Source organism: Malania oleifera, chromosome 9 (genome assembly GCF_029873635.1).
Source record: "Malania oleifera isolate guangnan ecotype guangnan chromosome 9, ASM2987363v1, whole genome shotgun sequence".
In the NCBI taxonomy this organism is placed as follows: domain Eukaryota; kingdom Viridiplantae; phylum Streptophyta; class Magnoliopsida; order Santalales; family Ximeniaceae; genus Malania; species Malania oleifera.
This window is the reverse complement of record NC_080425.1, coordinates 16,310,207-16,382,295: the sequence shown is the minus strand read 5'-3', so window position 1 is coordinate 16,382,295 and position 72,089 is coordinate 16,310,207. Positions and strand designations below refer to the sequence as shown.

Here is a 72,089-nt window from a genome sequence, read left to right as displayed (position 1 = left end):
TCTACTACATTTCCCTCAGTCCAAAAATACCAAATACCTTATAAAACTTAAAATAACAAACTTACCCAGATTTTGGGATGGTGCCCAAGTTGGCCTAACCAACAAACCACTCCAGCAAACTTGAAGAGAATCTCCTAGGAGTAGCATGGCGGCTTCCGATCATCAAACCAGTGAAGGACGAAGCCGAAAATCTATAGAGAAGGAGGGGGAGATGAAACCTAGAGAGAGAAAGAGTTTGTATGAAAAATTCTCGCTGAAATCTCGAGGTTGGTGTATTTATAAAATGGGAATTCGATGACGAGACGCGTCACCTCGTCGACAAGTCCATGAAGGGAGTTCGTCGACGAACTCGTAACCCTCGTCGATGAAATTCAAGCTCCGCTAAACCCCTCTCAGTAAATTCTCATCGACGAGACACAAGTCCACGTCAACAAGCCCAAGAAGGCAGCTCGTTGACGAGCACTTTGCGTTCGTCAACGAGACCCTGCTGAATCCCTTTTGAAAAATCCTTTTCTCTCCTTTCTTTTATTTACTTAATTTCTATGGGTCTCTACATTCTCCCCTCCTTATAAAATTTCATCCTCGAAATTTATTATCTGTATTAAACACTATCCTTTGAGGAAAATGGGCTACTTATTTTATTACTTACCCTCACTTGTGGTGAAGGAATACGGTGGTTGCATTTAGGGTTCTGGGAGATTACAAATACCTAAAATAAAATTCTTCCAAAACCAAATACTACCTACTAACCAAAAATTATTACATGTACTGACTAACTTGCACAAAAGAAACTTACCATACTTACCTACACTTTTCCTGATTATTGCTAGTCCTCACTAAATAGGAGCGGGTATTTCTGTTGTATTTCTTCTTCAAGCTCCCATGAAGCTTTTTCCATCGCGTGATTCCTCCACAAGACTTTTATTAATAGAATTCTCTTACTGCGCAATTCATGTTCCTTCCTGTCCTAGATCTGCACTGGTATCTCCTTATAAGCCAGTGAATCCTTGAGCTCTATCTTTGCATAACTAACCACGTGGGAGGGCTCTGGGACGTATTTACTCAACATAGAAACATGAAATACATCATGTATCCTAGATAGAACTGGTGGTAAAGCTAGCTGATAGGCAACTGACCCCACCCTCTCAAGTATCTAGAAAGGGCCAATAAACCTAGGGCTCAACTTACCCTTCCTCCCAAATCTCATAGTACCTTTCAGTGGTGAGTTGGATGAGGCTAAAAAATGTCCAGGAGGTCAGGAGTTTTCTGGGTTTGGCAGGCTATTACCGACGCTTCGTAGATGATTTCTTCAGATTATCGGGTCCACTGACACGACTCACAAGGAAAAATGTGAAGTTTGATTGGACCGATGATTGTGAGTAAAGCTTCCAAGGGTTAAAGCGATGATTGGTCTCAGCACCGGTATTGGCTATTCCATCAGGGGAGGATGTATTTATGATATATAGTGATGCATGTTTAAAGGGACTCAAATGTGTGTTAATGCTGCATGGAAGAGTCATCGCCTACGCATCTAGACGGCTTAAAGAATATGAGAAGAACTACCCAGTGCATGATCTAGAGTTAGCTGCAGTGGTATATGCTTTAAAAATCTGGAGGCATTATCTATATGGTGGGAAATGCGAGATTTTCACTGATCATAAAAGTTTAAAATATTTCTTCACCCAGAAAAATTTGAATATGTGGCAGAGAAGATGGTTGGAACTCATTAAAGACTATGATTGTACTATCAGCTACCATCTAGGGAAAGCAAACGTGGTAGCTGATGCATTGAGCAGGAAAACAGCAGGAGCAATAGTGTCAGCAGTGGAGGTTCAGCGCCCTATTTAAATGAATTTGGAGAGGCTAGGTGTGGAGTTGATAAAGGGTGATCACTAGGCATTTAATGCCAACCTAGTGTTACAACCTACATTGCAAGAATGGATTAAAGTTGCCCAGAGAACTAACCCAGAATTAGAAGAGTTGATAGAGAAAGTAAAGGATGGACAAGGGGAAGAATTTTGTATTTTAGGTGATGGGGCTCTGAGGTTTTGTGCTAGACTGTGTGTTCCTTTGGATGTCGAGATCAGGAGGACGATCTTAGAGGAGGCTCATAGATCACTATATACCGTACATTCAGGTAGTACAAAAATGTACCAGGATCTACGGGAATCCTTCTGGTGGAGCATCATGAAGAGGGACATTGCTGAATTTGTGAAGCAGTGCTTGACGTGCCAGCAGATAAAGGCTGAGCACCAGAGACCCGCGAGACAGTTGTAGCCACTTGACATCCCTGAGTGGAAATGGGATAACGTATCCATGGATTTTGTGACAAGGCTACGACCAGGGCGATAGGGACAAAACGCTATTTGGGTGGTCATAGATCAATTGATGTAGACCGCTTATTTTATCCCTATTAAAGTCAACTATACTATGGACAGGCTAGCAGAGTTAAACATTTAGGAGATAGTTCGCTCCCATGGAGTACCAGTATCCATAGTCTCAGACTGTGATCCCCGATTTACGTCACAATTTTGGAAGAGTTTTCAGGAGACCATGGGGTCACAGTTAGCATTCAGTGCAACTTTTCATCCTCAGACTGATGGATAGATCGAGAGGACTATCTAGATACTTGAGGATATGCTGCGAGCTTGTATGCTGAACTTTGGGGGTAGCTAGACCCAGTGATTGCCGCTGGTGGAGTTTGCATATAATAATAGCTATCAAGCTAGCATTGGTATGACACTATATGAGGTGTTATATGGTGGGAGACCTGTACTAGGATGAAATGGGTGAGGGGGCAAGTTCTGGGACCAAAATTGGTGTAGCAAGCATACGATAAAGTCCGACTAATTAAAGACAAAATTAGTGTAGCTCAGAGTCGGCAGAAAAGCTACGGAAATACTCATCGTTGGGAGTTAGAGTTTGACGTTGGAGATTGGATATTTTTTAAGATAGTTTTACTGAGACGAGTTATGAGATTTGGAAAGAAGGGTAAGCTGAGCCCTAGGTACATTGGCCTATTTGAGATACACTAGAGAGTGGGGTCAGTTTCCTATGGGCTAGCTCTACCACCAGCTCTATCTAGAATACACGACGTATTTCATATTTCCATGTTGAGGAAATACATCCCAGACCCATCCCACATAATCAGTTATGCAAAGATAGAGCTTAGAGATTCACTGACTTATGAGGAAGTGCCAGTGCAGATCTTAGATAGAGAGGAATAGGAATTACGCACCAAGAAAATTCAGTTAGTAAAATTCCTGTGGAGGAATCATGCCATAGAGGAAGCTTCATGGGAGCTTGAAGAGGAAATCAGACAGAAATACCCACACCTATTTAATGGAATACAATAATAGTCAGTATTGTTCAAATAACAACAAAATTATTTTAATTAATAAGGAATGATGAATGTATGGTTGTATTTTCTCATTCCTCTCTCTCTCTCCTGCTCATTTCCTCTCACTTCTCTCTACATTTCTCGCTCCGTATCTTCTCGTTTCGGCGACCCGAAGTCGCCACGTTGATCCTAGGGAGATTCTCTACAAGTATGCTGGAGTAAATTCTTAGTTTGGTCAACTTGGGCACCATCTTAAAATCAGGGTAAGTAGATTATTTGGGTATTTTCTATTTTATTAGGCTTACTTGAGTTGAGATTTTGAGTAATATGGGAATATACTAGAGTTTTGTGAAATAAATGAGGGTATTATATTTTCAGGACTAAGGTGTTTTTGGGTCACTGCAGATAAGGGTTGGGGACCCCAGTGAATATTTCTAGGAGCCGAGGTAAATTATAGTTTAGAAAATTATGAGTATGTAGATTTGGAGAAATATAGTTCATTTATTGGAAATATGTATTATTTCAGGATTTTGGGGGTAGTACGTCAGGAGCATGAGGATAAAGTTGGAGGCGAGCCTCCCATCTAGTTAGGTAAGGGAAATATGCTATGCTAATAAATTTAGAAATATTATCAGTAAATTATAGTATTTGTTTATTAAGGTATAGGATATAAATTATACAGTTTTACAGATTTCAAAACATGAGTTTTATTAATTGTGTGGCCTGAGTTGGTATTTGTTTAGCACATAATTTATAAAATTTTACAGAATATCATGATTTATAGTGTATATACAGACAAATATTTTAAAAATATTTACAAAATGCCATGAATTCCAAAATCATAACACTTGGACATTACAGATTATTCTGTAAGATATTACAGTCAGATACAACAGTTATTTTAGTCAGATATTATAATTATTTTAGTAAGATATTATAGTATGTTCATATCAGATTTACAGTGTTATGGTTATTTTGGGAAACATGATGAAAACAGTAGGATATCTATAGAAATAGTATATACAGTATCAGACCCTGATGAATCAAATTATGTTCAATTACCAGAGCACGGTACCGTAGCTAGTATAGATCAAAGTGCAACCACACATCTTAGATAGTGTGTGGATGGTTTCAGTCAACCGTGCTTGGAGGGATTGCAGACTCCTGAGAAGACCGGGTTGAGGTGGCCGGTTTGATGAGGTAGTTACCAGTTCCAAGCCTAGGGGAGGTTGCAGTTTGGCCGGACTGAGAATTGGTAGAGTACAGTTGACTTACCTGGTAGGCCAGCCAGGATTAAGTTCCACTTACAGGCCGCACAACCCTGTCATGAGGGGTTAAATCATGGCGTATAGTTTTCCAGGTTAAACATCTTAGTTATGTATATGTATGTGATACTAAAAGTATGAAAAGTAGAAAACTCAAATATTACAGTTATACTTTAAACTACGATAGATGTAAGTTATACTGTATATTAATTTACCAGCTTTTACTGTGTCAGATATTGTCAATATAATATTTATGAAACTCAGCTGCCACACACTAGTAATAGCATATTTCCTCTTAATGAGCATTGGCTCATCCCAGTAATTTAACATTTTTCAGGTGATCCAGCTAGGCGATCAGATCAAGCTCGTAGATAGAGAAATCATGTGTACTGCCCTGTTTAAAGGGTAAGTGCATTCAGGGGATTGTATTTTGAGTAAATGGTACTAGGATGATGTGTAAATATGTACGTATGATTTGAAAACACTGAATTCTGGTATTGTAAATATAGGTGTATGACTTTATGTTTTCTGCTGCATAGGTGTGTCATTTTTGTGCAGGGATGCCTCAGTGCCATCTGGGGCCTAAGATGTTATAATAGAGATTATAGGGGTATCAAAGTAATTTATATATATATTTTAAAAATGCTGAAATTTTTGGGTCATTACAGTTATTGTATGCAAACTTTACCATAGGCAAATATTGAATCCAACTACCCCTGAAATCCAGCACACATGCCCTTAGCATATCCTCTAATATTTGAATCGTCCTCTCTGACTGCCCATCCGTCTAAGGATGAAATGTCATACTGAATGATAACTGAGACCCCATAGCTTCCTACAAACTCTTTCAAAACTGTGACGTGAAACGTGGGGCTCAGTCCGATACTATAAACACTCACACACCATGTGATCGTACTATCTCCTGAATATATGTATGTATATATATATATATATATATATATCTGCCAGTCTGTCCATGGAGTAGTTGACTTTGATAGGGATAAAGTGACTGGTCTTTATCAATCGATCTACAACCACCCAAATAGCATTTTGCCCCTACCACACCGATGATAAACCTGTCACGAAGTCCATAGAAATGTGATCCCACTTCCACTCCGGGATTTAAAGTGGCTGCAGCTGGTCCGTCGGCCTCTGGTACTCAGCCTTAACCTACTGGCACGTCAAGCACTGTTGCACAAATTCGACAATCTCTCTCTTCATGCTGCTTCACCAGAAATACTCTCACAGATCCCTGTACATTTTAGTGTTGCCTGGATGAACCGTGTATAAGGATCTATGAGCCTCCTCTAGGATCATTCTTCTGATATCCTTATCTACCGACTGGGTCGATAGTGAGGTGCAATAGGGTACTCCGGGATTCTTTAGTTGATATTCAAGGGGAAATCTTGTCTGCCGATTTAATAGTGCTAGATATGCATGGATTCGATGTAATATTTGGTATGAATTGGCTAGCAACTAATTTTTCTGCATAGAGTGTCATTCACAAGAAGTGATATTCAGATCTCCGGGATGAGTAGAATTTAGGTTCATAGGGTTGCGAGTGCAATCCCCGCCTCAGTTAGTTTCAGCTATTCAGGCTAGAAGACTACTACTAAGTGGTTGTCAGGGGTTGTGGCATTTGTGAAGGAGATGTCAGAGAATGAATTGAAACTTGCTAGCACGCTTGTAGTAAAAGAGTCTACATATGTTTTCAGAGATGAGTTACCAGGCTTGCCACCCGATCGTGAGGTAGATTTCCCTATTGATCTACTTCCAGGTACATCACCGATTTTTAAAGTACCTTATCGGATGGCACCAGCGGAGTTAGCAGAATTGAAGAATCAATTGTAAGATCTGCTTGATAAGGGCTTCATACGACCTAGTGTATCTTCGTGAGGAGCTCTAGTTCTATTTTTGAAGAAGAAAGACAGGTTGATAAGGATGTGTATAGATTATAGAGAGATTAATAAAGTGACGATCAAGAATAAATATCCTCTACCTCATATAGATGACTTGTTTGATCAGCTCCAAGGTACACGGGTGTATTAAAAGATTGACCTCAGATCTGGCTATCATCAAGCGAAAGTGAAAGCAGAAGACAGCCTTCAGGACCAGGTATGGGTATTTCGAGTTTCTTGTTATGTTGTTTGGTTTGACAAATGCTCCTACAATATTTATGGACTTGATGAACAAATTCTTCCACCAATACCTAGATCAGTTTGTTGTTGTTTTTATTAATGATGTATTGGTCTATTCGAGGAGCATGAGACACACTTGAGGCAAGTTCTACAGACGCTTCGGGAAAAGAAGTTGTACGCCAAGTTCAATAAATGTAAATTTTGGCTTGAGAAGGTCGTGTTCTTAGGGCATGATATATTTGGAGATGGTATTTTCGTAGATCCTAGTAAGATCGAGGCGGTAGTGAACTGGGTTAGACCAAGGAACGTTTAGGAGATTAGGAGTTTCTTAGGGCTAGCTAGGTATTACCGTCACTTTGTAGAGGGATTCTCAGTGTTATCAGGGCCTCTGACACACAACTGACTAGGAAGAATGTCAAATTTGAGTGGGACGACAGCTGCGAGCAGAGTTTTCAAGAGTTGAAGCAAAGGCTAGCTACAGCACCGGTGTTGATCATCTTGTCAGAGGGTGAGGGTTATACTATCTACAGTGATGCGTTCTTGAAGGGACTTGGTTATGTATTGATGCAGCATGGCAGGGTGGTGGCATATACTTCCAGGCAGTTGAAAGAATATGAAAAGAACTACCCTACTCATGATCTTGAATTGGCTGTAGTAATACACGCATTGAAGATTTGGAGGCATTACCTATATGGCGAGCGGTGTGAGATCTTTTCCGACCACAAGATTTTGAAGTACCTTTTCACGTAGAAGGAATTGAATATGAGGCAGAGAAGGTGGTTGGAGCTAATTAAATATTTCGATTGTGCCATCAGTTATCACCCAGGGAAAGCAAACGTGGTAGCTGATGCATTGAGTAGGAAATCCTAGGAATCAGCATTGGCGACTATGGAGATCCAATATCCGATCATTATGGATCTGGAGAGACTTGACATCAAATTAGTTGAGAGTGGTTCTCAGGCTCACATTGCCAGTTTAGTAGTGCAACCTATCCTACAGGAAAGAATTAAAGCTGCTCAGAAAGAAGACCTAGAATTAGCAGAGGTGATGGACAGAGTGCAGAGTAGTCAGGGGGAGGAATTCAGTATTGATGATGACGGAGCTTTGCAGTTCCGTTCATATTATGTGTTCTTGCTGATATTGAGATCAGAAAGACTTTTTTAGAGGAGGCTCACAGATCTTTGTATACAGTTCATCCCGGTAGTACGAAGATGTACAGGGATCTGCGAGAGTCGTACTGGTGGAGTGGTATGAAGAGAAAAATTGCCAAGAATGTGGCCTAGTGTTTGACGTGCTAGCAAATAAAAGCTGAGCACTAGAGGCCGGCAGGTCAATTGCAGCCTCTATTTATCCTAGAGTGGAAGTGGGATCATATATCTATGGACTTCGTGTCAGGACTTTCGATGGCATTGCACGACCAGAATGCTGTCTGGGTGATTGTTGTCCGTTTGACTAAGATTGCCCATTTCTTGCCTATCAAGATTAGCTACTCCCTCAACTGATTGGCAAAGATTTACATTCAGGAGATAGTTCATTCTCATGGGGTGCCAGTATCGATTGTGTCAAATCGAGACCTGCGTTTTACGTCACGTTTTGGAAGAGTTTGTAGGAAGCACTAGGATCTTAGTTATCGTTTAGCACCGCATTCCATCTTCAGTCAGATGGGCAGACTGAGAGGACGATACAGATATTAGAGAATATGCTCTGAGCGTGCGTATTGGATTTTGGGGGCAGTTGCACTCAGTTCATGCCGCTGGTGGAATTTGCGTATAATAACAGTTATCAGGCTAGTATTGGCATGGCACCGTTCGAGGCTTTATACGGTAGGAGATGTTGTTCTCCTTTATTTTGGGATGAAGTTGGTGAGCGGCGAGTAGTGGGACCAGAGCTTGTTCAGCAAGCACGTGACAAGGTTCGGCTTATCAAAGACAGAATCAGTGCAGCTTAAAGCCGACAGAAAAGTTACGCAGATAATGGCCGCAGAGAATTAGAGTTTGATGTTGGTAATCATGTATTTCTGAAAGTAGCTCCGTTAAAAGGAGTTATACGATTTGGGAAGAAGGGTAAACTTAGCCCTAGGTTTATCGGTCCATTTGAGATTCTAGATAAAGTAGGGCTGGTTGCCTATAGGCTAGCTTTGCCACCTTTGTTGTCCAGGATCCACGACGTATTCCATGTTTCTATGTTGAGGAAATACGTCCTAGATCCTTCTTATATCATCAGCTATGGTAAATTAGAGCTCAGTGATTCACTGGTATATGAGGAGGTACTAGTACAGATTCTAGATAGAAAAGTACAGGAGTTACGTAACAAAGAGATCCCTCTGGTAAAAGTTTTGTAGAGGAATCATGTGGTAGAAGAGGCTTCTTGGGAGTCTGAGGAGCAGATGAAGCAGAAGTACCCACAACTATTTCAAGAAGCTTAAGTCGTTAGGTAATATTTCTTTTGCAGGTACATGTAATGGTTTAATTAGTGTAGCATTTTAGTTTTGGGAGAATTTTCTTTTGTATATGTAATCTCCCAAGACTCGGAATATAACCACAGTATTCCTCCGCCATAAGTAAGGGTAAGTAATAAAATAAGTAGACCTTTTTTTCTTTTAAGGGATGATGAGTTACGTGAATAGTAAATTTTGAGGACAAAATTTTATAAGGAGGGGAGAATGTAGTGACCCAAAGAAATTATAATATTTAAATAATAAAATAAGGGGGGCAAAAGGGAAAAGGAAAACAGAGCCTCGTCGACAAATTCAGGGGGCTCGTCGACACGAGAGCATGAAGGGCTCGTCGACGAGGGAGCATTTCGTCGACGAAAAAATATCGAGAGCGGTTTTGGATGCCTCTAAATTTCATCGACGAGGAGAGAGCTCGTCGACGAGTTGTCTTCATCACCTCGTCGACGAAGTGACGTGACTTGTCGATGAAGGCCAATGTATAAATAGTGTTAAACGCGATTTTTCAACTTAATTTGGCCGTAGAATCTCTCTCTCTCACTTCCTTCGGTTTCTCCTCCTTCTCTCTAAGTTTCTGGGCCGGATTTATGCCTGTTCAACGATCTGAAGCTAGCACGACGCTCTTGGGAAAGTTCTCTGCAAGTCTACCGGAGCGGATCGTTGGTGGGATGAGTTTGGAATTCATCCCAGATCCAGGGTAAGGCTTTCTACTCAGTATTTGGCTAATTGACAATTGTAGAAAGCGTAGTACGCATAGAAATACTGAATTTAGTTCTAGGGAATGTCATTTTCAGGCTGTTGAACGGGAAACCCTGCGGGTGTTTGACTGTTTATCTTAGGGGCTTTTCAGGAATCAGGTAAAGGAATAAACTAAACTAGTTATTTTATGAAAATGTATGTATGTTATTACAGCATCTGATTTTAGGAAAATAAATATATCTATATATGATTTATATTTGGGAAATACTGTTGAAAATGATGGTATGTTAAATATACGAAAAACCTAGTTCGTGTGGCATGAGTAGAAATTATAAAAAAATACTATTTTCTGGAAATGTGATAAAGATATGGATTTTTATAATGAAAAACCGACGTATAGGCGAAAATTTTTATATGTTTGCCGGCATACAGGCCGTGCTATGGATATGTTTTGCCAGCATACGAGTCGTGCTATATATATGATTTGTCGGCGTACGGGCCGAGCTATGTATATGATTTGCCAGCGTACAGGCTAAGCTATGGATATGTTTTCTGGCGTACAGGACGAGCCATGGATATGTTTGTCGGCGTACGGGCTGAGCTATAGATATGATTTGCCGGCCTATAGGCCGAGCTATGGTAAAATATGAAATACCGGCGTACGGGCCGATGTTTTCATGATATACGTATATATGCAAAATGATATGATTGATTTGATAATTAATGGTATGAAATATCCATATATCACAGTTTCAGTATATGTTATATGTTATCAGAACCTAGTTGGCTTGGTTTACGCTAGTACTTGCACGGTACCGATGCTATGTGTTTATGATTTATTATGATATTTGTGTTAACGCCGATGTACGGAGGGGTGTGAGATTGGATGGTCGATGTGGTTTTAAGAAGTGTGTGAGCGCCCCTGGTGTACGGACTAGGTCTGGCAGACCCATCGAACTTATAAACTGTACTCTTGACTTGGCAGTGGTCTGCCAACCATTGTCAGGTCCCGCCTTCAGGCCACACAACCCAGTCCTGTGGGGGTAATACATGAAAACAGCCAACTAACCTACCAAGATTGTTTTCATATTATGTTATACGAGATGAATTATATTTATGAAAATCATGTATGTTCTGCAATGATTAGAAAATATATGTTTCCCAGATATGATACAGACAGTTATATTGATATGTTTATGTATGATTTTATATAGAACATGGAAATACTCATGTTTCCACACACTAGTGTTAGTTTATTTCCCTTACTGAGAGGTGTCTCACCCCGAATTTCATAAACATTTCAGAAGCCCCTGATAGGAGAGCAGGTAAAGCTCCGCTGATTTAGTATTGTTGATCTGCCCTCCCTGTAGGGTAAGTTTTGGTGGGGAAGATTGAATTTTGTGGGAAATGTCCCTAGGTCTTTCTTTTTGGGATGTATATACTTAAATACAATGGATGTAGTAACTCTGGTATTGTGATGGATGGTTTTGTATTTATGATATTATGATTGTATGTTTCCTACTGCTTAGGCTTCCGTTATGTGTTTCTGTTTTATCCCTGGTACCCATGGGTCCAGGTGGATTATGATTTTCTGAATTTATTATATGGGTTTTATTGTATTATGGAAAAAAAATCCATGGAAATTAAGCAAGTTGTCACAACGTAACCATCACCTCCCAATGGAATAGTCAATACTGGTGCTGTGACAAGCCTTTGTTTCAATTCCTAGAAGCTCTACTCACAACTGTTGTCCCATTCAAAGCTAGCATTCTTTATGGTTAGTCACGTCAAAGGCCCTAACAATGCTGAGAATCTTTTTACCAACCAATGGTAATATCCCACCAGTCCCAAGAAACTAATAATTTCCTGAGTGTTCCTCAGCTTAACCCAACTCAGCACTGCCTCTATCATGCTGGGATCTACTGAAATTCCATCCCCCAATATAACATGGCCCAAAAGTGCAACTTAAGTGCATCTCATGCTCCTCAAAACTCATCAAGTATACCAGCATGTCATCAATGAAAACCACAACGAATTGGTCTAAATACTGGTGATAACCTGACCGGAGGTCGATCTTGGAATAGACCTAGGTCCCCTGGAGTTGATCAAATAAATCATCTATAAGGGATAGAGGATAACTATTCTTAATTATTACTTTGTTTATTTCTTTATAATATATGCATATCCTCACAGTCCCGTCTTCCTTTTTCACAAATAACACTAGAACTCCCCAGGGCAATACACTAGGTTTGAAAAAACCCTTTTATCCAATAGATCTTGCAACTGATCCTTCAACTCTTTCAGCTCATCTGGGGCTATTCTGTATGACACTTTAGATATTGGTGCTGACCCTAGCAGTAAATCCACATCAAATTACATTTCTTGATTTGATGGTACGCCGGGTAATTCCTCTTAAAAACATCCAAAAATTCTCTGACTACCGGAATATCAACTTGTTTCAATTCTTCCTTTGACAACTAGTGAATATACACAACATACCCCTAGCAACCACTTTGCAGCAACCTTTCCACTTGAATAACTAACACCAACTGTGGCGAGGCGCACACACACGTGATCCTACGAATTTGAATTCCTACTCATTCAGGGGTTTGAAGATTACTTCTCTTTAATAACAATCAATGCTGGCAGATTAGCTGCCAGCCAATCCATGCCTAGTATCACATCGAACCCCCATATGTCTAACACCACAAAGTTGGCTAGTGATACTTCCTTCTAAATGCTCACTGAATAATAATGATAATAATAATAAGTACCCTTCTACAACTTATTGCTAGTCCAGTCTGTGTAATTACTAACAACTCAACATCTAACAACCTTGTTTCAATCTTGAATAATTAAATATATATCACAATAATACAAACGAATGGGTAGTACCAGATTCAAATTAAAAACAATAACTTATATGGTAAAATAATAAGAGTACCTGTCACAATGTCTCCGAAAGCCTTAACTCCTTCTGATGTTGATGGGTAAATCCACGCCTACTCAGTATTTCGCTGTTGACCTCCATGGGGTGCCTAGGTATTACCTTGAAGCCGTCTGGAAATGGAAGTTGTATTATACTGTACACAAAAGTTTCGTACTACATGACCCGGTCTACCACATCGGTAGCAGACCTTCTTCCCTACTCGGCATTCTCCCCTATGTCTTCTTCAACATGTTAGGCAAACAGGATAGGTCTGCTCGCCTTAGACCTCACAACTCCTTGTCTCCTGCCTCTAACTACCACTAGGTCCACCTCCCCTCCATGGGCCTGGGCTGGGCCCCATCTGAAACCCAGGAGGCGTAGGCCTTTTCCTCTGATTCAATTTCATAAACTCCTCCACCTGAGCATCCTGGATAGAAGAGGAAATGTATTGCTCATAAAAAATTTCTTTAAAATGATTCCATGTTAGGATTGCCAAAACCAGCTTTTGTTCCTTGAGTAACTTTATTGACATCCACCAACTCTTAGCTTCCTAAGTCATCTTTAAAACAGCATACAAAACCTTCCGTTTGTCTACACAGCGCATGTAACAACCCGAGTAAAATTTTAAATAATTTAAGATTATAAAGAAGATAGAAAGGAAAGGAAGAACAAATTCAAAAAGGTGGCAGCAATTGTTCATCTACGAACGGATTGGTCTCATCAACGAATGTTTTTCTGAGCTCGTTGACGAGGGTATGTGTCTCGTCGATGAGGAAATACCGAGAGGGGTTTTTTTCATGAACTGAAATTCGTTGACGAGTTCACTATTTTGTCATCGAATTTTGTACAGGAGTCGTCGACGAATCGACGTGTCTCGTCGACGAGTCCCTGCGTATAAATAGTGGATTTCTTTCATTTCTGTGGGAATTCTTTGCATGTTTTCTCTCTCTCTCACTAAAATTCAGCACCACCACCTTCTCTCTTCGATTTTGGGCTGGATTTCCACCGGTTCGACAATCAGAGGCCACCACGACACTCCTAGAAGAGTTCTCTACAAATCTGCTGGAGTAGACCGTCGGTGGGACTAGTTAGGAATTCATCTTAGATTTAAGGTAAGACTTTTTACATAAAATTTGGCTTTACCCTAGTTGTAGGAAATATTATATACGAAGCTGAAATTTAGTTCTGGGAGATGTGGTTTTCAGGGCATTGGACGGGGAACCCTGCGGGTGCAGGACTAGTTATTTTATGAAGCTTTTCAGGAATTAGGTAAGGGGAAATATTTTATAATAGCTTTTTAGTAATTATTAAAATGACTAATTTTGGGTAAAAATCCTACATATACAGGTATAATTTTTCTAAACCAAACTGATATTGAAAATACTGTTTTAATTATATAAGTATTAAATTGGGAAAAATTGTGTGGTTGAAACCACTTTGATCATTAAATGATTGTTGAGCTTAGTGGAATGAGGAAATTGTTGAGATTGTGAATGTCATTTGACTGAAATTCTTGTCTGGTTGAATACACTAATGGGATTGCGAACATTGTTTGGTTGAAAATACTGGATGGTTGAGTATACTGTGGTATTTGCGTGTACATGGTTTATTGGTCAGATTTGTAATTGATCTGTGGTGTGGTTCATGTAAATGACGATATAACGTTTGCAGTGGTATGAGGAGGTCATTATATCGTACCTGGTATAACCGTCATATAACGTTGGCAGTGGTATGAGGAGGTCGTTATATGGACGTTTTGTAAAAACCCCAAAAAGGGATATAGAAGATTAGTGGAATGATTTCCAAAAATAATAATAATAATAATTAATTAATTAATCGAATAAAAAAAAGAAAAAAAATTAATTAAAATTTATTTTTATTTTATTAATAAAATATATTATTATTAATATTAATTAAATATATTATCATTATTATTATTATTATATATGTATGTATATTCTGGTAACTTCAGGAGAAGCCCCCCCCCCCCACCTTTTTCTTCTTCTTCTTTTCTTTTCTTTTCTTTTTCCCGCGTGCAGGAACTCTCAGGTACTCTCTCTCTCTTCTCTCATTCTCTCTCCCTCTCTCCTCGATTTCAGGATGAATTTTTGCCCGATCGAAAATCTGAAGATACCACTGGACTCTATTCTCCGCTGCCGTCATTTCTATCGAAGCGGATCGGTGGTAGGAGCGGCGTAGGTGTATTCCCTGGGGTAAGCCATTTTCCCCTTTTTCTTTAATTTCTTAGAAATTATAAGCCTAATTGACGAACGAACACCACCACGAGAATCTAGGGATGATTCTTTACAAGTCTACTGGGACAAAATTCTCATGGGGGTGTCGGGCCAAAACCCCAAATTTGGGGTGCGGGGGTTATTAAGGGGCTTATTTTTAATTAATTAGAATTAATTTAGAAATACTAAAATATTGAGCACCTGAGGCTGAAGTAGGATTTCTGGAATTTAGGATCCGGGTGAGCGCCGCAGGTGTAATTTTGGGACTCACGGGCAAAATTCAAAAAATTAAGTGGGGATGTAAAATAATAGTTTAAATATTAATTCGAGGTATATGGATCCTAGGGAAGGTTAGATGAGTATTATTTTGGAGAAATAGATTAATTAATCTGGGGAAAATGCAAATTGCAGGAGTTGAATTTCGGGCGCCAAGGGCGTAGGATTTGGGATTCTAACGAGACTCTCAGTAAGTCGGGTAAGGGGAATAAATTATAACAGTCTTTTTATGAAAATTATGGGTTGAGAAATATGTGAAAATGACTTATATTATTTTACCTGAAATTTATTATGATATAAATATCAGATGAAATTTGTGTGGCATATGATGTATATTGAGAAATGTTTAAACTGAGTTAGATGATTTACCTTGTGAAATATGTGATACTAAAATGAGTTTTAATATAAGAATTGAAATGTGGGAAAATGATGAAAGTGAAATGTGTAATAAATGTATTCTCTGAGAAAATGAAGAAAGGTGAAATATGGAATGTGTTTTGAGAAATATTGAGTAATTGTGAAATAAGATATGTATATGATAGTATGAGATGAGATAAATTATGAACTGAGAAAATATTATTTAAATGATGAAATGTGTTGAGAATACTGATATTGAAATGTGAATATGTCAAATGAAAATATTGCAATGTTAATTCTGCAATATGAAAATGAGAAATGTGGAAATACGTGAAATATGAATGATAAAATGCCAATACCGCATAATGATTGCGGGTATGTGGTGGTAAACCCTGTTGGATGGTTATTATATTGAGCACGGTACCGTTGCGAGTGGTGTTAGTGCAACCACAAGGACTTTTGGACTGTGTGGCGCGACAGTCGACTGTGCCATTGTGTAAGATTTTTGGGCCCCCTGAGTCCGGATCAGGGTTATAGGCCGGCCAGCCGTACTACAAACGCGATATGTGATATGATATTTGATCTAACCGGGTCGGCCGACCCAGTTAGATCCAGCCTTCGAGCCATACAACCTTGACCATGGAGGGAAGCATGGCGTGTATAGAAAGATCCTCAAGGTGGCCATGAGTTACGTATGCGATGTTGGTATTTGATACCAAGGATACTCATGAGCCGGAAAGTAAAATGGAAACGAAAAGTGAGAATGATAAAATTGGCTACAATGAAAAATGAAGAAAGAATGGAAATTGAGAAATAAAGAATGATAAAATTGAGAAATGGAACCGTGTGAGTTAATAATATAAATAATTAAGGCGAAGTGAAACTCTCCGCCTGAGGGCTTACTGAGTAAGGTGAGTGCCCTGATAGGTATCAGATGTGGCCATACCCGACTGCATAACGTGTTAGGGCAGAGGGAAGCTACCTGTATAGGCGGGTAATCTTCCTTATTCTCAGGAACTTCACGGATAATTATGTGTTGGATATCATTGAATTTGATAAATGGTTTTAAAGCTTATAAAATCTTGTGTTGTATAAGACTGTGTATATCAGTGTATTTTCTCAGATGAAATGGTGATTTGAAAAGTAAAGTGTATTATAATTGTACTCATATGGCCACACACTGTAAATAATTTATTCCTTCTTACTAAGATGTGTCTCACTCAAATTATCTAAATTTTTCAGGGGACAGAGATAGGCCAGGTGGTAGAGCTCCGTGATCATAGGGAGCTGGAACCCTAATATACAGGGTGAGTTTGGACTAGGGAGGTGTAATTCCCTAGGGTTGTATTGTTTTTGGATATGAGATAGTATTGTGTAAATGTGTATATGGATACTCTAGGTATTGTATTCTGACTAATATGTGTATATTTTCTTCCGCTGTTAGGTTGTATAATAAAATAACTTTTTACCTAGTATCCAATGTGGGTCGGGTCGTACGAATGATAGTAGGATTGTTGACGTGGCCGATTTGTGAATGTTATGGATGACGTGTGATTATTTATTATTATTGGAAGAAAAATAATTGTACGAAAATCGGGGCGTCACACGTTTATACTAGGAGGTAAACATTGGCAGTGGTATGAGGAGGTTGTTTACCTATTTATCATGAACGAAGTTGTTAGCTTGGTAACCTATGTGTTTGATTAGTCCTGTGTGGACCAGTCCTATGTGGACATTGATGCTGTGTGATTTGATTAGTCTTGATTAGTCCTATGTGGACTAGTCCTGTGTGGACATTGATGTTGTGTGATTTGATTAGTCCTGTGTGGACCAGTCCTGTGTGGACATTGATGCTGTGTGAATTGATTAATCCTGTGTGGACCAGTCCTTTGTGGACATTGATGCTGTGTGATTTGATCCTGTGTGGATTGATTATGATAGGGGTGCATGCATGAAATTCTGTGAAGCGATTGTGTTGGCTGTGTATGACTATTAACTAATTAAGTATTTTGGGTAAGGAAGATATTTCCACTCGAGAGCTTGTTGAGGAAGGCAAGTACTCTGGTAATTATTTATGGATACTAGAGTAGAGGGAAGCCACTTGTATGGGCAGGTGATCTTCCCCATTCTCGGTGTCTTTACCTGGATATATAACCCGAGGGCTTACTGAGAAAGGTGAGTGCCCTAGCATTAGCACTAGAGCAGAGGGAACCTACTTGTATGGGCAGGTAGATTTCCTTATTCTCGGAAATTAACAATAAAATGTTGATGGTTATGAAATTGTGAATGGATGATAAAGACGTTGATCTTGTGTGATTATAAGCATGTTATCTAGACTTCTTATGGACTGGGTATACACCTGAGATGGATATTTTAAATTGCATTATAAACACTTCAGTCACACACTGTTATAAATTATTTCTTCCTTACTGAGAGGTGTCTCACCCCGTCATGTGCTAAATCTTTTCAAGTTACCCAAGTGATCGAGCTTAGATAGCTCCAGGGCGGGGTAGTTTTGTGAGTTAAATATAGTAGATCGGATATGTATTTAGTTTATGTTTAATATGTATTAATTCTGGATTTATATAATGAAGGATTAGGTTGTAATTATTATGGATCAATGCATGTAAATATAGCTCCCTAGTATTTTCTATTGAAGATATTTATTATTTCCGCTGTGTGAATGGCATTAGAGACGTGTGTCGGTCTCGTAACGCACCGGGCCCCGTGAGGCGGGTTTGGGGCATTACAGTGAAGACTTGCCAAAATACCCTCCATCTCTTGGATCCATTCCTTCACAACAATTGCATCGACTCTTCTAGTAAAAGTCGGGGGATTCATATGGGTGAGTTGCTCGATAGAGCAGCCCAATTCAACTGGTGGCTAATTCTGTCCCTTAAAATTCTTTACATTATCTGTCATGACCTGCTGACCTGCACTATGCAACATTTGTTTAGAGTAATTGCCACCTATGCTGAAAGCCCCCACGTTGCGACTACCTCCAGCATTCATGTTGCTGCTACCAGGATCCATTCTGAAAAGGAAATAAGCATAGTCTAAGGATCCTATCTGCATAACATGACTAACATATTTATCTAATCAAAATCTCATGCTATGAATTAATATATCATCCTTATTCTCGATTTAAGATCCAGTCCAGTAATTAAGAAACACAACCCAACAATAGTTTACTATGATTTTCCTGAAATTGTCACCCCAGGAAAGACACAGAAACCACCACTGAAATCCTGCTTCCCAATCATAGAACAAAACCCTAAATACTATTCTTCATTCCCCAATAGTAACTCTCTGAATTCCTGATTTATTCCTATACTCTAGTATTGTTTTCCACTACACTCCAGAGTCTACAGAAGTTAGCAACCTAGGCTTTGATACCAAACTGCAACGACCTGCCTATTTTTTTCATATATAAAACACTTATAATAATTCTAATAACCTACTAAAACTGAACTAATCATGTTTAACTCGGACTCGTGGTTACCAAGGATATACCTGTCATACATCTTTGATACCTAAGCAGCGAAAAACATAAAATTACATACATACCATCCAACACCAAACACAATACCATAGTTCTACTGAATCTGTCATATATATATATATACATACATTCACAAAAGGACCAAAAGTATCCTAGGATCTCAATCTAAAAACTCATCTGACCCTAGCTCAACTACTTACCCTATTGACAGGGTAATTCAGCCAACCTCTACTACTACAGAGCTTGATCCACCCTTCTACTTGGATTTCCTGAAATGTTGTAATGCTGGGGTAAGACATCTCTCAGTAAGGGAGATAAACTAATATCAGTGTGTGGCAACATGAGTATTTTCGTATTATACATTTAAATAGTACATAATTTATATCTGGTAAAAACAGTTTGTATCATATATGAATAAAACATGATTTTTCATTCCATAGTTTGACATACTACATTTTTGTACATGAAAATCATCTTACATAACTATACCATACTGAAATATTACCCAAGATAGATAAGTAATTGTTGTCATGTCTTACCCCTCACATGACAGGGTTGTGCGGCCTGTAGGCCGGACCTAACAATGACTGGCCGACCATGCTAAGTCAAACATAAGTGTGTAAGTGCGATGGGCCTATTCCACCTACGCTAGACTACCAGGAGAACTACAACACTCCTATAAAGCCACATCGACTGTCATCTCGCACACTCTATTTAAGATGTGTGGTAGCACTAACATAAATATAATCGTAATCATATAACTGCGGTACCGTGCTTCGTAAAACTAAACTATGCCATCCGGGTTCTGATAACATATAATACATTTCATAATATTAAACATAACTATTTCGTATTTCATAGTAATATTTGACATATTCATATTTTCATAATTCTGACATAACATACATAATCACGACATTTACGTCAGCATAATTCATAACGTAAAAATCACGGCATTTACTTCGGCATAGTTCATAATGTAAAAATCATGATATTTATGCCGGCATAGTTCATAATGTAAAAATCATGGCATTTACATCTAACTTACTGAACATAGTCTTTCTGTACTGTTAACATAATGTTTTAAAACCGTAATTCTTGTACTGGTTTTAGGGTTTTCCTAAAATTGTCATAACATGCTTACTCTGGAAAACATAATAATCTGGTGAATCATAATTTCCATCAAAAATCATACTCATGCCACGCAAATAGGAATAATATTCTAAACATAAAAAATATTATCTGAAATCGTATTTTCTAATAAAATGTATTAAATATGTTTTCCTATTAAACAGTAGTATTTCCCAAATACTGTACTAAACATACATATTATCTAAAGATAATTGTTGTATATTAAATAATAATTCTATGAAAAGCACTAACTTAGTTTATCCCCTTACCTGGCTTACTAGGAAGCCCACAAATTACTCCAAACCGACACTCATGGTGTTCCCAACTCAACACCCTGAAATTTACATTTTCCCCAATAAAACTTCAGTATTATTTCATCTACTACATTTTCCTCAGTCCAGAAATATCAAATACCTTATAAAACTTAAAATAACCAACTTACCTAGATTTTGGGATGGTGCCCAAGTTGGCCTAACCAACAAACCACTCTAGCAGACTTGAAGAGAATCTTCTTAGGAGTAGCGTGGCGGTTTTCGATCGTCAAACCGGCGAAGGACGAAGCCAAAAATCTAGAGGGAAGGAGGGGGAGATGAAACCTAGAGAGAAAAAGAGTTTGCATGAAAAATTCTTGTTGAAATCTCGAGGTTGGTGTATTTATAAAATGCGGATTCATTCGACGAGACACATCACCTCGTCGACGTATCCATGAAGGGAGTTCGTCGACAAACTTGTAACCCTCGTCGATGAAATTCAGGCTCCACTAAACCCCTCTCGGTAAGTTCTCATCGACGAGACATGAGTCCACGTCGACGAGCCTGCTGTACAACCTAATACCTGCCGTTCACCGACCTCATCCCAGTACAGAGGAGACCGACACCTCCTACCCTACAATGCTTCGAACGGTGCCATCCCGATACTAGTCTAGAAGCTATTATTACAGGCAAAATCCACTAGTGGTAGAAACTGAATCCATGTACCACCGAAGTATAACACGTAAGACATTAGCATATCCTCCAAGATCTGTATAATCCTCTATGTCTGTCCATTAGTCTGGGGGTGGAACGCTGTCTTGAAAGTAAGCTTCATCCCTAGTGTTTCCTGTAAGCTATTCTAGAATCGACAAGTGAATCTCGAGTCTCGATCTGAAATAATTGACACCGGTACCCCATGCATTTTGACTATCTCCTACACGTACAAATTTGCTAACCTACTCAAAGAGTAGCTAACCTTCATCGATACAAAGTGGGCATATTTGGTCAATCTGTCCATGATTACCCAGATGGCATTCTGCACATGTAGTGCTGGTGGTAACCCAGTGACAAAGTCCATGGAAATATGCTCCCATTTCCACTCTGAGATACTCAAAGCTGCAACGGCCTTGCCGGCCTCTAAAGTTTAGCCTTTACCTACTGACACATCAGACATTGCTCCATAAAGTGAGCAATCTCCCTTTTTATGCCACTCCACCAGAAGGACTCGCACAAATCCCGATACATCTTAGTACTACTTGGATATACCATATACATGCGCCTCCTCTAGCATCGTCCTCATTATCTCCTCATCGTTTGGAACACACAACATGATCCCAAACCTCAGCACACCTCCCTCGGAGATGTTAAAATCTGCAGCCAACCCTTGTTGCACTTTCTCTACAACCTTAACTAACTCCGCATCATTAGCCTGCACGACCTTAACTCTCTTAAATATTGTCAGGTGGATGACCAAGCTGGAAATGAAAGCCTGATGATTACCATCCATAAACTCCACGCCAAGACTCTCCAAATCCCATATGATCTGATGTTGACCTACCACTACTGATACTGACGCGTGCTCTGACTTCCGACTCAACACATCAGCTACCACATTAGCTTTCCCTGGGTGATAGCTAATCGTGCAATCATAGTCCTTGATCAATTCTAGCCACCTCCTCTGCCTCATGTTCAACTCCTTCTATGTGAAAAAGTATCTGAGGTTCTTGTGGTCTGTGAAGATCTCACACTATTCATCGTACAAGTAGTGTTTCCAGATCTTCAACGCATATACTACTACTGCCAACTCCAGATCGTGCATGGGGTAATTATTCTTATACTCCTTAAGTTGTCGAGAAGCATAAGCAATTATTTTCCCCTGTTGCCTCAGCACACATCCCAAACCCTTCAGGGATGCAGCGCTGTGAATCACAAAACCACTGTCCCCAGATGGGATGGTTAAAATCGGACTAGTGACCATTCGGTGTTTCAATTCCTGGAAACTTTGCTCGCACTCATCAATCCAATCAAATCTCACACCCTTCCTTGTCAACTATGTCAGAGGGTCAGATAACTTAGAGAATCCTTCCACAAACCGCCAGTAATACCCAGCCAGTTCTAGGAAACTTTGAACATCCTGTACACTCTTCGGTTTAACCTAGTCAACCATTGCTTCTATCTTACTAGGATCAACTGAGATACCACCCTTCGACACGACATAACCCAGAAACACGACTTGATTCAGCCAGAACTCGTATTTCTTCAACTTGGCATACAACTTTTTTTCCTGTAGTACCTGAAGTACCAACCTCAGATGCTTTTCGTGCTCTTCCGAACTCTTAGAATGTACCAGAATATTGTCAATGAATACCACTACAAACTGGTCCAAGTATTCATGGAAAACCCTATTCATTAAGTCTATAAATACCACCGGAGCGTAAGTCAACCCGAATGGCATAACCAGAAACTCGTAGTGACCATATCTGGTTCGGAAAGCAGTCTTCGTAACATCCTCAGTCCTAACTTTCACTTGATGATACCCTGACCATAGATCGATCTTTGAAGAGACCTGCATTCTCTACAACTGGTCAAACAGATCATCTATACGAGGCAATGGGTATCGGTTCTTCACTGTTACCTTGTTGATCTCACGGTAATTAATGCACATTCTCATCGACTTGTCCTTCTTCTTCACGAACAATACTGGAGCTCCCCAGGGCAAAACACTAGGTTTGATAAAGCCGTTATCCAGCAGTTCCTACAACTGCTCCTTCAACTCTCTAAGTTTAGTTGGAGCCATCCGGTATGGAGCTTTAGAAATCGGTTTCTTGCATGGTAACAATTCAATAGCGAACTCCACCTCCCGATCAAAAGGTAAACCGGGTAAGTCTTCTGGGAGTACATCCGAAAACTAATTAACCACTCGGATATCTTCAAGCCTCAGATCATCCCGAGGTGGTTCCTTTACACAAGCTAGGTACCCCTGACAATCGTCCAAGAGTAACCTTCTTGCCTGCATCGCCAACAGAATCTATGGCATCGAACGCACACACGATCCTATGAACTCATACTCCGTTTCCCCAGGAGGTCTGAACACCACCACTTTCCTACGACAGTCAATCATAGCAAAACTGAAAGATAACCAATCCATCCCCAATATAACATCAAACTCGTACATGTCGTATACTACTAGATTCACTGTAACGACCTTCAATTTCTTAACATAAAATGTCACATAATAGATCAAATGGTCAACCCGAACCCGTGGGTAGCGGGGACACCTGTCGAACACAGTGGAATTCTACGCAATAGTAAACATAAAATCCAAACATCCATCCATAAAGCATAATACCAGAGCTTTCTATAACATTATAAAACTGTACTTCTATACATCCTCATATACATCAAAATATCTCTAGGGTCGAACACAAAATAACTCTAACCCTATTACAAAATCTTACCCTTCTCACAAGGTAATCTCACTGGCTCAACGGCGGCCTTGACCCGCCGATCTCTCAGGGGCTCCTGAAAAATTAATTAAGTTTGGGGATGAGACACTTCTCAGTAAGGGAAAATAAACTAAATACAGTTATGTGGCAACATGAATATTTAATGCAATTATACGTATACAATACATTTCAGATTTCGTAAACGTTCATCATATCATACTGAATAATCACATGCTTTTATATTTTCTAGTAAGTCATATCTTACATAAAACATCTGTTATACTGGTAATACTGAAAACATATACCCAGGATGAATAACTAGCTGGTGTCATATATTACCCCCCATGATGGGTTGTGCAGCCCGAAGGCGGGACCCGACAATGGCTGGCTGACCACTGTCGAGTCAAATATGCCTGTAAGTACGATGAGCTCGCCACACCCTGGTACGGACTGCCAGGTGGACGTCCACACTCTACTAAAAGCCACATCGACTATCCATCTCCCATCCCCTCGTGGGATGGTTAGCACTAATCTGACGTATATATCTGATCTACAATATAGCTACGGTACCGAGCCCCTGAATTGAACTAAACTAACATCCTGGTTGTGATAACATATAATACATGATCCCTGAACTGAACTAAACTAACATCCTGGTTGTAATAACATATAATACATGATCATATATATAACATCATTACGGTCTCATGCCCAAAATATAGTAATTACGACCTCGTGCCGAAATCATGCTTAAATACGACATCGTGCCGATATCATAAATACGGCCTCGTGCCGATAACATAAATACGGCCTCGTGCCGATAACATAGATACGGCCTCGTGCCGATAATATAGATACATGGCCTCTCGCCAAAATCGTTTCAGGTATATATATATATATATATACTGAAAATAAATCATTTATCATATATTCGTCAAATTCATCATAACATAACTCATCTTTTCATAATACCTGAAATCATGCTTTGTTCGTAAAATCTTTCACATCATAATACATTTCACATAAAATAATATTCATGCCACACATATGCTGTTAAAAGTCATATTTCATATTCTAAACTCGTGATTTTCCGGCATATCATACATACATATATATTTTAATCATCATAGTAGTATTTTCCCAATCGCACCTTTCATTCATAATAAACAATATAGCATATGCTTTTCTGAAAATAAATTTACTCATAATTAATAATAATTTGTATGAAAAATAACTACTTTAGTTTATTCCCTTACCTGACTACTGAGAAATTCGTTAGGACCCAAATCCTACGCCCTTGGCGCCCGAAATTTAACTCTTGCAATTTACATTTTCCCCAGATTAATTAATTTATTTCTCCAAAATAATACTCATTTAGCCTTCCCTAGGCTCCATATATCTCATATTAATATTTAAATTATTATTTAACATCCTCACTTAATTTTCTAAATTTTGCCTACGGGTCCCAAAATTACACCCGCAGCACTCACACGGACCCTAAATTCTAAAAATCCTACTTCAGTCCCGGATGCTTAATATTTTAACATTTCTAAATTAATGCTAATTAATTAAAAATAATCCCCTTAATAATCCCTGTACCCCAAATTTGGGGTTTTGGTCCGACACCCCCACGAGAATTCTGTCCCGCTAGACTTGTAGAGAATCATCCCTAGATTCTCGTGGTGGTGTCCGTTCGTCGATTGAGCTTATATTTTGTAAGAAATTAAAGAAAAATGGAAAAATGGCTTACCTCAGGAAATACGCCTACGCCGCTCCTACCACTGATCCGCTCCGGTAGAAATGACAGCAGCGGCGAATGGAGTCCAGTAGCATCTTCGGATTTTTGATCGGGCGAAAATTCGTCACGAAATCAAGGAGAGAGGGAGAGAGAACGTGAGGGGAGAGAGAGAAAGAGTTCAGAGAGTTGCAGAATAAAGAAAAGAAAATAAGAAGAAGAAGAAAAGTAATAAAAAAAAAAAAACAACCTCCTAAAGCTTCAAGTAAGCTTCAAGAAAGAAATAATAATAATAATAATGAATTAATATTAATAATAATATATTTTATTAATAAAATAAAATTTAATTTTAATTATTTTTTTTCTTTTTTTTTTAATTCGTTTAATTAAGTAATTAATTAATAATAATTTTTTTTTAATTTTAATTTTAGTTTTATTTTTATTTTTTTTGAAATCATTCTGCAAATCTTTTATATCTCTTTTTGGGGTTTTTACATTCATTAGTAGCGACCTTCCCTGAATTACCACTGGCAGTTATCTAACATCTTCCTACAGATCAACACACTCCCAGATGGTGTAGCCACAGACAACCCCTTATTCATCACTTGGGTTTTAGCACCACACAGTTTCACAAAATTTGCAGATATAAAGGAGTGGGTTGCTTCTGAATCAAATAAAACAACAACTTTATTTGAAGGCAATAACATAGTACCTATCACCACGTTACTAGCGTGTTTTGCATCCGCTGGAGTAAGCAAGTACACCCTTGCCTGAGCTGTGTTTCCTTGAGGCACCTAGTTTTGTCCCCGGTTATGACTCGGTGCAGACTTATCAGTCATCTGCATATGATAGTCTCGGGCTTTGTGGCCCGATTTGTAAAGACCCGAAAAATTAAAATGATTAAAATAATTAGAAAAAAATAAATAAATAAAATAGCAGATAAATAAATAAAAGGAATGGCGTGGGAAAAAGAAGGAAAAAATTATAATTAAATTAAATTAAGATAAATTAAATAATTAAATAATTAGTAATTAAATTAAACATTATTACATTGGATTTAAAAAAAACTAAAAACTAAAAACTAATTGAAATATATATATATACACATCTGTAAAGTAAAGAAAGAAGAAAAAAGAAAGAAGAAGAAGAAGAAGAAGTCAGACACCCCCCCCCCTGAATTTTATTTCCTGCGTCCGTCTCCGTCTCTCTCTCTCTCTCTCTCTCTCTCTCAATTTCTCAACAAGTTTGCGGCAGATCGGGAAACGGAAGGTGCTGTTGGATTCCTGGTTTCGCTGTCGACATTTCTATTAGAACAGATTTGTTATGGGAATGGCTTAGGCCCTACTCGTGGGGAAAGGTAACTTTTTTTCATTTTATTAATTTCGCTTTAAATATGCGGTTAAATTGATGATCGGGTACCACCACGTGGTCCTAATCACGGTTGTTGTTATTTTGGTGTAGGTAAACTTTTAATTTGGGTTTTCTAGGCCTTACTCCAAAGCGAGAGTGAAATTTGGGAAATTTGGCTAAGTTTAAGGGGATAATTATTTATTGAGTATTTAAGGGCCTAGGAAGTATTAAATAAATATTTTATTTAGGATTAATTTAATGAAATTAGGATTTTTGATTCAGGGTCCGAGTGAGCGCTGCAGGTATTTTTCGGAGTCCCTGTTGGCATAGTTCAAGAAACCAAGTAAGGATAAAATATATATTAAATCAAAAATTTTATGAATTTAATAGAAAAATAAATTGTGTTATATAAACGTGTATATGTTTCGATAGGGGTAAAATGCCAACTGTTTAAATTATATTTTTTTTCGAGTTTAGGGCTATTTATTAGATATATATATATATATATATATATATATGTGTGTGTGTGTGTGTGTGTGTGTGTGTGTGTGTGTGTGTGTGTGTGTGTGTGTGTGTGTGTGTGAAAATGAACTGATGAAAGTGGAAAAATATTTTCAAAGTATTTATGTAAGAAATGAAAGGTATTTTTAGTATATAAACATTAAATGTTGGTTGGCTTATTTTACAGGCAGTGTATGGATTTTATTGCTAAATTGTATGGCATGAGTAAATAGAATGTTGTGTGGAAATATATGTTAAATGTATGAGATGCAGGTTAAGTAAGTAATGCATTGTGAATAAAACATGACATGGACTATGTTGCTTGTGTGTATTAATGCAACCATGTAAACAACTAAAATATACTGGGTAAACAGCTGAAATATGCTGGGTAAAATAGCTAAAAGTGGCTGGGTAAATGTGTAACAGCTGAAATATGTTGGGTAAAACAGCTGAAAGTGGCTGGGTAAATGTGTAACAATTGAAATATGCAGGGTAAAACAACTGAAAGTGGCTGAGTAAATGTATGACAGTTGAAAAATGCTGGGTAAAACAGCTGAAAGTGGTTGGGTAAATGTATGACAGCTGAAAAATACTGGGTAAAACAACTGAAAGATGCTAGGTATGAAATGAAATGAAATGAAAAGGGAAATGAATGAAATGAAAATGAAATGTGAAATGTGAACAATGTAAAATGGGAAAGAGGCAATGCAATGTTAAGCCATGAATATAAACAAATATGTATGATTGAATAATAATAGAAAGAATGATGTATTATGATATTAGAAGTATGTATGTACGTAGAACATGTTACGATTGGGCGAGGCGTACCTTTCGCCTGAGGGCTTGCTGAGTAAGGCGAGTGCACTAGCAGCTGCAGATGTGGCAGTAGCCGCATAATGTACTAGGGCAGAGGGAACCTACTTGTATGGGCGGGTAGATTTCCCTATCCTTAGGGTCTTTGCCGATAAACTTTTGTATGAACTGTGTGAGTATGAGATTAATTTATCACTTGAGGGCTTACTGAGTAAGATGAGTGCCTTGGTATGCTTTAGCTGCGACCTTTGGTTTGCCTAAATATCAGAGTAGAGGGATGCTACTTGTATGGATGAGTAATCACCCCTATCCTCGGGTAATCTTGTGGGTTAAACATTTGCATGTGTTTGAATAGGCTCAGAGAATGATTTCAAAAATTGTGTTAACGATTTTTAAATGTTAAATAATATGTTATTATATAAACTCATATTGGCCACATACTATTATAATATATTATTTCTTCCCTTACTGAGATGTGTCTCACCCGAATATGAATTTATCTTTTTTTCAGGATTTCCTCGAGATCAAGTTTTGAGAGCTCGAGGTTTTTATAGCATTATTGGGAAATAGAAAAAGAAAATGGTATATTTCTATGTTAATTTTGGGGAATGTAAATATTTATGTTTTATGCCTTTATGTTTTAAGGCTATTGAGTAAGGAATAATTGTGAAAATACTAAATTGTTTTGGGAGTTATGTAAATTTATGGAAATGCAGGTGATAGATGATTTAATATGGATTATAGTTAGAATTAGTAAACTCTGGTGTTATGTTATATGGAAATTATGATTATATTTTCCGCTGCGTATGTTATGGATTATGATTTATCAGGATATGATCAGGTATAATGCACCGGACCCGGGATTAAGGGTTCGGGTCGTTACACGATTTACCACAGTTGTAATAGTTACCCCCAAACAGCTGGCATTCACCATCATGCCATTTATGGCAACTGATACAACGCTCGTGAGATCGGTTCTCTTGTGGACCCCACAGTTCCGTACCTTGACGATTACTCGAATCGTAATTCCTCTTCTTCCACTACCCCTGATGAGAACTAGTCTGTGAACCAGAAGGTACTACCTCTTCTTCTGATCCTTTTCCACCTCATCCTCCCAAAGACCGACCTCAACCACGGTGACTTTATCCACCAGAACTAGAAACTCTTGAATCTACAACATTCCCACCAGCCTACGGATGTCCTTCCTCAGGCCCTTCTCGAACCTTCGAGCCTTTTTGTACTCGTTTGAGATCATACACGGTGCAAAGTGAGACAACTCGATGTATCTAACTGTGTAACTATGCACTGTCAGGGTCCCCTAAGTCAGACTCGAGAATTCGTCTGCCTTTGCGTCACGGATGGAAGCCGAGAAGTATCTCTCGAAAACACCTCCTTAAAACAGCCTTGTGTCATCCCTAATGAATCAATTCTCTAATCCTCAAGAAAACTCACCTCCATCCACTATCTCTTAGCTTCTCCTGCCAGCTAAAACGTAACATAGAGAACTTACTGCTCGTCGGTGCAAAAGATAGAAAAGATATGCAATGCAGAACTTTCAATATCTTTTCTATCTTTTGCACCTAGTTCTCCACTACAATCAGGTCGGATCCTCTAGTAAACGTCGGAGGATGCATGCGGGTGAACTTATCAATGGTGTAACCCGCAGCCGTAGGTGGACGCTCCCGTCCCCTAACACTTCGCCCGATCTCTCATATAATATGCCTGGTCAAGCCCCGAGGCACGGAAGGAGATCCTTTAAAATAGTATAGGAATAGATTAGCATTCCTATATCATAGCACAATTAACACAATCGTTGCAGAACAATCATGTTAACTTCTAGGCTTTCAGGTCCAAGTCTACCCTACTGCACAAACATGAAACCATCAATGGTTTGCCGTGATTTTGCTAAAATCGTCATTCTAGGAAAAACACAGAACACCGTCAATGAATCCCTGTCTAGCTACAAGACAACCCTTGACCTAATCTGCCCATTCCCTACATCTTATACTCTAGTATATTTACAAAATCACACCTAACTAAGTCTACAAGACCTAACAACCCGGTTAGCTCTGATACCAAGCTATCATGCCCCAAACCCGAAAATGGGACACAGGGTGTGATTTGGTAACCTAATCTATCCCTGCATCATACAATCATCTATGATACCATACAATGTAAGGGTCTGACCTCGTAGAGTTCACGTAAACCCTATCCATCATCACATACACGATATATACGCAGAGGAAAAATTCAATCTAATGCATTCATAAAACCATACCAAAGTCTATACAACATCAAGATCTAGTTGCAAAATACAAAAAATAATCCTCGGGTATCCACACAACCCAAAATGACAACCTGGCCATAGTACAGTACTTACACAAGTACTAGATAGCTAATCAACAACCATGCTCCCAAAAAGCTAGGACGCTAGTGTCGACTACTCGAAGGACCTGAAAAATATTTGTATAACAGGGGTGAGACACCTCTCAGTAAGGGAGAAATAGGTTATATCAATGTGTGACACATGAGTGTCATTTCAACAGAAAAACATAAACATTTCACAATTCCAGCGTTTTCACAAAAAAGTTCTAGTATACATCTCACCAAAACACCTCGGTCTAGTGTTGTCACACTCTTTGGCCTAAGCCGGCCGCATGACATGGCGCCCCCGGTAACCTGGCGTAGCCTAAGCCTCACAGTGTTCAACCGGTGCAATTCATGGTACAAACTTATACCCTTTGGTGACCAACCAGAATCATAGGTGGTATTGCACACCATCGGCCTCAAGCTGGATATTTGAGCCTACGGTAGTAAACCGACTCGGCTGCCTACGATATTGTTCTGGCACGCCTCATATCTCAGCCTTCGGTTGTTAACCGGCACGTTTCGATTGTCCTAGGCCTTCGATTTTATCTCGACTCGGCATTTTCACAAAACCTGGAACAATTTAGAACTCATGTTCCTATATCTCATTTCAATTACACACAGCCTACGGTAGTTAACTGACATGCTTTTTCACAAAATACATCATTCATAGCCTATGGTAGTTAATCGACACGCTTTTTCACAAAACACATCATTCAATATATATCAGCTCATTCCACACTTATTTAGGTAACAAACAATCTCATATCAGGTATTCCAAAAATATAATTTTAAATAATCAAAGGTACGATCATCTCTATAGCACAGTTTAACCAACTATACAATTTTCCAACAGCAATGGAGACGATACCCGCAACCTCCAATTTTCCTAAAAACTGTAACCCGAAAATCCCATAATTTCACTCGATAGATTTTCCTAAATAAGTAACCAAAACATTCGTATAATTGTAAAGCATAGGTTTACCGATTCAGATTACAAAAATAACTGATATAAACATAAACCCCTTACCTTTCCCCAAAAACCAACACGAACTAAACAACTCCAAAACAGCGAATCGAGTTCCCAAAAGCTAAGAATTGAAGAATACAACTTCAATATAATCACAACCACTACAGATCTACTGAACCAAAAATGAAATCGAACCCTTACCTCGATTTTGGGAGAAAACCCAAAAATCCTCGAAATGAAATTTTGATCCGCTATAAACGTAGATATTCTTTTCCTGATTCACGTGGTAACGTCAGATCATTAATTCGAGTAATAGACGACCTGAAACCCTAGAGAAAGAGAGAGTGGTTCGAGTTATAGAGAGAGAGAGAGAGAGAGATTTTGAGTTTTCTTAGCAATAAAGCAACAAAATATCCTATTTATAGACCCTTGATTCGGTCCAATTCGTCGATGAGATGATGCCTTTGTCGACGAACCATTTAAGCATTTCATCGATGAACCGTTACCTTCGACAGTGAACCCTATTATGATATTTTACAACTCGCTCGGCATCTTTTCATTGACGAGGCTCTAAATTTCAGCGACGAACAGTATAAGGGCCTTCGTCGACGAGAATAATGGCTTCGTCAATGAAGCCTGCTAATTTTACCTTTTTACCCTTTACTTATTTATTTAATTTGGACTTCTTGGGTCGGGTTCTTACATAAATGATCCAATTTGCCCATGCATTTTTATTAAAAGATTTGTATTTGGATTTCCTATAATTTGTGTTTATGTTGATGATTTGAATTTAGTTGGGACTCCTGAAGAGCTCACTAAGTGTTATGGTGTGATCCCAAGAGGGGGGATGAATTGGGATTTTAAAAATATTTGGCTAATTAAAATTTCACTAATTCACCATACTATATTCCATTTAAAATATAAGCGTGTATGTAAAATAATTAAACAATAAATATAAACATATACGTGTAGAACATATCCCATTTAAATTAAATGTGTGTATGCAAAATAATTATTACAATAAATAAAGAAGCATACTCATGTGCGGAAATTAAAGTACGAAAATTATATGAGAGAGAGAGAGAGAGAGAGAGAGAGAGAGAGAGAGAGAGAAGCATTTTTATGAGGTTCGGCTATACCCGCCTACATCCTCGCCTTGGACAAACCCACCCAAGGATTTCACCATCTGCTCCTTCAAACAAGGCGGAGCTACCTTATACAATCCACTTCTTACCCAGGTGAAACTTCCCTTTACAATTCGCTTCTTTATGGGGCAAAGGTTCCCTTTACATCCGCTACTCCTAGGTGCAGCTGCCTATCGAGGCAATACCCCACATCTGTCCAGGTTCACAACCTGAATCGTAAATACAAATGATATGAAAATAAATTATCATACAATGTTATGCTTCTAAACATAAGCAGAGTTGTACACATTTAAATCTAAAATGCACTCTTAGATGATTTAAAAATGAAGCTCTGTAGGGTATTTAAAAAATTTCTTGCAAAAGTATTTTTCAATAAAAACTAAGAGAGTATGGAAAATGATTTTTTTTCCCAAAATATTTGACCTTTTAAAAATTAATAACAAAAAGGCTTCCAAGCAAAGTATATGAATGAATACATGTTCTAACCTTTCTCAAGGAGCTTTTCAAGTCAATATACATGAGTGAGATATATGCTCAAAACTACCTTATAAAAATTCAAATTACTTTCTCCAAAAGATATTTCAAAATAAAAAGTGGGAGAATAATATTTCTTCAAGATTGACCTAAGTAGGCTTTCAAGCAATACATATATATATATATATATATATATATATATATATATATATATAAGTGTATAAATATATGTTCAAGCTCAAGCCTTTTCTTGTATAAGCAAAAAGAAATTTCTCCAAAAATATTTTTCAAAATAAATGAGTATGGGAGAAATTTTGATCTTTAAAGAACATTTTAAAAAACAAGGCAATCAAGCATAATATATATGAAAGATGATACATGCTTGAGCCTCTTCAAAATAAAACCCCGAAAAAACTTTCCCCAAAAATATTTTCAAGAAGGGAGAAGTTTAAAGCATAAAATAGGGTATAAAGATGTGGAAGAATCAAAATATAATCAAACGTATTAGCAAGGTGATTCTTCAACTCTTTTCAAGTGTATAAGGCTTGTATTTATAGGCAAAAAGGGTTTGTAGCCATTGTATGACCGTTGGGGGAAAGAAATAATATAATATTTTAAAAAGTAGCCGTTTTTCGCTCATTGAGCATTTTGACACGTACAAAACCGTCGACTGTTTTTTCCTGAAAGTCTTCAACATGAAAGGAATTTTCTAATGCGAAGACTTTCCAATATTTTGGCCATAACTTTCTATAAAACTCAAAATTGGATGTTCTTGGTATCAACAGAAAGCTAAGAGAAAATATCACAACTTTCATGTTGAACACTTTTTTAAGATAAGAACGGATTGATCAAGAAAAGTGTTCATCAATGCGACGGAAGAAACATGAAGAGATTTTTTTTTTAAAGAACTTGTTTTGGAAAAATGTTTTCATGAAAAGTTCAGGCCCCTAAGGTCAATCTAAGGTGTTGGTCATTTTGTGAGAGCTTCCATTTTAAACCATATGTAATGCATGCACAATTTAAACCTATTAATATTACAATTGAAAAATAACAAAGTCTTCATGCTCTTCATGCTTTGCTCCTTTGCAATTCCATGGAATACACTAGGGTGTGTTCGTTTGAGTGCTTTTACGGCTTCCGTATGACAATCGTCACTTGTGCTCACAGAGATATGAACCTATACATACATTTGGCACACAGTGAGATACTGTGGTTTGTCATAATCAAAACAGATATTGGACTAAAAAAGTCAACATTCACTAAAACTGTTAATTATTTAATGGCGGAATTTGAGATGAAAGATTTTAGAAAGACAAAATATTATCTTGACCTACAAATTGAACATGCAAATGACGGAATTCTTGTTCATTAATGTAAATATACCGAAAAGGTATTAAGACAATTCTATATGGACAAAGTTTATCCTTTGGAATCTTCAATGATGGTGTGATCACTTAATGTTAAAAATGATCCATTTCGACCTTATGATGAGGGAGAGAAATTACTTGGTCTTGAATTATATTTAAGTGCTATTGGCTTTTTAATGTATCTGATCAATTGTACAAGACTCAACATTGCATTTATTGTAAATCTATTAGTAAGATATAATTCTGCTCCTACTCAGCGACACTAGAATGAATTTAAGCACATTCTATGCCATTTGAGAGGTTCATTTGATTTGAGTCTATTATACTTATTTGATTCCAAATCTTAACTAGTAGGATATGCAAATGCTGGATGTCTATTTGATCCTCACAATGTTAAATCTCAAACTGGATATGCATTTCTTTATGGAAAAACTATTATATTTTAGGAATCAGTAAAACAAACGATTACAGCAATATCCTCTAATCATTCTGAAATACTAGCTATCCATGAAGTTAGTAGAGAATGCATGTGACTCAGATAAATGATTTCTCATATCCAAGAAAATTGTGTTCTTTAATCAATCGAGGATATTCCAATAGTTTTATATGAAGATAACACTGCATGTATAGTTTAACTAAGGGGAAGATACATAAAGGGTAACAAAATAAAATATATCTCTCCAAAATTCTTCCATACACATGAACTCCAGAAGAATGGTGATATAAATATTCAGTAGATTCGATCAAGTGATAATCTAACAGATTTGTTCATCAAATTTTTACCTACTATAACATTAAAGAAATTGGTTCATCTCATAGGAATGAGACATCTTAAAGATTTTAACGGAAGAAGTTAATATATGAGTGACAATTAAGGGGGAGTGTTATGAATGGATGGGGGTGACTGTTATTCATCCATATCTTGTCCACCTTTTCATGTCCCCATGAACCTGTCCTATATGTCTGCACTAATTAATGTCCTTATGAATCTGCCCTATATGTCTACACTGATTATGTCCTCACATGAACCTACCCCATATATTTGCATGAATAAAGTCAGCATTAGTTAGCTTGTGAAGGCTATAAAAGCCTCCTCCCACATGTGGAGTAGGGGGAAAAGAAGAAGAGAGAAATAAAAAAGTGAAAGGAAATTGGAGAGATATTTTTGTTTTTCGTACGAGACCAGTTCCATATTACCTTATAATTCTTCCTCAAAATAGTGAAATTTTGATATCATGTGCTAGTGGGGTATATATATCCGAATTACGAAAAATTTTTGTCTCGTCTTATTTAATTTTTTAATTTATTTTTCTACATTTTTTATAACAAAATCTTAAATTTTTTTTTTTTTTTTTTGTATTTTTTTTCTTGCCTTTGTAGCTCTCTTTATCGTTGTCTGCTGTTCGTTGGTTGCTCTTAAATCTTTCTTTTTTAATTTTCATCCGAAGGCGGGGTTTCTCAACGACGCGGGTGAATCCGTAAACACAGTCCTCTCGCTCGGAGACCTCTGCAACTCTCCGGAGCTGTTCATCCCCGGCGCCATTCTCACCTTCACCCTCCAATTCTCAACCAAAATACCCCATCAAATGCATACCTAGACATCGCTATTCGCAGTCCATCCATGGGATATCCGCTGCCCACCCTTCTCCCAATTCCTTCCTTCTCCTTTCACAGTCTCTCCTTTTCCTACTGCATCTTCCCGAAGCCCTTTTCTGTACTCTCAGCCCCTCGTCTCCCTCGCTCTCCCAGGTCAAGGGCGCCTTCTCTGCGTGCCGTAGCTCAATCCTCTTCCCCCGAATCCACGCCTTCTAATTGCCACATCGTTTCGACCACCTGTACTGTTTCAAATTTTAATTTTTTGAAATTGGTTAATATCGGAGCGATTTGAAATTTATTTTGAGATTTTTTATTTATTTAATTTTCTTTGTCTTCTTGTTCTCGTCGTTGGTTTTGCCAGATTGTTCCGATGGCAGTGTTTTGTTCCGGTTCGGACATGCGAGCGAGGTTTCTGGCTTTGTTAAATCGGAAGAATCAATGCTTGCCTGTGGTGGTTTGGTGAGTAAAGATGCCGGACAAATTGACGCCGAGGAGGTTTTGAATGGAGGTCGTGTAACAGAGATTTTGGTTGAGGAGTTTGAAGGTACGTCGAAAGAGGAGGACAGATCTCGTTTAGAAAGAAAACAGAGAAGTGGGTCAAATCAAGTGAAGGCTAACATTGTCAATGAGATTGCTGAATGCGAGGGAGACAGTGCTGTTTTTGACAGCATAAATAGTGTTGCAAAGGCAGGAAGTGATTTTATATTTGACACCAATCAAATTTCGGTACAAGATTCTCACGAATTAGAAATGCCTGCTGCTGGTGTGCCCGACAATGATTTGCATAGCCGGAGTAATTCTTTGGGCTCTGTTGATGGTCTAGAATCCAGTGTACATTCTGAAATTTTGAGTCAGGATCCTGTGTCTGAGCTTGATAGTGTGTTTAATGTAGATCAAACGGCTGATTCTGGTGTGAAGTCTGCAGGAAATAATAAGAGTGAAATTAATACGCAGACTGTTGCCTTAGGATCGGAAAATTTTGAAGATGAGAGTGAGTATGAATCTACGGCTGCATTAAGGTCTTTGGAGTGTGGCTCCACTATTGAAGCACCCATTAGTCATGCCTTTCATAAATGTGATGATGGGAATATTGAGGTTAAAGATACACATCTATCTGCAACTGCTGAGTATGGCAGTGCACATGGAGATATGAGGAACGTGAATGATAATAACAGCGGTGATGTGATTGAAGTAGAGACGGTAACACTTCCGTTAGACTTGGAACCAATTCTTGACGAAGAAACAAGTAACGACATTGTGGAAGAATGTCTGGGCACAATTGGAATTGAAAGGTCAATAATGGTCTGTGCTCCTTAATTTATTATTATCCTTTTAGATGCTAAGATTTATGCTGTTGTTTTACACTGGTTACTTGTGAAACATTTGGATGCTTCTTTGTGGTGCCTTAGTGCTGCTTTATATTGTTTATGCTTGTATTCATTGTTCATAATGAGCACTATATGGTAATGTCCCTTGTGCGGCCTGCCCGAAATGCTTAGGCTTATGTTTTGTTTTAAGTTATTGGTTCTAAGCTCAAAGCACCTTATATTAGTGTTTCTAAAGTTGCTTTAAACTATTTTCATTTTCTTTGTCAGCATTGTTAATGCTTCTCTACAGAGCCTGCCTCTTCTGTCATGTTTGGTTTGCGGATAGAATGGAATGAAGATTTGAATAGGAAGTATGAAAAAATGAAGTGATAAATTGGATTCCATTACCCTTGATTTCATTCCATTCCTATGTACCAAACACTTAGTTAGTGGCTCTTGCATGTTACTTCATATGTGCCGGCAGTGTTTGTAGTCATTGAGGCTTAAAGACAGTGGTTATGCAGCATTAGAGCATGTACCTGGATTGATTTATATATGGAGAACCTAAAAAACCAACATGTTGATAACTTCATCTTAAAGAAAGGATGTTGATGCAAGGTTTTGAATTTGGATTTTGATTAAAATTTCAAGGCTTCTATAGTATGGAAATTTCAACGTTGATATCAATTTTGACTTCAATTTTAAAAAATAATGGAAATTAGTGGTAAAGAATGGAATCCTTTACAGACGTTGGATTTTTGCAATTGCTTTTAGTTTAAAAAATAAGTTCAAATGCATTGTTGTGATTAGTGCCTTTTGATGGCATCATGGTAATAGATGCACCTTTTTTTGGTTTTTTGTTTTTTTTTGTTTTGTTTTTTGTTTTTGCAAATATAGTTTGTACTCGATGGAACGGATTACAATTTATTTTTTGTTTCACACTGATGTTTTTTGAAAACAGTTTGTTCTTCTAAAGAGAAAATTTGTTGTTGATTTTTTTGTTGGAACTTGGCACTTTTTTGTTCATAATTGTTAGAAGGTAGGTTATCTTGTTGCAGTCGTGCACCTCTGGTGCTAATTTGTTTGATGCTAGGAAGCTGGTGTGCATGGCCTTTAATATTTATGTGCTAATGAATGGTTGTATTTTCCAAAATTTCATTTCTAAGCCATTTTTTACCCTGTAGGCTAATATAATTATTTTGATGCAATAGAGTGGGAGGTTTCATAACTTGAAAACATTGGTAAATAGAACATTTGATGAGTAGCTATGACATTCATTTTTACTAGACATGTTTTTAAACTCGTTTCTCAAAGTTAATGAATACCCTACCTTGTCATACTTATGGAGAAGTCTAAGCCAATTCCTTTTTTTGTGGGTTTAGGGGAGCCATTTGTGTGAATAGTAGGGTATCCTTGCCCCATTCTAAGTTTTGAAACCATTGGAAAATTAAACATTTGATGAGTAGCTATGACATTCATTTTTACTAGACATGTTTTTAAACTCGTTTCTCAAAGTTATTGAATACCCTACTCTGTCATACTTATGGAGAAGTCTAAACCAATTCCCTTTTTTGTGGGTTTAGGGGAGCCATTTGTGTGAATAATATCCTTGGCTTATTCTAAGTTTTCCTTGCTTAGAATAGGGCAAGGCTTGCATTCAAGCAACCCTTTAGGACAATGTGGGAAGCCACCTTGTTTTTTAATGGTATTCTTGGCAATAAGAGCATTGGGAAAACCCTAGCTCTATTTCTCTATGAATAAAGACTAGGGATTTCACTATGAAAAGGAGGGGTTTTCAAGATTATTAGGCTAGAGTGAGAGACCTCAGGGATCCTTGGGGACTCTTGCTTCTTGACCTTGCATTTTGCAAGGTATGGCTTTTTTTCCTCTTCTCTTCTCTCGATTGTCCTCACTTTGTTTTTGTTCTAGTTGTATATTGAATGCAAACAATTGGTGTTGACTAGGCCATGAAGCTTCCATGAATTTTCATCAAAGGTGATAGATCAATTTTATGTCTCAACCATACATATTGCCATTGTCTTGGCCATAGTTACTAGAAAATGCTAACACCCTAGCGAACCATATATTAGTGCAAAAAGCATTCCAGAACGTGGTACATTTTCGCTCTAGAATGCTAATTCTAATGATCCTAACTTTTAATTTTATATTTTTCACCTAACATATTTTTTTTATTAGTCAAAGTGGAGAATTATCACATTATAATTGTATTCTAATTCATTATTTACTATTTCACAAAAGACAATCTCTTCTAGATTTTGAAACACTTCAATTACCCTAAAATATACAAGTGCCATAACATATTTTTCACCAATATATCTATGCTAGTACACTCCTAATTTAAAACCCAATCTGTCCAAAAAAGCCTGAGGATTCCTAGTATTCTCCTTGCCATTTAATGGGTTCATTACTTGGATGGACCCTTCTCATTACTGCTTCCATTGATGTATAGTCTCCACCAGCTGGATTCTTCCTTCCTATCTAGGATTCTGATAGACCGCGCCCTTCCTATTTTGGAGCACTTCTCCTTACCCCTCTCATTTGCTAATAATCTCAAGAAGGATCACAAGTTATGAATATGGGGATGTGCCCTTTTCCCAAACCAGAGTTCTAGTTGTGACATAGCTCGTCTACAATCACTCTTGCTTGGCACAACAGTTGTCGTTTTTCTCACCGCAAACTCGTTGTTATGGAGAAAAAGCTTGCCAATCCAAATCAAAGATCATCCTTTGGCAATAAAAGTTTGACAACAGCCATAACTTACTTTACTAAAAGTTGGACATGATTCTGTCATTTAGTTTAAAATCACTAGCAGTGGTGTGCATATGGGGAAGTGATTTATTCTTGTATTTTTACCTTGTTATCCTTATCTTTTCAATTATTTAGATAAATTTATCAATGTTTGATGTGAAAAAAATCGATGTGGTTTTTCCTTTTCAAAAGCCCTGGAAGTAGGAATACCAATTTCATTTCAATAATAGTATGGATGATCCCACTTTGATGTTAGATTGAATGAGATAATTTTTTTTTTTTTTTTTTATGTTATTTTTAGCTTGATAACTTGATAAAAGTGCCTGTTTCCTCCATTTTGAAGGCAAAAAGAACTGAAGAAGAGGCACAAAGAATTCATAAAGCAGAAGTATCATTTCCCAAATTAGTAGAGTTGGAATTGTCTGAAGATGCTTTGAATGGGTAATTGCACGAGATTCTATTTTCTCTTCTTTCTTATTAAGTATTACAACTTTTGGTGTCTTTAGACATTTGGTGAAAACATCTTTGCACTTTGGGAAATTATCTGGCAGTGAGTTATAACCAGGGTGTCAACTGCTCGTTACGAACATTTTTTTTATTGGTAAAGAGAAATTGTTATTAGCTGGTATCAAGGGGATGACACCCTATGATACAAAAATTCATCCACTCTGTAGAGTGTCACAAACATCAAGAATTATGTTATGATCATCCACAATTTGCCCACTATGCCGGCTGGAAACAACAACAATCCACTGCTCTTTGCAAATCTGAAGTATAGTAACTGAATCTTTGTAGGCTTTCCTTGGTGGTTACAAACACTTGTCAAGAAGCATCTTAATTTAATAATGTTTTAGCATTGGGGGAGTCTCATAATCTGGCTTGATATATATGGATGAGCACCAATTTGACCCAAAACCTTAAAGTTGTTAGGTCTTGGGCGTTGGGCTGAATTATGCTATAAGCACCCTTCCTCCACTCAATTTTTCCAATGTGGAACAAACTCACTAGTGAAATTCTCAACAACCTTCCCCTCACTTGCGAGTTCCCTTTAAACAGAAGTCATTCTTGATCACTTAGTGTCACCCAACAAGTGGAATTCTCAACAACCTTCCCCTCACTTGTGAGTTCCCTTTGAGCAGAAGTCATTCTTGATCACTGAGCGTCACGCAACCAACTAGGAGCCATGACTCAACCTTGGGAAATCTTGAAAACCATGGGAGTACACTCATCTACAAGATTAATATCCATAGGATCAATCCATCCTCTTCCATAGGGTCTACATTTATAGGAACACATGCATGAACATTGAAGCCCAATTTTAGCTGTCAACTTTGATACCACTTGTTAGGACCAAGAGTACGTTAGGAAAAAATAAATATTGAAAGAGAAATGCAAAATTTGAAAGACACGAAATTTACGTGGTTCGGCTTATGGTCTACATCATAGGCTAAGGTGGTATGAGAATTTCACTATTAAGAGAGAGCAAAAAAAAAGCATGAAAAAATATTACACTCAAGAAAGACCCATAAATGCATTCCTTCAAATTAAATCCTCAAATTAGGGGGGCAAATTAACTCTCGCTCAAATCATGAAGGAAAATGATTCTCTTGATTTTAGGAGGAGTTGATTTGAGGGGGTTTATTTGTGGGTTCTTTGGGTATTTCTTGAGTGTGACATTTTTTCATGCTTTTGTATTTGCTCTCTCTCAATAGCTAAATTCTCCCGCCATCATTACGTGTGGATGTAGGCTAAGCTGCCTAGTAAATCTTGTGTCTATTATATTTTGCATTTGTCTTTCATTATTAATTTGTATCTCAATTATCATACTTTAGGCCCTAACAGATCGTCTTTGCAATCGGTCATTTTGGTAGACTTACACCTTACTATAGGCACGAAAAGGGGCCTACGCTCATTTCGGTATCTTTTTCATCTTACTGCTTGTATCCAAACATGGATTGCTGATGATACACAATTTGAGAGTGATTTTGTCTTTGTTTGCTTCACATGTTTCAATTGGAAGTGCTAATTGTTATTTGGTCTTTTAACGTTATTAGTATGTGTTAGAGTTATGTTATTGTGAGTTAGTAAGGATATTATGGTCATTGGAATTGTGCTTGACATGAATTATAATAGAGGGAGAGACCTATCATTGATGTTAGGTCTTCCATTTTACCCAATTATTCAACATGGTATCAGAGCATAATTCTAAGACCTAAACCCTAATTGTTGCAACCACCATCAAAACTGAAGCCTAAAACCCTAATCCGATGCATGTCTACCATCATAAAAGAATTTCCAACAGTATAGCCCTAGATAACAGCCAGCAGCTGCTGGAATTCAGACCATTCACTGGAAATTTCCTGTGCGACACTGCCAGTTCGGGAACACAAAATCTACTATAGATTTTGCAAAAACAGTGCCATAGTCACCCACAGACATTGCTGGTCTGCCCCCCACTGAAATCCCATCTCCAGACAGTGTTTCACGTGCCCTCACATGCTGGTTGATGGATGCCAGGGCTGACCCCACATGCCAGTTTGTGAAACCAATTTCAGACATGTTTTTTTGGCCTGAATTCATCCAGCAGTGATCAAATCCCTCTATAAACATGTTAGTGAAATTTTTCGTGATGTTTTTTATCCAAAGATCTCACCTTTTTTTAATGGCTTATGTGCGGCACTCGGGAAATGGTTGTTTGATGCTTCCCAAAGCTGTTTGTCAATGGTTATTGAGTTTATTGGGCCTGAAACAGTGATATTTGCTGTGTTTTTGATTGTACATTATGTGCTTGTGATTTGCATCGGTTGCCAAAGGTTGCATCAGTTTCTGGCCACCTTTTTTGAAAATTTTTTTTTCGCTCTAGAATGTTCTGATTTCTTCCATAGACCATACTACCAGGCAGTTGGGCATGTTTTTTGCTCAAAGATTCAATCGTTTTGACCATGCACTCGTTGTTATTTGTTAGTTGTTCGGTGTTAGTAAAGGCCATTGGTGAGTCTCTTGGAGCAGTGGCAGTGTCCATAAGCTGTTTTTGTGAGGCTGTGGTAGTGTTATATCAGTTTGTTGGTGACTCATCCATAATAGTTTCGGTGGTTCACCTGGTTCATGGTTGTCTCATTGTATCAATTTTTTAAGGGGGGAGGGGGTGGGGTGTGTGGATGCCTTATGTTGGTTTAGTTGTGACTCATACATCGTGGGTCACCTTGTCTGTGAGTGTTGGGATGGAGTTTGCAAATCCCAAAAATATTGTTTCCTCATTAGTCACTTGTTTGAGTGAACTGCATATTGCGACTATATCAGAAAAGGAGTATTAAAGGGTTCTACTGTATCGATTGTCTCAACAAACATCTTATCATGTTGCATCTTTTGCCTAGAAAGGTAATCCTATAGTCTGTATGTCATCGTGTATCTTTCCCACTAGTCCTTGTATTATCAATTCTGCTGCCACTAACCGCATGACAGATGCAACCAACATCTTTTTTGCCCTTATGTATCCTAAAAATCTACCTTATGGTAGCCTTGTTGATGGGTCCATATTTGCAGTTATGGGGATATGAACAGTAAATCCTACTCTGTCCATCCCTCTATCTTCTGTTTTACAGATTCCTAAATCCCCTTTCAATTTCATGTCTGTTTGTAAGCTTACAAAGTTACTAAATTGTTCTGTAACCTTTTTGATTCTTTGGTTATTCAGGATCTAAAGATGAGGAAGACAATTGGCACATAACGCAAGGCTCATAGCTGTACTACTTTGAGTCACTCTCTCATCCCATTTCTTGCACAGTCGTTCTACACCAATTCAAATCCATAGTCACCTTGGTCATCCGTTTGTTGGACAAGTTGAAACAACTAGTTCCTACATTGAGTTCTATGTCTAATCTTGAGTGCAAGTCTTTTCAATTGGGAAAACATCATCGTGTTCCCTTTGCTTTCCGGGTTGACAAATGGGTGGTTGGTCCTTTCATGCTAGTCTATTCCGATGTTTGGGGTCCTAGTCCGTGTCACGTCGAAGTTGGGGTTTCAATACTTTGTTACATTTGTTGATGACTACTTCAGGATGACTTGGTTGTATTTAATGAAAGATCGTTATGAGTTGTTTAATATCTTTTGTGCCTTCTTTTCTTAAATAAAGATCCCGTTTGACGTGCTAGTCAGGATACTTCGTGGTGATAATGCTAAGGAGTACTTAAGTATCCAATGTACTACCTATATGACTAATTCTAGTATGATCCATTAGTCTTTTTGTGCTCACACTCCACAATGAAATGGAGTTGCAGAGAGGAAAAACAAACATATTCTTGAAGTCATTTGTACCTTACTATATCAAATGAATGTCTCCAAAATTTTTTGGAGTGATGGTGTGCTCACGGCTTGCTCCATCATCAATAAAATGCCATCCTTTGTCCTTGGTGGTAAAATCCCATATTGAGTTTTCTTCCCTAAGGCCTTTTTTCTCATATATTTGGTTGTGTGTCCTTTATCCATTAGTTAACTCCAGGAATGAATAAGTTGGCTCCTCATGCTATCAGATGTATTTTGTTATTCCTATACTCAAAAGGGATATCGATGTTATTGCCCTACTTTACATTGATTCCTTGTATTTGCTGATGTCACCTTTTTTGAGTCTACACCATACTACTCTGATTCCTTGAGTTCTGTTGACCTTAATGAGTTCCTTCCTCTACCTTGCCTTCCAAATCTCGACCTATTATCTATGCCCAATCCTCATACATCTTCATCTAGTTTGAGTCCTTCTTGTCACTTGAATCATCCCAATTTGCAGGTATATACACAACGACTCAAGAGAGGAGAGCCTCCCCTAGCTTCTACTACAGTGCCTCTTGTTCCCTCGTTAGATGTTCTTATTTCCCATAATGTTGATCCTTCTATAGTCGCTTGAAAAGGTAAATAGACTAGTATCCAACATCCAATCTCCAATTTGGTTAGTTATGATTTTTTTTCACCCTCGTATTATTGTTCTGTTAGTACTCTATCTTTTGTTGCTATTCCAAAATCTATTTCTGAAGCCTTGTCCCATTTTGGATGGAGGATTGCAATGGTTGAAGAGGTGCATGTTCTACATGATAATGATACTTGGGATTTGGTGCCTCTTCCTCTTGATAAGTTTGTAGTTGGTTGTTGTTGGATGTGCAACGTGAAAAAGTCAATCCTGATGGTTTTTTGGTTCATTTGAAAGTTGCCTTGTTGCTAAGGGATATACCTTATTGAGATAGTTTTCTTCGGTCGTTAAACTTGCCTCAGTACATTTATTCATCTTCTTAGCCACTATTGCCATTGGCCTCTTCGTCAGTTAGATGTGGAGAATGCTTTCCTACGTGGTGATCTTCAGAAGGAGGTCTATATGGAGCAACCACCTGGGTTTGTTGATCAGGGGGAGTGAGGCTTAGTGTGTCAGTTTATGAAATCATTAGATGAATTAAAACAATCTCTTAGAGCTTAGTTTGGTCGATTTAGTGCTGTAGTATTTGAGTTTGGCCTTTGGCAGTGTGCAATAGATCGCTTTGAATTTTATCATTGTACTTTATGTCTTTATCTGACACAATTTTGCTTATTGTTTATATGGATGACATTGTGATCACTGATGATGATGATTAAGGCATCTAGGACCTAAAGCTTTTTCTAAAGAGTAAATTTTAGACTAAGTACTTGGGATCCTTGAAGTACTTCTTAGGTATAGAAGAATTGAGATCTCATATAGGAACCGTCTTGTCACAAAGGAAGTATGTTCTTGATCTTTTAGATGAGACTGGGTTGTTGGGATCGAAACCTGTTGATACACCCATGAATCCCAATAGTAAGTTAGTGCTAGATATGGGTGATTTGTTGCCTAACTCAGGATGGTACCAGAGACATGTTGGATAGTTGAATTATCTCACGGTCACTTGACTAGATATATCCTTCGCAACAAGTGTCATGAATCAGTTCTTGATTCCCTGGGAACTAATGCAGTAATTTGCATTTTGAGATATCTCAAAGGTGCACCTAAGAGAGGCCTCTTATATTAGGATCAGGGTCACACTCATATTCAGGGATATGCAGATATAGATTGAGCTGGGTAGCATTCCGAACGAAGGTCCACAATTCGGTATTATATCTTTGTTGGTGGTAATTTGGTGTCTTCGAAGTGTAAGTAACAAATTGTGGTGACTAGGACAAGTGTTGAGTTAAGAGTGTATGGCTATGACACACACTACATGTGAACTTGTTTGGTTGAAGAACATGTCGTATGAATTGGGTTTTCCACATTCTCAGCCTATGGAGTTGATGTGTGATAATCGAGCTGCTTTTCAAATTGCTCCAACTTAGTCTTCCATGAGTGGACAGAATATATTGAAGTTGATTGTCACTTTGTTTGGGAGAAACTTGTACAAAAGCTCATTACAACAACTCATGTGAAGTTTGATTTTCAGCTTATTGATTTGTTCACTAGAGCCTTGGGAGGCGTTGTGTTAATAAGCTAGGAGCATATGATATATATGCTCTAGAGTGTCAATGGTTTTTTGGTCATTTAACATTTTTAGTATGCGTCAGAGTTATGTTAGCAAGTATGAGTTTGTAGCAGTATTATGGTCATTGGTATTGTACTTGACATATAGTATAAATAGAGGGAGAGACCTATCATTGATGTTAGGTCTTCCATTTTACCTAATTATTGAACAGGAAGAATGCTCATTTTCAATTTTTTCATGAATATCATTGCCCATTTGCACTTGTGATCCTTTTCTGATTTCTGGATTGCAAAGTTAAAACTTGCTAGACCACTAAACATTTTTTAAGCTTAGCCTGGTAAAATAAGGTTTTAAGTTATACGATCAGATATCGAAATTTCTGATGCTTCTTGTAAGAAGTGTTCATTTTTGTTTGAATAAAAAGTAGATGATGTATACAACAATAACAAAAGCAAGAATGCAAAAAGAAAACGAAAGCATTACCTTTCCTCCATAAGTTTATCTATGGTATTTTAAACAGGGACAAAACCTCTGCAGCAGATCTTTCCCTATCATCAGATTCTGCTTCATTGCCACATCCCTTGAAGGTACCTTTGTTTCTGGATATTACTTTGAGGTATAATTCAATTTTTTCTACTCACATTATTGGTATATTTGACTTCGATTTCAGGCCTTTGTCTTGGAAATAGGTTTTTTTTTCCCCAATAAAAAATCAATTTTGTTTGTATGACTGATACTCATGCTACTATGCTAGTGACTTTGTTGATAAGTCTCTCTTTGTTCAATGCATTAACCCTTGTAGGAATAGACCAAATTTAGTAGAGAGAACAGTAGTATTGATACACATTTCTTGGTTGGTATTCTGGTCACAATTAATAATAACAGGAAAGAGAGCATAGACCTTTCAAGATAAGGAACTAACATCTTGAAAGAGCTGATTGCAATTTCATGCTATTCACAAATAAGTGAATCATCATTTATGACTCTTTAATGCGGGCAACAAGACTAGATCCGTGACCTTTTGGTAACCATGACTCTGATACCATGTTAAATAGCCACTTCACCTAAAAGCTTAAGCTGTTAGGTTGTGGGCCAACAATGTTTGTCAAGCCTTAACAAGTACTAAACCAGATAAATATTGAAATTGAAAAGTATTATTTGGCTATATAAAAAAATATGCACTTTTTTTAGATACTTGTAAAATAAGTAGTGTTTGCTTTCCAGAATTATAATAGGTGCATTAAGCTTTTAAATAAATTGACCTATATTTCATCCTCTTACAAGTTGCCTCATACAAGAGTCAAATAAATAACTTGAAATGATAAGTCATTACAGTTTAGTGAAAATGGAAATGTCTATGTATGAGACACTCTCCATCCTCCAACAAGTGGCATTATGATGCATCGAACAAAATAAATAAAAATGATAAAATACCGGGGTGCAAATAGCAAAGTCTACTTGTGATTACATGCTACATGTTTTTGGTTAGCAGTCTTTTTCCTCAAACTGTTCTTCACTTAATGTGCAGTATCAAATATGCCATAATATTTGATTTGAATTGGTTGCAGTGTCACATCTTCACTGCCATACACAATAAATAACTTATCATGACATGCTCTTCATAAAATTTTACTTCCAAGTAAGTAATTTTGAAAATAATAAATTCCAGGCATTGACTGGTGGAGAGGAGGCATGTTTTGTTGCTTGCCAGAGCTGGTTAGGTGTGGCTGATGGAGTTGGTCAATGGTCCTTAGAAGGTACCTTTAATAGTTTTTGTGCTTTGATGAGAGGATATGAACCTCTATTTTCCCTGTTTCCAATGAGGAACATACGAGCCCCAATTTATTTGATGTTTGTCAGCTCATTAGGTAGCTGTACATGATGAAAATAGATTTTTTCAGCAAGTTCATGAAGAAATCATTGTGGGCTATAATCTGAAGTGGAGCTGTGGCTGTATTTTGTTTGCTTGTTCTTTAAAATGAAGCTGCTGATTACTGTTTTCCCATGTCAGAGTCTGGCATGAAATTAAGCATATGATTTAGTATTTTATCATGTTCAATTACCCTTCCTAACTTGGTCCATGCCATCTTCTCTATTATTGCCTTAAAAAGTGTAGGGAAACCATAGTATCAAAGATCAAACAATTAGCTATTGCCCCTCAGTATGCAGTAGAGCATCACTCTTGCAAACTGAAGTTCCTTTAGAATCAGGTTCCTAATTAATCTTAAGAATACCACAACTGTGCAGTCCGTATGATGCATGGGATGGATACACTTGAAAATGCTATGTTTTTAAATTCAGAAGGCTAGGAAATTTTACCACTTAGAAGTTAGAACCAAAGTTGTTTGCAAATCTATCAACTCTTCGCAGTCTGCAAACACAAATTGTAAAATGGTGATACACATTAGGAGTAAAAATTCTTGCTGAAATTTGTGAATAGTCAGTCCTTGTCTATTTCATGTTATGAATTCATAAACATTTTTGCATTATTATTTTCTTTATGATGACAATATATTTTTGAGTTATCAAATCCTTATTTTAAAGTCATTATATTCCTAGAAATATACATTCTGCAAATGAAACATAACTTTTAACATATAATGCAAAAAAATAAATAAAATAATGAATTCATAACATGGAATAAGTAAGGAGTGAACATTCACAAATTTCACAATAGGAATTTCTATTCCAATCCTATTCCATGTTGCATGGAATAATATAAACATTTGTAGGAGTGAATTTTTTCCTAAATTTTCATATTCCTATACATTTTATATTACATTTCCATCTTATTTATCTTCTATTCCTGGGAATAGACATTCTGCAAGCCAAATGCAACCCAAAACACAATTTGAAGTCCTGTTTTGTTTTGGTTGGTGGTTTCTTCTTCTTCTTTAGACGGTTGGAAGGGTGTTCTTTTTTTTTTCTTGGTGGTAGAATTACTCTCTTGCAGGGTTGTCTTTCTAGTGTTCAAATTATAAGTGATTTCTTATGGTTGGGGTAGGGGGCTTTAGGGGTCATTAGGTAAGTTGGGGAGTGTTGTGTAGGTCTAAATGGGAGGGTGGTTTGGTTCTTGGAAATTTGGTGTCTAAACACAGCTCTCTAGGCTAAATGGATTTGGCAGTTTCTGCTAGAGAATTCATCCTTGTGGCATAAAGTTGTAAAAGTAAGTTTGGATTAGACAAGAATGGGTGTGATATGAATATGGGTTTCAGATGTTCTTCAGAGAGTCCTAGAAAGATATTTCTAAGATTTATCCCCTTCTCATTCCCCATACTAAATTCCTGTTGGGTAGTGCTTGTATATCTGCTTTTGGAAAGATCCTTGGTTGGGGAATGCAATTTTGTCCACCTCTTTTCCTTGTCTCTTAAGCTTGAGCTCAGGGTAGGATGACTCCTTATTTTCTCTTATTGTTGATCCGGGTGGTCATTTACCTTCGCGGGATTTTCACTTTTGAAGGTCATTAAGTGATAGGCAATTGGTAGAGTTGTCTTCTTTGCTAGTCATGTTGAATAACTGTTGGCTTTCTTTGGAGGAGGATTGCTGGTCTTGGTCCTTGGATCCTTCGGGGGTTTATTCTTTCAAATCTTTTTCTGATTTTATGACTAGCTCCAATTCTTCTTTTCCACTCCATAAATCCTTATGGAAGGTCAAAGTCCCCTCTAAAATCAAGGCTTTTATTTAGTTGGTTGAGCTTGATAGAATTAACACCAACAACTTGTTGCAGATCAAAAAACCTTTGAAGGTGCTCTCTCCAGATGTTTGTGTGCTTTTCTTTTACTGTTCAGAATCTGCATTGCACGTTTTATACATTGTGATTATGCTTGGGGGTATGGAATAAGTTATTTGGTTTGTAAGGTGAATGTTGGGTGAGTTTAGAGAGGCTGGAGGACTTTCTTTTTGGAAAGAGTTGGGAAGAATATATTAACATCGAAGGGAAACAAAATACAAGAGTGCCTAAAGGCCTGACCAAACAAACAAAATGGAAGTACAATGCAGACAGCCTTCAAAGCTTTTTAATCTGGGAAGTATAACAGCCTATATCATTTTTTATTATACTGATTTAAGAATTGATATCACAAGTATAATTCTCAAAGATGGCCAGATTCCTTGCTCCACATATATATGATAGACTGTGATAGCTGAAACACGTTTGTTATAATCCATTGTGATAAATGGTGGAGGACTTTTTGGCAGTTCTTTTTGTTGGTTTTGGAAGCAAAACGGGAACTCGGAAATGGCAGCACTCTGTAAATGTTATTTCCTTGCAACAGTTTGGGGGCTGTGGATGGAGTGTAATGCGTGTATTTTTTCAGGGGAAAAGTTGTCATAACTGGTTTGGGAGAAGATACATTATTTGGCTTCTCTTTGATATGTGGGTCATGGGAATTTTAAGGGGGTGTGAGCTTTTAGATATTCAGCGAGACTGGTGGTATTTGCTTGATTGTTAGATTGCACTGGTTTATTTGTTCTTTTTAGTTTTCACCTTTTTCTCTGTTTTTAGTTGGATTTTTCCAGCCTTTGCTAAGGAGATGTGTCAATCTCCTGTTTGTAAATTCTTAGTCTGAATAAAATTCTTCTTTTGTTGTAAAAAAAAAAAATTGTAATTTCTTATATTTTCAGGGGTTCAAGTAATTTTTTTGTATCTTTAGGCTTTCTTATAAATGGGGTCTGAAAGCCATTGAAGAGGTTGTTTTTGATGAATTTGAATTGAGGAGTTAACGTGATTTTCCCCCTATTGTATCTCCTTCCTTCCTCCTCTCACCATCTTTCGTCTTCTATTTAGTATTAATTTGCTTAATGGGCCTAAAGTTCTCTCCTCAAATTTTCTCCCTTTTTCCCTCTGAGCAGTACCTTTGCTGCTATGCCATCACCTACTTTTGCTACCAAAAAAAAAAAAAAAAAGGAAAGAGGATAAATAATCCAGTTGTCTTGGCCCCCTAAAAGCCAAAAACCAAGCCCAAGGTTCTTCACTAATAATCACGAAAAAAGTAGTAGAAAGACAACCCTAATCCACCCTGTGTATTTCGTAAACTCTTCCTAACAAAAATTGTAAGAAGCTCATACATATATCATAAGCCTTCTCAAAATCTAATTAAACTAGTATTTTTTGATAGAAAAAGAAGATATTTATTGAAGAGAAGAAGTACAAAAAAAGGAGCGTAAGAAATCCTGCTTAGAAAATACAAGAACTAAAGAATAAAATCAGAGCTGCACTGCCAGCCAGTCATGCAGTAGGTGTGACAAAGGACAATCCTCTTAAGCAACCAGCAGCAAAAGTCCACAAGAAGGCCAACTGCTGGATCCTAACCCAAAGCATAGATGAAGACATCTTCTTTCCATGAATATACGTGCATTGGGCTGCAACCAAACCCCAACAAAAAGCAAAAATCCTGCACCTCCTCACTGCCGAACCATCTCTACTCTAGAATCCAAAAAAGAGATAGCCTAAAGATCCTCCAACGACTCTGGACACACCCGATCCTCTCCAAGAAAACCAAGTAAATTATTCCACACCATCCAAGAAAAAGGAGCATTGAAGGAACAAGTGAGGAACAGATTTTTAACTGTCAAAACATGAAAACATACATTCGGAGATAAAGCTGATTGAACTCTAATTTAAAAATTTAACCTTTCTTACTCCTCTTAACTTCAACAACCTCATTGGCCAAAAGAATGACGTTAAAAATCTCTCTACTTCCATTAAAAGCAGGCTATGGATGGTTTTACTTTATACTTGATATTATATTTAAAGTGTTAAACTATTAATTGTGTTACATAGATAATTTCTTGAAATTATCACAGCTTGAGAAATGGTTTTTGTATAATGAATTTGGTACCTCGGACTTTGTCTTGATTATAGTGGATACACTATTTTGTTCTTTTTGTAGATCTTCTATCACTGCATCGAGATTTCTCTCAATGGTTACTTCTGCTGTGAAATCCTAAATCTTGTGCTGAAAAAATTTATCAACTTTGCCGTTCAATGATGTCAAGATTCACTTCTACAAAGTAATGGAAAGTTTATCGTAGTCAATGAGCAATTTTTGGAATCTAGCTAGTATCATTGAAACAGTGCAATTTAAACAAGCTTTTTCACATAGAATGAAATCTTTCCTTTTACTATCTATGGTGGTGAAAATATACCTGAAATATGGTATGATACATTGAACATGCATAAATAATGCAAACACCAGGTTATAGGTGCTTTGGATATAACTAAATACACTTGAAATTGTGCAAATTTGATAAATTCTAATTGATAGCACAGCATGGTTCTTTCACTGTACTTATAAATTGCTTTGTTGCTACAGTATTTGGATATTAAAAATATGCATAGTTGTGGCGTCATTGGAAAAAGGAGGGGAATATAACATCATAAAGTATCGTAATTATCTGAAAAATCAAATTCCCTCTTCCAGACGGCATGGGGTTTCATGGAGAATTCCTTTTCTTGGGTCTTCGATTGCCAAATTTTGATCTTGATTTGGAAAGATAATGGGAATTGGTAGTAAAATGTGTAAATTCTAAATAAAAATTTGGGAATTGTTCATGGAGATAAATTCCACGGAATGTCTTGGGCAAAATGCATACATAAAATATCTGATGTTTGCTGTGCAAAATTGCATGCAGTAGGCATATGGAAAAATTCATGTAGACTTTCAATGTCAAAAACATGCAATATTGATGCAATTAGTCTCATACCATTCACGATTAGTTTAGTATTACCCAAAAATAAGCATTTATTAAATGCAAGTCATTACTGATTTGTGACATGCAATTATTTAAGCAAATACTATTCAACATAATTATTTAAAGGATTCCAATGAGGTAAAAATTTCAGTATCTGATGCCACTTTTTAGCACTGCAAATACACAAAATGACAAGCAAAAAAAATATGGAGAAAATAACTATAATGATAATAACAAAGCATAAGACTTTACATGGTTTGGCAAAATCATGTACATTCACAAGCAAAGATCAGCAATATTCTGCCATAATTAATGATATTAAATCATGGATTCTTCTAAAAAATACCCCTGAAAACTGATACCCAAAGTAACACCTTAGTAAGCAGTGTAGAGAACCTCTGTCAACATGAGAGAGACTTGCTCATAAAAGAGCCAGGACACTCGCAAAGAACTCATGATTACCAAGATCCAACTTTTGGTTCTCTGACAAGCCCATGCTGTTCCTCTGTATCTCTTCAAGAGGCAGATGGTCACTACTTAAGGGATAAATTAAACTGATAACAAATCTTCTTTTTATAGAGCCCCTAATTAGTGTCTTAGTTAAGTAATTAATTAGTTTTTCCTCGTAATTAATACTTTCTCATTGACCAAGAACACCAATCTTTTTCCCAAGCAAATATGATAAAAAGTAAATTTGTTATAAAATAGTCCAAACACAATGAGGAAATCAACACAAGTTTGAAACAATGAAATTCATGCGAATGCATTACATTGGATAGGGTTGTTTTCTTGTTTTTGGGAGAAGGCAAGAAGAATATATTAGCTCAAATGGGAAAAATAATACAAGAGAGAACAAGCTTATAGTAAACTACTAAGCTTGTTTGAACCATACTAAGCTCGTTTATCCTTTTATTTTGGAGGACTCCATGTTCTTATCTTTTGTTTTCTCCTTTTTCTCATTATATTTTCTTCATATATACAGGAAAAAAAGGAACAAACAGTCTCCCATTTTTATTAAATTTGTTAAGTTGTAATGTCATCTTCTCCATCACATGCAATTGAATGCTTATATCTCTACAGAAGCATAGGGTTGCTGTTTTTTCCTCTTATCATCTTCAGCTACACTAGTCAAATATATTTTTTTCACATGTTTGGGTTTAAATTTAAAATTTTCATTTTATTTCTCAGGGATTAATGCTGGACCCTATGCTCGTGAACTCATGGAGAATTGTGAAAAGATTGTATCGAACTGCAATAATATTGCAATTGCTGACTTGAAAGAAGTTCTATGTCAAAGTGCTGCAACAGCTCAAATCCCTGGATCATCAACAGTTTTGATTGCTTACTTTGATGGTCAGGTAGGATTGATTCCTATTTTATTTATTCATTTTTTTACCTTGAGCTTTTAAATTATTTGTATGGTTCATTTTGTTTCTAGCTGTTATATTTTCTGTTGAGGTTCTAATGAAACAAATGTGCGTGTAATTAATTGGGCTGGCAACTTTATTGGAACCACTAATATAAAATGAAGTAGGGTGCCCCATTTTTTATGTCTGTTACTGGGTTTTGGGAGTCATGTTGCACATTTGGGCAATGGACCGCAATATGCATATAAAAATCTTCAATTGTTCTCAAAGCTATTTCAGACACATAAAGACCTTTATTTTAAGTTTTGGTTATTTAAGACTGCCTTTATTCATTTAACACCTTATCTATATTGAGTTATACTTTCATATTGCACCTTTTTTTCCCTAGGCAACTTCATCTTCTACTTAATAACTGTGCATACATATATTTTCAATCTTTGTAATTTTTTAAACCAAAATATTAGTTTTTCCCTTAAATTAAAGTGACAAAGTATTTAAAATGCTAGTACTAAATTTGTTGGCTTATTAAATAATTTGATTGTCTTTATTTCATTAACAAAAGTGCACCATATTAACAAAAAAATATGCTAGAAAGTTATAAAATATATTTATTAAATTATTTTATATATGCCTTTTGTTATGAATTGGCATCTAACATTTTAAATTATGACTAGATGACCTTTTAATGGATTATATTTTCTTATTGAAAATAAATACTATTACAAGAAGGGTAGGAATGACAGCTTTGAGCCTTCCAAAATTTTGAGCAAAATTGAACGTAGATACTATTTACAACATTTTATGTTTAAATTAGTTGCATTTGCATAATAACTAAGATTTTTTAATTTATGAATGTCACAACTTTACTTAAGAGCTTAGGATATGTATATAAACCTCAATGAACACTACATTACATGTGCAGCCTGCTGAAAATTACTTGGTCTGTTAACAATGTATGTTGTTATGTTAATGAGTGTATAGAGCGCGAGTTAGTAAGTTTTTTATTTTTTTAATAACAAAAGAAATTTCATTAATATGGAAAGAATTTACAAAGAGGGAGAGTAAGAAATCTCCTGAAAAAAATCTGGCTCAAACCAAAAAAAAAGAAGAAGCTCAAACAACAAAAATCAAGCCAATTCCTCCAATCCCTATTTAAATTTTGAAAATTAGCTTCCTTGAAAATTTCAAACTCGATACACCATAAAGAAGCCAAATACCAAATCTTTACCCATGCCAATGATGAATTTTAACTTCTTCTCAGAAAAAAATCCATGCATTATGTTCCAACCATAAACCCCATGAGACTGCAAACTTGCTGAACTTCTACAGAGCTACCATATCCTTCTTTCTTCCAAAGCCGGTGAATGAGATGACTATCTGGTCTTCCACTGAATAAGGGCAAACCCAACTCTCTTCCATAATACCAAACAGTTTGTTCCATATCCCCAATGCAAAAATCACAATGCAAAAAAAGAGATGGGAAGCTGTTTTGGAATTCCTGTAACTGAGGAGCAAACATCTGGAGAGAGAGCCTTCAAAGGTCTCATAATCTGCAGCAAGTTATTGGTATTAATTTTGTTAAGCACAATAAGCCAAGTTAACACTTTTATTTTGGGGAAACTTTAACCTTCCAAATAATAGGATAAATAGGAAAAGGAGGGTTTGAATAGGTCAAGAATTCTTATAATGATCTATAAGTAAACACCCCTTATTGATCCAGACACCAAAAACGAACATCCCTTCCCACAGATAGGTTGCTAATGTTCACTACGGACAACAAGGAAGACAGCTCCATGATCTCCCTATCATTTAGAGGTCTCTTAAGATGGATAGTCCAAGAGGCTGGAAAGCTACTCACATTGTCAACAAAAGTGAGTTAAGTTGTTAGTAAACTTACAAAGGTTATTGTGCTGTACATGGGATATATTATAAATAGAGAGGGAGACTTATCTCTGCATTAGATTATAAGTTGACAATGTGTAAGCCTTAACATTGCCTTTATGATCCGCAATAGTTCTAGACTTACAACAACAACAACAAACCAAGCCTTTAGTTTGACTAGGTGGGATCAGCTACATGAATCCTTTTTCGCCGATCTACACTATCATGGGTAATTTTCATTGACAAATTCAAGGCTATTAAATCCTTACTATATCACTCCAAATTATTTTTGCTCTATCCCTACCCGTTCTACTGCCCCTCACAGTAACTAGCTCACTCCTCACTAGTGCACTATTTGACCTATGTTGCAGATGCCCAAAGTATTTGAGTCGTCACTCCCTTATCTTCTATAGGAGCCTTGCCTAACTTACCGCAAATATTACAATCCTTAGTTTTTCTTTTAATGTTATACCACTCATCCACTTTAGCACTCTCATCTTGACAACTTTTACTTTTTGGATATGTTGCTTTTTAGTTGCACAACATTCTAATCCATATAGCATAAATAGTCTTACAACTATCCTATAAAACTTCCCTTTTAATTTTAAGGGTATTCTACAATTTACAGTACACTCGAAACACTTCTCCATTTTACCCAACCTACTGTAACTCTATACTTTAAATCTTCTTCACTTTCTCCTTCACATCCAAGTATCGAAATCTACTCATGCTATTGATTTCTTGACCATCAAGTTTAACCTTTTCTCCAATATTCATCCTACTACGACTGAAATTACATTTCATATTTGTGTGTATATATATATATATATTTATATATATTTTTTTTGACAATAAAAGAAGGTATATTAGATTGAGAGAAAGAAGTTACAAGCTAAGGGGACAAGAAGTCCACCTGAAAAAATAAACATAAAAACAGAAAAAACGAAAAGAATAAAAAAGTAAAACATAAAACAAAAATTTAATAAACAAAAAAAAAAAACATGAACCAAGGAAACCCCTTTTCAATCCCTTCCCATTGTAATTTACTAAACACTTCAAATTTTCTAGCTCCCTTTGGCCCTTCTTCATTTTGAACTTACCCCCAACAGAACGCACTTTGCATTAGTCATTTTCAAAACCAATATCCAATATCTATTAGGCTTCTAAATCCTTCCTAGATATCACCTCCTCTAGTGTATTGGCAAAGTACCATCATTACACTGCATTATGTTATCCAACTCCTTATTATCAAAATTAGAAACCTTCTCCAATCCTTCCAATAATGCTAGATGAACATATGAAAGGTCCCTCATATCATCACAGGATTTAGAAACATATCCATATTGTTCCCATATCTCCTCCAACAACAAACCTGCATCAAGCTCAAACTCATGTCATCACTGTCATTATTTAAAAAAATTCCCCATTTCTTTTCCTCCTTTCCTTTGCTGACTCCATAACTTCCTATATCCTTCTTCCATATTACTCAATTTCCCTGCATAATCTCTCCTTAAAATCTTTGCCCTTATCTAATTGGAACGCTCCTTCTTTGCCTCATATAATTTCCCCGCATCTACATCCATCAGAGCAACCTTTCTACAAGCATACACCTTTGGGCCCTCAGATTTTTCATAAGTAAAACTTGAAACATCAGAGTTTGTGCCCAAACCAACCTTTTTTATTTATTTATAAATATATATATATATATATATATATATATATATTGCTCCTAGATATGCCAACCTCTAACCTTTTGGCAAAACTAAAATCAACAACTAATAAGGCACTTTTGTTAATATCATCATTTTCTTCCAGAACTTTTTTTGAAGCCAAGGGAAAGTCATCCTGATTACACATTGAATGTTTATCCGATCCAAGTTTGTCTTGTCTAACTGAAGTGAGGACTTGGACTTCGTTAACACCTGTTTGAATGCCTCTATCCCTCCTTTCTAGCTTTTGTGAATTTTGGCCAAGGGAATGGACCTGTTCAACAGCCGCCTCTGCAACACTCGCAGTGATCATGGGAGCCCTATGCACTTTCACCTTATGGATGTTCTCCTTCAGATGAGTTGTGATGTTATCTGGAGCCGTCACTCCAGATTTATTCAATAGCAAATCTCCCCTACATTGAAGACATAAATTTTCTATTTTAATACAACTTACATCGCCTTTGCTTAATTTCCCTTTCAACCCCACGTTACTCCACAACCTGGGAATTGAAGAGGTTGCTACACCTGCTTCTTCAAGATCATGACGAAACTCCTTTGTGAGCTCATGGAACTCATTCGCAAATCTTTGCCATCCATTACCATTTACACCTCCAGGAATAAAAATCGAAAAATTCTTCCCTTTCTTCCTCAATTGTAGATGCAAAAACTTCCCCACCCTCGTCCACCTAATCACGATCCAACATATAAGACTTCCTTATGAACATTTTTGTATCCCCTTTCTAGCCGAATGAAGGTTGATAAGCCATCAGAAACCTAAGAATTTTCCTCCTTCAAGAGTTTAATCTATCTATTTCTAGAGATATTGTTGTCGAACACGTTTAATAAAGTGGTCTTCCCCTCCTCCAAACTCAGATCGAAAGATTTACCTTTGGTCTGCACCGAACGCCTTAACATCTAATGTTTGCCCAACCATGATCAATTTCGAGTGAGGATGAGAGAGTCGTTTTGTGACAGATAGAGAGACACATTCTATTATATCTCTACTATTTGCTAAGGGGCATATATTCTGTCTTATTTCTACTTTTCCTCAAACCTTAGATTCTAAAGCTTCTCTCCATAATTCTAACTTGGATTCTACTCCACCCCTAGTTTCATTAGTCAAGACAATATCATCTGCAAACAACATATACCATGGAACCTCATTTTAGATATTTCTAGTAATTTCATCCATCACTAGAGCAAGAAGATAAGGACTCATAGCAGATCCTTATGCCATCCATTGTGATTGGAAATTCCCTAGGCTTTCTATGCATAGTCCTAACACTAGTCCTTACTCCATAGTTCATATCCTTGAAGGCATTAGTATACCTACTACATATGTTTTTTTTGGTCTTCTAAAACCTACCAAAGAACTTCCCCCGGGTATCCTATCATATGCTTTTTATAAGTCAATAAAAATCATATGCAAGTCCCTCTTCTTTCTCCTAAACTTTTTCATTAATCTTCTTAAAAGATATATAGCTTCTGTAGTAAATCTCCTAGGCATAAAACCAAGTTGATTCAAACCTTAGTCTTTGTTCTATCATTTTCCACAGTTTCATTGTATGATTCATAAGTTTAATTTCATGGTAGTTATTACAATTTTGAATATCATCTTTTATTTTTGTATATAGGTATTAAAGTGCTTTTCTTCCATTCATTTGGTATTTTCTTAGTTTCTATAATTGTGTTAAATAATTAGTTAATTATATAATGCCGTTATCAACTAGGCATTTCCACACTTCAATTCGGACGTTATCTAGTCCTATAGCTTTTCCATTTAATCTCTTTTTAATGCAAACTTAACTTCATTAACTCAAATTTTGTGAATAAATCTCATATATTTAACCTTTTCCTAATTTGTCAATCCTAAATTTAAGCTTTTTACTTGGTTTTCATTAAATAACTTATTGAAGTAACTTCGCCATCTTTTATTTTTGCCTTCTTCCTTAACCAAGAGAATATCATCCTCACTTTTTATACATTTTACATTACTTAAGTGTTTACTACTTTACTCTTTCTTTTTCTAGCTCTAGCAAGTTTAAATATGCTGCTTTTCCCTCCATTTGTATCTAATATAGCATATAAACATTTAATGATCTATGTTTGGAAAGTTTATATTGTGTAATTACGCCCTAAGGTTATGTGTGCACACACACACACACAACAAATATGAAAAATAGAGAAAATTAACAAAGAGAAGAACACCAATTTACGTCGTTCAACAATATGCCTACATCCACAGAGTCCCTACGCAATTTTCACTATCAAACGTAAATTTCCTTAGGGTTTCATCCTTGGCTACAATGTGTTTATGACCCATATGAAAATTCCAAAATATCCTCATATGATAGTAAAATTACATTGCACCCTGACTCAAATGTACTGTAACATATTGCTCCCCGAGGGGGGTGGGGGGGTTGCCCTCCGCACCCCACCAACACACCCATGTTGCGCTTAGTCTAAGTAGACAAAGAGGTTTCACGCATGGAGCAGGGCCCTTAAGCCCTCCCATTTGTAACAGACTTCAAGTAGACAACCTCTCTAAATATGAGCCATAACTCTAGTAATTTAAATATGCAATAGTTCTAGATCTCCTTTCGAAAAAAATCAACATGACAGTTGTATTCAGAGGATGCTGGTTAAAATTGTCTCCAGATGCCATCAGAAGTACAAATGTATACTTATTTATATAACCATGCCAACATCAATGGCTTGACTGGTCCTAGTGAATCGGGCAAACTGGCTAACATGTAGGCTGGACAGTCTTCTGGTTCATTGACCAGTCGCTGTTTAAAAACACTGGAGAAATGGAAAGGAGTGAGGTTAAAAACAAGTCAGATTGATCAGGATTCTGCTTTGATATCATGTTGTAAACATGAAGGTCAAACAGATTATGAGAAATAGGGTTGGAAAAAGAAAATGGAAGAGAGGGAGGGAAGAATGAGATAGCATAGATTGGTCAACCCTATTATATATGAAAAATTGATGACCATAATACCCTCGTTTCAATAAAACCATACCCTTCTGCTGCTTCTCATCTTTTAACTACACTGGAAGAAATTATCTGAGTTGAGTTGATCTTCGATCTGAATTTCCTGGTTATTTATTTATTTTTCATGTAGATGAATCCTCCCAAAGCATTCCTTATTGAAAAATTTTCTATACAAAGAATCATAATGGTTTTTTCCATATTGTATTTTAACTTGTTTTCCTAGCTTCAATGTGCTTTATAATAGCAGATTTCATATCAAAGAGTTGCAATGTTGTGGAAGAATTAGTCACACTTCGTCTCTCCATTTTTTTCACAGGCAGATAGCCAATGTTCTTATTTCTCATTTATTGTTTCTTTAATTGTTTGTAAAAATGTGTCATTCAACATCATGCTTGAAACTACATGATGGTAGGATCAAAATACAATGTGTTACTTCTTTGTTACAACACTCTTTCTCTATGAAACATCTTGTTTCCATGCACCTGACCATTTTGATGTTATTTATGAGATGTTGTGAGGGAACTTGGTTGGGTATCAAATAGCTAAAAGAAATTAAGAGTAGACTATTTTGGAAAAAAACTGAGGCAAAGACAGTTATCCATGGCTATGCTGAGTATTTATGCATGTAACGTGATGACATTATTAATCTAAATAAATGTAGTTATCTCTAGTGTCAGATAATTAGAGTCATATGTCAATACTATAAAATGCACACAATCTTCTTATAGTTTTTGATTTTAAAAATTAGAGTTATCCATGGCTGCTTGAAAGTCTAGTTTAGCCTAGTGCTAATCACAAGACAAACATTTGGCAGGCTCTACATGTGGCCAGTATAGGGGACTTGGGGCTTATCATAATAAGAAATGGTGATGTATTTAGAAGATCTTCTACAATGCTTCATGAATTCAGTTTTTCACTACGGATTGAAAGAGGGGACGACCCCTCTGGTCTTGTGGAGGTATGCTGTATCAAAGCTAATATTAAATGTCTAAACAGACTCTTTGAAAAAAGGACTTCATCATTAACCATTTCCCCTCCTGGTTTTTGGGATTAGAAATCAGTGCGAGACTTTTGAAGCAGAAACTCATTTTTTCTCTTCTAGGGAAGTAACAGGAAGAGAAATCTTGATTAATACTCCTTATGTTTGTATTTGTGTTCCAGAAATACGAATTTGATTTGGATGAGGGAGATGTGATTGTTGCTGCAACTGATGGCCTCTTCGACAACCTGTATGATCAAGAAATAGTTTCAATCATTGCCAAGTCATTACAATCTGGTTTGAAACCTAAGGTGCTTAATCTTAACTATTTCTCTATTTTGAATTCTCTGAGATGATAGGCTAGTTGTAGTGTAGTTTGAGTAGTGCCATCTTTTCTTTTTGATCACCAAAGAAATTTATTTACAAAGAGAAGCAAGAACTAGCATATAAGTGAGGACAGGAAGTCCAACTGAAAATAAAAAGAGAACAAAGGGAAAACAATAAAGAAGAAATAATTCTAATGCAACTCAATCAAAAAGCCCCTTGTCATCCTCTTTTCAGCATTATAATTTATAGAGCACTGTAAATTTGATTATAATGTATTGGCTAGCTCACGTTGAACTTTTTTCATCTTGCTCTTGCCACAATCCACTCTTAACTTCCTGTCCTCCTTGGAGCAGACAACCGTGAGTTCATATATGCCTTAATTGTTTAGCTTCAATATCCTTCTTGATATCGTCCTTACAAAAGTGTTAGTGGCAAAATGCCATCCGCTTTGAAATTAGTCGCCTGCTGTTCTTTACACAGCCCATCAGACTCAAAAATAGGAAAACCTTCTGAACATTAAAAGGAGTGTCATTGACACACGGGAAGTACCTCCCTCAAAGTTTGAGAAATCTGAGTTATACACATACTGGTCATGAAATTCATTAATAATAAAGGCACAGCACATATAAGCTCACTATCAAATTTACTCCTCGTCAGACTCATCACCCAATTTCTTATTTGCCATCGATAGACCACCTTACTAGCCTTGAAACAATAAGGTTTCATATGGTTCATGCAATGGCATTGAATGGAAAAAGGAATAGCCATTATATAGGAATATAGTTCACAAAGAAGGTTGACACTATTCTAAAGGAAGGTTACATAAAATAATTGATGTCATCCCCACTTTCTAGACTAGGAATAGCTATTGCCAAATCTTTGGTTGGAAATGTTTATTCCTAAAGCATTTCTTTTTGATTGGAATAAAGATTTGGTGTTCATTCATCCTAGAATAGCATGAGTACACACACTCATTATTATTATTTGAAAAAACTACGATGTTCCTACACAGTAGCCATTCCATTCCATAACCAAACATCGATAAATGCTTGCAGTAAGTATTTTGCTTTCACAGTGTTTGCACTTCACTCTTTTTGTTCTTGAAGTATAATTGATGTCTAATACTATGCTTCCATCTCCATATCGGATGAATTTCTCGTAATTGCCCTCTTCAATTTTCTAGAACGGGAGCCCGATGCAGGCATTAACTATCAATGGAGAATGAAACAAATCTGTTTTGATATTGAAATTAGTATAGCATAGGTCCTTGCTTACATTTTTTTTAAATAAAATAGCTACTCTCTGGTTCTTGTTACTGATTTGTTTAAAATAATTATTTACTGATAAAAAAATTTACTTTAATGATTTATTCTCTATGTGATACAAGTGCATCAAAGAACAAACTGGGAAAATGATTCAAGGGAGTGAATTGAGAGAGAGTGATGATGCGAATACTTTGGGTTTGTGATCACTTTGTTTAGGTTAAGATTGTTCATAGTTTTTATTTGGGCTAATATGAAATGAAAAAAAAAATGCTAACTCAGTTGCCATGTAAGAGGCATGTGCAACTGGAAAAACAATCATGAAATCTTGTTTTTAATGATTTTATTGAGTCATCTATTGATTATAAAGCAATTTCATCTCTGATAGATTTTCTCAAGTGCGTTGACAGATTTATTGATTCTGAGCACCTAAAACATGACTTTGTGTTTTAAATCCCATTTTGGATTAATAAATGGGATTTCCCATCTTGCCACATTATGGCATCCTGATGATATTCAATATTCATAGAACTCTGCTCTAATAATTTATTGTAGCCAAGTTTTGGGTTTTCATCTGATCTGTGCCTCTCTCTCTCTCTCTCTCTCTCTCTCATAGTCATATTATAAACATGGCACAAAATTAAAAATTTTCTTTTGTTGTCCATCTCATGCTGAGTCAACTTGGCATTTATATTTGGGCTCAGCATCTTGTTCTGTGTGTTGCAATGATGGATGACATTCAAATTTAATGTCAGGTACTTCTAATTGCTGGTTTTGGAAGGAAATAGTTGAACAAAATGTTTATATTTTGGTTTAGAGCCTCCTTTTGGTCTTTGCATGCTCGTCTGTGTGGCCAGCTGGATATCGTGGTTCTCATGTGATTTTTTTAGATTATTTCTTATGTAGGTGATTCACAGTTAATTTTTTCCCCTCATTCAGCAAATAGCAGAATTATTGGCCATGAGAGCACAAGAGGTGGGGAAGTCTACATCTGCAAGGAGTCCATTTGCTGATGCAGCCCAGGCAGCAGGTTACATTGGATATACTGGTGGCAGGCTTGATGATGTTACTGTTGTTGTGGCTTTGGTTGTTAAGAAGTCTAGCTCAGAAACGGGGTAATTTTGATCTGTTTGCTAGTAGTCTTTATAAATAATTGCAATACACACACACACACACATGCACATGCACATGCTTAGCCAAAAAAAAAGAAAAAGAAAATAATAATTGCATTCCTAGTGGATTATTTGATGATTAAAAACATTTTTATGTTAGAGGTCTCATGTTCAAATCATGGGTGTAGTGAAAAAAGGCATGAGATGGGAGATGTGCTATTTCCTATTGTGCAAAGTAGGTGTATATATATAATGAGGATGAGCTTATATATAAAAATGAGGTTTTTGTATCTGCTTCTTTACTAGTAAAAGGGCTGTTTTAACATTTATATTAAATTCTTCGAAAAAATATTTTTAAAAATAATGTATATTAGATAATTCTAAGAACAATATATATATGAAAGTAATATTTAAAACATGTGTTTTATAGAAATATTTTGAATTAAATATTTATGTGGGTGTTTTTGTGTCCATTAATTTTCAATGTCAACATATCTGTTTATGGTATGGTATGTAACTAGTCATTAGTCATTATTTTCTCGATAGTTTTACCCATGTTATCATTTTTAATATATATGTTGCTAATGCGTGTTTATGTAATTTACCATGTGGTACAAGACCTTTTGGTTCTAACTAGTAATTTATTTATGATATGCAGGTAATTTATGATTGGGAATTATTTGTATTATGGTTACTTTGGGTTGCACCTTAAGCCCAATGATTCGGACAGCCTACGGATTGATTTCAATCATAGTTTGAGGTCACAGAGTTGAGTGAGGCTTGTGCAGCTTTCATGCTTTTAATTTATATTGAGGGGCAGAGCTGACTCGCTTCTAATCTTGGTTTAGTCTGATTTAGTTTGGTTCAAATTGCGTCATTCATCTCAATGTTATTTCATGTCATTTTTCAGATCAGCCTGGTAATGGGTGTCTCAGCGTCGGTCAAACTCGGTTAGGTTGGCTTGTTTGGTCCGTCATGCTTTGTTCTCTTATATCTTCATTTGTATTACTATTGTGAGTTGTAAATATTGTTAGTTTAGAATTCCTCCTGTGTGTGTGTGTGTGATGCAGTGTGGTTTGGTTTAATGGACTACGCAATTCAGGTTAAATTGACAACTTAATATCTCATATTTAATTTTGAGAAACTATATTCAAGAGTGAAATTACCTATCAAGTTGAGATTTTAAAGAAAGCTTCTTCAAATATTTGTTGATATTATATAATTGGACAAATGTCTCCATGCATTCAGAAATTCCTATTTCAATTACAGCTAAGTTAGCCTTTTCAAGTTTGGTCTCTGATTCATATTCTGAAAGAGGTTGGGAGGAGTATAGGTTAGGAGATAAGTTTTTTTTTTAATTGTGTAGCACAGTTTAATCTTAATGTCTAGAAACTACAATCCAAATTTCCTTACAGACTCAACTTGATAGGTAATTTCATGCAAACAAAAATCATGAAGTTTACCATTTAATTTCATTTGTATTAAGATTGGGTTTGGGGGCCAAGATTAATTATTGACTAATTATTTTGCATAACTAATTATGTTATCATTGAGTGTGAACGTAGTTATATTAATTTGGTGTTTGGTGTTGAATTTTAAAAGATTTATCAAAATTACTTGATAACTATTTGGCTATGAATCACAAAAGTGATTATGAATCAAATGTTAAGTGTTAGCATTAAACTTGTAATCAGTGGATCTGACTATCTTAGTCACCAACATGAACTAAGAAGACAATAGCAAAGGAATGTCGCAGAGGGTTTTAGTCCATTATTGGTTTCAGGAATTTCATCCTCTATTCCACATGGGATGGAGAGCCATTAGTCATTTCTAGAGTGCATTAGATTTTTCTTTTTAAAGACAATTAAAATTTAAGAGAAAAGGGTCATAACATGACAAAATGACAATAGGTTTTAACATCTAGCAGTATTTTGAATTTTAGGAAATATAGAAGGGCATCACTTAAAGAACAACTAAATATCTTTAATTGTCATTAGCATGGTTTTCCAAAAGTAATTTTTTGGGACATTTTGGAATAATGATTTAAGTTCTTTAATTGATTATGAAATTCATCATTATTTTTGTATGTTATTTTGTTGTTATAATTGTTTATTGATGAGGAATTAAAGACTTTGAGACGATATGTTATTAGTCCAGCTATGTAAAAGGTCATGTCACCAAGTTTGGACAATTGATTTTGCCATGTCACTCAACTTGGTACATGAGGTGTCACATGCCACCCAAGTTAGCTAAGGCTTAGGTAGATTGGTAACTTAGACTAGCTAACACTATAGGAAATGCAAGTATGCTCTTTAGAAATAGAATCAATAATTTAGTATGCTCTTATTCATTACAACTAAGGATAGGGTTGTGCTTATTGATAGGATAGTTATCATACAGATGCAAAATAAGGGAAAGAGGTCAAAAGAAAAAGTATGCAATCATTTGAAAACTTTGATTGCCTAAAATTCCTAAGACTCTGTTTTGTTGACTTAGGCATAAGAATCATCACTAAACCTTACTTTTGCATGATTTTTGTCTTGCAAGTTGTTGTTTGGGGACAAAATTTAAGTGCCACATCAAAAAGAGTTTCATCTACTTGTGCTTAAATTTTGCAACATCAATTAGTGCCATTTGTGGGGGAACACTATTAAATTGTTTTGCATGGAATCAAGAGATCATGAGGACTCTCAAGAATTGGATGGTATGTCTAGGATCCCTATTATGAAGGGGACTACGATCCCCAACAAGGCAAGTGGAATAGACCAATCCTACCACTCCTACATTTCTTACACAATAGGAGAATTTGGTTATAGTATTGTAGGCTGCTGGAATTGATGTGATCCCAAGAGGGGAGGGGGGTGAATTGGGTTTTAAAATATTTTGGCTAATTTAAACTATTGCCGATTCGCCACATGTCATATCCCATTCAAAATGTACACGTGCATGTAAAATAATTTAAGCAGTGAAAACAAGTACACACGTTTGCAATATCTTATTTAAATTAAATGGATGTATGCAAATTGTTATGATAATAAATATGAATAGGCATACATGTGCGGAAATTAAAGTGCCGGAATTTAAATAAGATAGAGAGAGACAGACGATATTTGTTATCAAGTTTCGGCCAAACCAACCTATATTCCCGCTTTGGGCATACTCCCAAAGGATTCCACTATCCATGCTCACTTAAACGGGTGGAGCATAAGCCGTTACAACCTCTCCTTACGGGGTGAGATAAACCCTAGCTCAATTATAAGGATAAACCCAACTTGTCTCCGTTATGGGGCGGAGACTCCCCAATTCAATTTTCGGACTGAATCCAACCGGTCTCACTTATGGGGCTGAGACTCTCAAGTTTAATTCCGGGCTGAACCCAACCGATTCAATGAAAATAATTTTTGTACATATAACATGTTTCAAACAATAAGTTGAGATGTACATATTTTAACTTATAAAATGCACACTCTAATGTGATATGAATTTATGCTCAGTAGAGAAATGGTGTTTGTTGACCTTAGTGTATTCTTATGAGAGGGGGGGGGGTGAATTGGGTATTTAAAATTTCTTCCTAGGTGTGTTCAAATCAGCAGCGGTAATACTCAACCTAGGGTTTGTCTGTGTACTCATAAACCCAAATGCGCAGATAAAAGTGTGGAAATTAAATCATGCGCAACATTCACAGAATAACATACATGTGCAGGAATGTAAATTACGGAAATATAAATAGCACACACACGATATGTTATGGGGGTTCGGCCAATACTGCCTACGTCTCTTGCAATATCAATGCAAAGACCCTCAAGCCACTGAGTTTGTCCCCACACAAGATTTATTAGATTAAATCAGTGGGAAAACTCTTGCTTAACTCTTAATATCAACAACAATCAACAAACAATGCAAATGAGAGTATTAAGCAAAGTAGAATGAAGTACAAGTACTCTAAGCACTCTCACTACACTTGGTTAATCAATAAATTTGAAGTAAAAGAGTGTATGGGAGTAGTATGAGCAAAATAGGATTTGAAAATTTAAGAGAGTTTTGGCTTAATCCTTTTTTCTAATCACCCGTAAACAAGACAAATGAATGCATATATAGAAGGGGAAAATTATGACCGTTGGGGACTCAACCTAGGGTCTATCTATATACTCATAAATCCAAATGCACAGATAAATAAAATGTGCGGAAATTAAATCATGCACAGCATTCACAGAATAACATACATGTGCAGGAATGTAAATTGCAAAAATATAGACAGTGCACACACGATATGTTATCAGAGTTCGGTCAATATTGCTTACGTCCCCGCCTCAGCTTGCAAGCCTGAGAATTCCACTAATGCTCACTTAACGGGTGGAGCGGCACCGATTACAGTTAGGTCAATTCACGGGACTGATCTCAACCTACAACCGCACCTTACCAGGATGGTGCACCTAACTTTCCTAACCGAATTTAAGCTAATCTGGGACTATTGAACAGGGTTAGTATCCCTGTTCAGGCCTATTCCTGGAATACAACAATCAATATAATGTGGCATACAAGTAAATTGCTTCTCAACTAAGCAAACTATGTACCGATTATAACTAGTGACAATCAATGAAATGCACATCAATAATATAGGAATAGTAAGCTCAATGATGTGTATATGTGCTATCAACACTCAGTATAATGTGTATTTTGATGTAGGACGGGAATGGTCGACCTATGTCCTATGATTCAACCCTCACACATACATATACATTTAAACACTTTAACTTAAGAATTTAATTATCTGAACATAAATACAATAAATCATACTTTATTTCACATGTTCAAGAATTTTGAAAAGGTGTATGACTTGTCTAGCAATTAAGTCCCAATTGGTTCTTTCACAAATGAATCAAGTTATATGCTGAAAAATTGTTATTTCAAAGATTCAAGAATAAAAGTTCTATGTTAGCAAACTAATATTCATACAATTGATTTTAACTAGCAAGTACCAATATTGCAATCTATGGATCAAATGGATTATTCAAAGATATGATTTTAATCTACTAGCAAGGGTTCACAAAATATAGCAAAGGATTCAAACACAAGTACTGAAGTTACCAAGAGATTGGTTTGGATGACTTGACGTTGTTCCACACGTAGTTAGATCACACTGTAGGTCCTTCGTACAAGCTTTCAATCACAAGATGAATGCATCAATGGAGTGCAGATGATAATTGTCGTGTGGGTATATGAATGTGCTGGGCGTGGGGTGTTGATGGGGGCCGAGACAGTATTAGATGGAGGAATGCCCTAGCCTCACACTACTCACTCACAAGAAAAGGAACAAGCTTTACAAGCTCAAGCAAAGAGATGCTTCTTCAATATTCAACTTCAACTTCATATGTCTTATTCTTACAATAAGAAGGCTATTTATAGGCATAGCCTGGGAGACAAAACATTAAACACTCAACAACTCTCAAAAACTTTCAACAACAACTCTCAACAACTTTCAAAAAAAATTAACCTAACACAATTAATACTTACTAAAAAACAAGGAACTCCAACTCATAAGCACACAAGTCAAGCTTAATTTTCTTATGTTATTACAATTCAAATTTGAAATTTAAACATATTCCAAAAGGAAGGTCAAAACTGTAACGCCCCGGCCCGTTGTACGGCCCCAAAGTGCCACGACACTTGTTTAATACACCTGTCCCTGAGTACATGCATATATGACTCGCCTAGAATAGGGATATACAGGTATTTCATACTGATTTTCAATTTCATGCACAATGAAAAACATAATATGGGAATCTAAAAGACATATAAGAGTTTTCTAACTGTAGTCTTAAATACATACATCCATACTTATTACATAATTAGTTCTTATAATCCCAAATACGTTCTGAACTAGTCTGTAGCATATACAAAATAACTTATGTAAGCTAAAGAAAAAATGACCCTTTCGAGTTCCTCTAGCAACTAGGACCGACGCCCTGGAGAACCTGAAACAAAGGTTGTATGTAGGGGTGAGACCCTTCTCAATAAGGTGGAAGATATTACATCAGTGTGTGATCACATGCGTTTATTTCAATTGAAAGTAGATACATATAAGGAATATTCTCAATACTGTAATATAGGAGATATATAGACATAAATCCTTTGATAGATGGTTTAACATCATGACAAGAGAGAGTCCCCGAGATTGGAGTAGGGCAAAGGCCAATACATTGTACGATCTCTCCGCCCGGTACTCAAACCCGTGATTTTGCCCATTTTAGTTTTCAAATCATAAATATGCATATTTAAAACACTATCCAGCTTAGGTACAATAATAACAAGCTACCAACACATTACCCTTTGGCTTACAGGTTGTGCAATTTACTATAGTCCAACTAGTACCACTTGGTCCATTAATCCACCAGTGGCCACTCTAATATCCAGCCAACTATCTCAATACCCACTTTGAAAATCATATGTGTGGTTGTATTGTATCCAATATATATATAGCAATAGAACCACACGTAACGTTGAGCTTTTTAAGGCTCTCTTATAACAGTGAGCTTTTTAGGGCTCTCATATAACGGTGAGCTTTTTAAGGCTCTGATATAATAATAGTAACAAGTTACGGTTTCAAATATCATAAATTCAATTTACGTTAAAATGAGTTAACTTGTTTCACATTCACAAATCACCTGTACAGTTCCAGTATTTTCACAAACTCATACAATCGCACTGTGGTATAAACCGACACACACCCTCTCGGTTTAACCCTTTTTACGTATATAGCTCGGTATACAATCGACACCTGTTTTCCACATTTTTTTCAAATAACAAAATAGAACTCCAGTTCCCATAGTTCATATATGTGTTTAAATAGATTTACATATTCCATTTCATACCATATGTC

At 36.7% G+C, this 72,089-nt stretch overlaps 1 protein-coding gene across 9 annotated transcripts; it reads left to right on the top strand.

The window, feature by feature from the left end:
- Nucleotides 1–36,142: 36,142 nt before the first annotated feature.
- Nucleotides 36,143–66,342, top strand: LOC131163853 (probable protein phosphatase 2C 62). 9 transcript variants are annotated; one of them, XR_009139145.1, is made up of 11 exons: nucleotides 36,154–36,577; nucleotides 36,700–37,640; nucleotides 40,758–40,855; nucleotides 47,405–47,471; nucleotides 48,554–48,641; nucleotides 54,766–54,935; nucleotides 62,344–62,487; nucleotides 62,691–62,819; nucleotides 65,037–65,127; nucleotides 65,868–65,977; nucleotides 66,120–66,342. XR_009139145.1 is itself a non-coding variant. In XM_058120649.1 (10 exons), the coding sequence occupies exons 1-10, from the start codon at nucleotides 36,364–36,366 to the stop codon at nucleotides 65,869–65,871; spliced, it is 2,031 nt and encodes a 676-aa protein (XP_057976632.1). In that variant the 5' UTR covers nucleotides 36,143–36,363; the 3' UTR covers nucleotides 65,872–66,342. The 9 variants fall into 9 exon arrangements, 6 of the variants coding, with proteins under 6 accessions (XP_057976632.1, XP_057976633.1, XP_057976637.1 ...); XR_009139144.1 differs by having other exon boundaries at nucleotides 65,037–65,212; XM_058120649.1 differs by having other exon boundaries at nucleotides 36,143–36,577; nucleotides 65,037–65,212; nucleotides 65,868–66,342.
- Nucleotides 66,343–72,089: the final 5,747 nt, after the last annotated feature.

Excerpts from the sequence above, each read along its gene's own strand:
- LOC131163853 (XM_058120649.1), top strand. The coding sequence starts at position 36,364 with ATGGGATATCCGCTGCCCACCCTTCTCCCAATTCCTTCCTTCTCCTTT. Across the intron at positions 37,641-40,757 it reads GAATTGAAAGGTCAATAATG|GCAAAAAGAACTGAAGAAGA; the intron begins GTCTGTGCTCCT and ends TCCATTTTGAAG. Across the intron at positions 62,820-65,036 it reads AATCTGGTTTGAAACCTAAG|CAAATAGCAGAATTATTGGC; the intron begins GTGCTTAATCTT and ends CCCCTCATTCAG.